The sequence below is a fragment of the Henckelia pumila genome, chromosome 2 (genome assembly GCF_033568475.1).
Source record: "Henckelia pumila isolate YLH828 chromosome 2, ASM3356847v2, whole genome shotgun sequence".
Taxonomy (NCBI): domain Eukaryota; kingdom Viridiplantae; phylum Streptophyta; class Magnoliopsida; order Lamiales; family Gesneriaceae; genus Henckelia; species Henckelia pumila.
This window is the reverse complement of record NC_133121.1, coordinates 72,286,632-72,358,720: the sequence shown is the minus strand read 5'-3', so window position 1 is coordinate 72,358,720 and position 72,089 is coordinate 72,286,632.

The window sequence follows — 72,089 nt, the reverse complement described above, 5'->3', positions numbered from 1 at the left end:
TACTAGTATATTGCATTGTTTGTTATGTTTGTGTTGCATCTGTCATGTATAGTATTTGTTTGCATACAGTTTGTGTTTTTTGTTGTTTGCATTGTAATGAGTAGGATGAGTCATAATAGCCAATGATGATGAAGTTTATTTGAAAAAAAATGGTTTTTTGAAAAATTTTGCTCTTGACTGGACATGAGAAACTGTAGGTTGAACCGTGAATATTTTTAAGCACTAATGTTAGACCAGTGAATTGTAGCGAAAGATTTGATGAAGTTTCTGTCTCTTTGACCATTGCACGGAAATAGGTGTTTTGTGGATCTTGATTGTTTTCTATGAATTTTGATGAGGCTCTACTTTACACTTATGATCTTGGGCGCACCTAGAAAAAAAAATTTATTCAATTCCATCCGGGCCTTGAAAGGATTAAAATCCTATAAAAAATATTAAATTTAAGGCTAAGTATGCGGATTAAATGAGATTGATGCTCCATCCGGGCTATAGACTAGGGGATTAGAAAGAAAAAATAGAATGAATTTTTGTATCCTAGCCAGTTATAGCTAATTCAGCGGGTAATTATTGGGGCTAAAGCAATACCGGGTGCAAAATCCGGAGGTGTGTAATTCATTATCTCAAGGGAGGTGGGTATGTCTAGGGGTCATTGGAATGAATGAACACTTGAAAAGTGAAACTTGCACTGATTTGTCATAGGTTGCTAAGCAGTTTTGAGATGAATTCTGTCTAAGTTGCATGAAACTGGAATGACATTTCACACACACACGTTCACGTTAAATCGAAGGTGTATTATGAAAAGTTGAGAGCATGTTTGTGATTTTTTTCGTTGGTGATTGAACTTCTCAGAGGCTGTGCACATTCATGACTTGTCCTTACTTATGTTTTTGTTCGCATTTTGTTTTTGCATATCTTGCTCGAGGACGAGCAAGGTTTAAGTATGGGGGTGTTGATAAGCACATTTTATGTGCATTAGTTTGAGATATTTTTATGTTAATCTTGTGTGCATTCATATTGTTTTTATGTGTTTTTATGTGTTTTAGTTCATGTGTGTATATTTCACTCTCTCGGTTAATTTTGTAGGAAAATGGATTTTTGAAAAGTTAATTACGGAGCAGCTTTGGTCGAAAAATCATATTTAATTTTAGAGAGATCCAAATCCGATCTCCAATGTTCAGAATAAAGTTCAAGATGCTTTGAAGCTGCTGTCCAAATTTCAAGTCAATCCGACTGCTAGATCTCGAGATATGAATTTTTCAAATTTGTCGCTCGAAGCAGGTTGAATGTTGCGCTGATGGTGAGTGTTGTAGCGCGATTGCACTTGAGTTTGGCGCTAGGAAGAGTGCTAACCTTAGAAGAAGGATTTTGGCGCTAGAAAGAGTGCTAACGCGCTAAGGAAGGGCGCAAGGAAGTCTGTGCGTGAGTTTTTTGGGCAGAAACATGCTCGCTCGAGCGAGAGCTTGTGCTCGCTCGAGCGAGCGAGACGGGAGCAGAAATCCTCGGAACAGAGAGTCTCTCGCTTGAGCGAGAGGTTGTGCTCGCTCGAGCGAGATATCGGGAATCAGAAAAAATCAGATGTTCGGAAATTAAAAAGTATTATTTTACGGGATATTTTTCATGGGCTTTTTAAACTCATATTTAAGGGACTTATTCAGACGTGAGAAAGGGGGTTCCAACATGCAGAGAACACATACAAGAGGTGAGAGGCAGCTACGGGCGTGGAGATTGAAGACGCTCCATCAGAATTTTTCTTCTTTTCTTCTTTTCTTTCTTAATTTTTGTTTGACTATTGTTTTCAATTATTGAGTAGTTTATTTTCAACCAAGACGGCGTGATTGGGCCGAACAAATTCATGTAGAAAACTTGGATGTTTGTTTGGGATTTTTCAGAGTTGATTTTGTTTTATTGATTGTCTGATTTATATTTGTCTTGTGAATAGTCTGATCAACTGTTTGCTTGCATGTTAATCGATTCTAAGTCGACAGAGGAGGTTTCAATTTTGATCACTTTGATAATCAACATATTGTAAAACCGACTAGAAAAAGAATTCAGTTTCAGTGTGCGGTTTGGGTGCAAACTGAATTTTCATAAATATTTAATGCATTCAAATTTGATTAGAATTACGAAAGATTAGTTCATCAATATTTGAATAGGTTTGATTGTTCTAGAAATAGTCCTTTGAACAAATTAGGAGAATTCCCGTGAATTAAGATTAAATATGAGTCCTGAATCGAATACATGTTACATGGTTTGTTCGGTACCTACGTGTGTCTTGGTTGTCTTTATTTTAATTATTTTTATCTTCAGTTATTTTTATTTTTATTTCTTAAGCAGTTTTTATTTTATTTTCTTATTTTATTTAAATCAAATAGCTTTTTATTATTTTTTCTAGATTAAGTAAAATAATTAATTCTTGAGAATTGACAACAGTCCCTGTGGGATCGATACTTGGACTCTCAGTCCACTTTACTATTACTTGACCTGGTACGCTTGCCAGTAGATTTATATCACACCGATTTAGCCGGTCAAAATGTATGAACTGAAATGACTCGAAAAGATAGTGAATGAAATGGGAGAATGAATCTGATACGTTTCTCCTCTACTTCTCAAGAAGAAGAAAATAAATTTTGATGTCCCTTGCGTAAGTAGTGACGATTTATATGAAGAGCAAGGCTGAATTCAGTTACAGATGAGCCTTCCTTTAATTATTAACGGTATTTGATGCATGCACTTCTTGATTCGCATGCTATTGGTCATTGATGAATTGCATGATCTTAATTGTGAAGCTTCTTGCCATTTAGTATCGATTAATAAATCCTAATTACGGACATTGAAATGAAATAAGGTGAACTTTGAATATTGAATCCTTCAATTTGAATTCTTTCTAGTGATCTGAAATTACTGTTGTACTATTTGAATATGCCTTAGGACGGTGTCCTAATTGATTAGTGTGTGTAGATATCTCATCGTAAAGCCACGCTGTAAACCTTAATTTGAGGTATATGAGGAATAGTACTGTTATGGACTTAGATCACCGATGTGATTATGTTTCCTTGGCTCGTATTCTTTGATTTATCGAGTCTTGATTTAATTTTTCACCCCGAGTTTTGACATGCAAGTGAGTTGTTTTCACTTAGCAAGATTGTCGTCCAGAATTTATTTGATATGACGATTCTACTTTGATCAATGTCCTTTGATGCTATCTGATTCTTGATTTCGAATCGATTTTCATTGGCCATTGTTATGCTATTGTTCATCTAATTGGATATACCGATTCCATATATTCTGATATTTTTTTGGCTCGTAATTGATAGAGACGGATAGAATTACTCGATTTGAGTGTTTGATGAATATCAACTTTAAGTTTAAAGCAACATTGATATGAAATCAAACAATTAGAATTTGATTGAGAATGCTAAATTATGATGTGAGATAAGACAATGAATCATAATGAATGGAATTGAAGTATATACTCTGTTGATTTTGCGCGATATTCTTGATATTGAATGTCAGATGTTGAAAAAGCACATTACTACAAAATTCATATCCATTCAAGTGTTTCCAATATGTATTAATGACTGGGAAATCAGTACTGATGAAAGAAAATGAAAACAGATATGACAAAATTGATTTTGCACTACTTAAATTTCCAATACATGAAGTAGGAAAGAAGAGATGGGATGATCTTAGAAATAGATTAGCAACTATCGAGTTAAAATATGAGAAATTATTCAAAAAAAAATTCGTTTCTCAGTACTCGAATCGTCATGATTTTGAGATTTGAAGTAGAGTATATGTTGACAAATTCAAGAATGTGCTGTATTGGAAATGATACAGATATGAGTAGCTAGCTGTGATGAAGATAGTGATGTTATGATATTTCAGGAATTGATTGCAATCTATGGTCAAGATCAAGACTATAGGTTTATTTGATAGATGGCACTGATTTTTTTGAATTCTGAGTATTTGGTTGAATGTGATTGCATTGTACCATCCTTGATCGATGGATTGTCTGAGATGACTATCTAGAGTTTTGAGGAAATGTTTAGAACTATAGTATCTGATTCAATACTATTTGATTGATTTTGCCACTTGATGATGATAATTCCTATGACAGCTATTTGAGATGAGAAGAAAATCAGAAATTCTTTGTGTTGAGATAGAATTTTTGAAGTATCAACTATCAGACCTGATATGGTTTGAGAAAAATATAGGATGTGAAAAGAATGTTCAGCGAGAAATGTTTATTCTAAAGCATCGTTTTCTTTTGAAAGAGATTCCAGAAATGATCTGATAATGGATTCTCCTGAGAATGAAGAGATAAACTGGAAATAGATTATGAAGTGATAGAAGATGTCCGAGATGGATGATTGAAGTGATAATTACTTCGGATAATTATTCAGTTTATCAGATTTGATAGACCGATTGAATGTGATTTCGAGGACGAAATCATTCCTTAGAGGGGAGGAAATGTAAAGACCTGAAAGATTAAGTTCTTAATTATGTCATTGATATTTTAATTCCGAATTGGGAAAATATAAATTGGATATTTAATGAAAATTAGAGATTTAATTTCCGAGCTGAAAATATTTAATTTGAGAATTTTTGGATTTTGAGATTTAAATTTCGGGATTCTTAAATTAAAATATGGAAATATTTGAATTGGATATTTATGGAATTTAAGAATTAAATTTGGAGTTCTGAGAATGAAAGAAGATTTAATTCGACGGTGAAATCCGAGCAGGGATCAATTTGCAAATATTGAGAAGTTCAAGGACTAAATTGCGATAAGTTTGAAATTATTTAATTTTGATCCGAGAATATTTAATTTTAGAATATGTAGAGTTTTGAATTAATTTTTTTTATTATTAAATTATTTAGAATTAAAATTGAATTAATTTGCTTGTCCGGGGACTAGTTTGCAAATAGGCCAAAGTTCAGGGACCAAAGTGCAATTTCCTTGCAAGTGGCTTTTATACGTGTAAAAGGTTTAGAATTGCTCAGAATGATTCATCCAAACTGAGAAGAAAGTCGAGAGAAGCAAGAAAAGAAGAAGAAAAGCCATGACCGTCCGTTCAAACTTCGATAACTTTTGATCCGATTACCCGATTTCAATTCCGTGAGTTGCGTTGCGATCCTTGCAAAGAGAGCTTCAATTTGTTGTAATTTTTCTTCTGTTCCAGCATAATTTTGAAACGTTAATGTTGGCAGAAATCATAAGCAAGCATGAATATGTATTTGGAGTTTCTATGCGTTACCGTATCGAACTCAGAATGAAGAACGGTTCTCGGTTTGATTGTTGTTCATTGTCCAACCTATGTTTGAACCTAGCCATGATTTATTTCGCTTGATTAAGATGATATCTTGATGGTCTAAGCTGGTTTACAGTATAGTAGATTGATAGTTTGAATTCGATATTGTTTTGGTTACCGATTTTATACCGTTATGTCGTCGGTTCAAAACTTTGATCATGTTTGAGTTTATAGTGCTTGAGCTGAGTTAGATATGAGTTGTTTGCTGATATATGCAGCATGTTTATACTTCATATCAGATTTCATTTGAATATTTTGAGTTCGATAAGCTATATTTCGAATCGGCTAAGAATTGAGCAAAGTTGCAACTAGTTTTGCCTTGAAGTTTGAGATGTGATTGAGCATATTTTTATGTGAGTTCTTAGCTAATATAAATAGCTTGATATGCTATATTTCAGATTTATAAAGAAGCGATTCGGACTCGAGACTTTAGCATTTGGGAAACGAGATCGAATAGATCAAGGTTGAAGTTATGCTACCTTGAAGATTAGATGATGAACTTGAGCAGATGTGATTGATATTCTTTGAATTAGGTTGGTCAGATTTGAAGCAACTATGACTCAACAAAACGAAAGGTATAAGACTACATCGAGAGTCAGGGATTTGATACTCGAGAATGATGATTCTTGAGTTATCCCGAACAAATCACATACTTGTTTATTTACTTTTTCTTGAGTTAGAACTTATGTTATTGTTGATCCATCACAGGTAGTGGATCTTTGATTTTGATTTTGATATGATATGAGATATGAATTGATTCTAATGCCAAGGTTTGATGAACCTTATTTTCGAGTCAAATATGACGATGATATATGGATATTCATGTCAAGATCGGATACGAATCTTGATGGCAATGATTTGAGTTGAATCAATTCTTGATAGCGCGCTATATAAATCACTTGAGTTGAAGTATTGATTTGAAGACTTGATTGAGATGTTTCGATTGAATATATGCATTATATTATTCTATCCTTGAAATGAAATAGTTAGAGTTGACATGTTTATATTTTAACGCATGTATATGTCTTTTATACTGGGAAATATATTTTCACCGGAGTTTATCTAGCTGTTGTCTTGTTTTGTATGTGTGCATGACAACAGGTGGGGGCAAGAGCTAGTCAGAGATGACATTGGTAGCTCGGGAGAGAGTTTTAGTACATGGTGTCTCGGGTTTGTAGCTGAAAGAATGTACTTAGTTCTGTCAAGCATGTTAGAATACACTTAAGCTTTGATAGTTGGAAAACATGTTGGATAGCTTGTAATAGTTCATTGTTTTATTGGATTTAAAGCTTCTAGTTGATGTAATGCATGCTTGTAAACTTTATTAGAACTTGGTATAAATGATAATGCATGTTGTGGACTTACTTTAGATTTGATAAATCATGAGTTGAAAAGAATGAAAGGATCAAAGTTTTGCTACAAAAGAACAGGGTGTGATTCTGCCCAGACAGCGACCGATCTGCTGTTTTATGCAAACCGTGCGCAGCCCCGACTTTAGCCTACTGTTTTAAGACAAAAACAGGGGCGCTCGGTCGGTGGTTTTTGACCAACCGGGCGCACCCCTTGTTGGAAAAAAAATTGTTGTTTTAATTATCTTTGATCCTTTGTTAATTAATCATGTTTAGTGATTAATTGCCCCTTGATTTTGATTAGCAACCCAAGGCCTCACAACCTCGGTTCTAATCATCTAATAAAAAATAAATCAATCGAACAATCACAAATGTCGAGGCAGAAATAAGCAAAGAATTTTTTTTTAAAACATGCCTGGACCCCGTGCACACATCCGTGCTCGGGTCCGTGGATTAATCTGTAACCGATACTCAAAAGCTGCGGGTACACGGACCCCGTGCCACCTTTGTGTCCGGGTCCGTGCACAAAAGTTCAAAATAAGGGGTTCTCTGCCTCAACAGTGATCTCACACGGACCCATGCACGGAAGTGGCACGGGGTCCGTGCATGTCAAATACAAATGATATCCAAAAAAACAGAGGGCACATGCACCCACACACGGATGTGGCACGGGGTCCGTGCTCTGTCAAAAATAAGAAAATAACTAAGGCAGCAGATCTGAAATTTCCCAAAAATTCCTCGAATACAATCCATAACATGTAATAATACATCCATGTAACATATTACAATACAAGAAAGGTCTAAAGTAGTTCAAATCCTCAAAATTAGAACATGCATCAGTTCATAGTTGCTATATTTCAAAATACAATCAAGTTCAAATACAAAGTCGACTTCTAAAACCAAGTCCCCACTTTTATCAATCACAACCCGATCTAGCCATGCTGCCTCTGACTCGATCCTGCCCCACCTATTGCCAAGTGCACATACAAAAACAAGACAACAGCCAGATAACTCCGGTGAGAGTAATATTCCCAATAAAAGCAACATAACATGCAATATCAAATAGTATATCAACATCATGATATAACAAGAATATTCTTTCGACAATAAATAAATATGAAATGCATGTCTTTAAAACAAGATTATCGAATCGGATAATTAAATAATCTGGTTTCTTCTTTTGGGATCCCGAGAACAAGATATCGTGACAACTTACCTACCCTCCCAATCGGGGTGGTGTCACGTACCTCAATTATCTAGACGTTTATGCAACTATAATGAGTATTCAGACAATATGTGTGACTCGACATATAGGCCACTCAAATACAGTTTTCAAACGTCTAATTCAAGAGTGGGCGACTCAGCCGTTTTAAATCAATCATTCAGGAACATTATGGATGAAAATTTGAATCGTAATGCATTGAACTAATTAAGACAATAAAAATCATGTAAGAGAACATATTCAATCAATATCAAATAATCATGCAAGTATGTGATTTAGGAAACTCGAGAATCAATTTGGATTCGAGTGTTCATCCCTTTCTACTTCGATATCAGCTTATACCTTTTCTCGATTCAACGGCTCCAACAAGGAAAAGCAAAAATAAATATAGATATAATCAAAATCCATCCTAACTCAATTCAAATCAATAAGGGAGACTTGTTACCAATTCACGATCAATTTGTTGACGATTCGAATTCTACCAACTCCGATCTCAACAGCCTTCAAGCAAATCTGTACGAAGATGCATAAGAATTAAATATCATTCAAACAAACTCAATCGAAACACGACTCAATCAATTCAATCTAATAGGTATCAAAACTTGAACCGACGACATAACGACTAACAAATGGCTAACCGAAAAATCAACCATAACCTCACAATCTTTCAATACAACTCATATCATCAACAATTCATCAAAATCAATTCAATATCAACAAAATCTCAAACCCTAATTTTTGAATTTCACTATAAAAATAATAACAAATCCAAGCGTCGCTCTTTTTTTGATCCGACATAGAATAAACCATCTATGCTAGATCAACAACAACATATCCAATCGAAATCAAATTTTTACAACGTCTCAAAATCAAAACATGTTGGATTGATATAATACTTACAATAGAACGAATCACACGCCGCTGTGATCGCAAATATATCTTCAGATCGAAATTCTATCGGATGGATCGAGCGAATCAGAAAAACTAAACGCTTGGAGGAAGCTTCAATGGTGGAATCGGCCAAGGGAGAAGAATAAATGAAGAAGAGAACGCCACCTACACGCCTACTCAACCATACAAATAATAAGACTAAATCAAAATAGGGAATTGCACTTTAGCCCTTGAATTCTTCAAAAATAGCAAATCAGTCCTTGATCAAATATCAATTCAACCCTCAAATTTCATAATCTCAGAATATCAATAATAATATCAATTATGATAATTTTGGGGCGTTACAATTCTTCCCCTCCAAGAACTGATTTCGTCCTCAAAATCGCATATGAATCGATCATATAAGATAAAAGATATAATCAAAGACAGAAATAAGAACTCACATCAAAGGAATAAATCTGGAAATCTCTGTCTCATATCATGCTCTATCTCCCAAGTCACTTCTTCGACTCCATGTCGGCTCCTGTAGTAACCCAGATTCCATTTTAAGATAATAATATGATAAACATGATTAAGGGTTGGTAATTAATCAATTTCGGAGTGTTATTGGACTTCGGAAGAGAATATGGGTTTTTGACTTTGGGCCAGATCGGAATCTCCGATCCTAGCCACTTCGGAACCTCATCGGAAGCACAGAGATCGGAAGCTCCGATCTTGGAACGGACGTTCCGATCTCCAGCTGCCAGTAATGCTCGATGACTCAGCCGCAAGTTTTGACAAGTGTTGAACGTAGAGCAGATTGGAAGTTCCGATCCCGACGTGTCACACATGCATGCAATGAGCTGGATCGGAAGCTTCGATCCTGAAATCGAAAGTTCCGATCCTGGTCGAGAATTTTGCCTATAAATAGGGCTTCTCAGATTCATTTCTAAATACGAATTCCCGAGTTTCTTTCTTCAGTTATATAGTGTGAGATATACACTTGAGGGCCCTATCGGTTATAATAGAGGTTCTGGAATAACCAAGGTGTGGTTATAGTCATCCGGGACTAGCGACTCCAAAGGGCTAACTACGGACGAAGGTATGGTCTGGGAATCTATTTAAGTTTTGGGAGTACTTATTAGCTTAGTTAAGACTTATAGAATTTATGTAGTGATACGGTGAACTTTTGAATATAGGCTTGGAACCTAGGATCTTACTATACTTGAACTAGCCTAGAGGTACGTACACATTGACTGAGATTGCCAGCGAGTATACATGTTTATATGTTGCATTTATTTGGCATTATTATATGACATGATGTATGATTTACCATTTTCTATACTCATATGTCATGTGCATATACACGTTGAGCCTATACCTTGTTATACCTGACTATAGAGCCGCTCAGCTCTATACTTGATAGTCTGTCACTGAGAGTACCGCGACGGCGGGGGCATTTATGTCTGTCTACTCTAGTGTACTTGACGAGTTTGGTTGCACCCAGAGGTTGATCCGTGCGGTGGCAGCACTCATGTGGCGCCGATTCTGAGCATGATTTTTCAGATGACCCTGTACCAGTCATCATGTTGCATGCATTATATACATATGTTTACTCATGTCTATGTACTGGGCGTTAGTGCTCACGTCCTAGTTGTTATCGAGCTGGTAGTTCAAGGCAGGACTAGGGAGCAGGAGCCTTGAGGATTTTATTATACAGCAGGATTCAATATAGTTGTATAATGTTTACTGTTTAAGGTTTCGATTTGGTTGTATCACTACAGATTTAAGCATGGATTATGTTACTAAGCTGATATGTAAATTAGGGTTTTGTTTCCGCATGTTTTACTCTGTTAAGTTATTATGCTGTATTAAGTTTAATGCATGCTATTAGTTGCCAGTTAGTAGGTGATACCATGCAGGGTCACTACATTTTTGGTTTCAGAGCATGCTTAGATTTTGGGGATTAGTACTTGGGATTTAGTCTAGTAATTCTTGCGCATTTGGGATTTTAATGTGCAATTATTTTCAGGATATGGCTGACGAGAGTCACGGTAGTGTTGGCCAGGGAGGTGGTCAACATCATCGTCATCATCGCCATAATGATGATCAACATCGTCATCATGAGGGTAGACGTTGCTACTCTATCAATAAATTCATGCAAGTAGGACCGAAACCCTTGGTGGGAGGCGAGAATCCTGAACAAGCTAGAAGCTGGATGTCTAAACTCGATAGTACTTTTCGTGCTTTTAATTGTACTGAGGATCAAAAACTGGAAGTTCTAGAATTTGTTCTAGAGGATTGAGCACGTTTTTGGTGGGATGCCAAAGCTGCTCAAGCACGTACTGAGAGAGGACAAGTGACTTGGGGGGATTTCTATCGGGAGTTCCATAAATTGTATTTTCATCTGGCTGTTCGCCAAGCACGATCTATGGAGTTACTTACTCTGAGACAAGGATCAATGACTATTGATCAATATCAGCAACGATTTCTTGATCTGCTACCTTTCAGTCCTCATATTAAAGAGAGTGATGCATAGAAGTATGATATCTTTCTACAAGGTTTGAACCAAGATATCTACTCTCAGGTTGTCGTCTGTGATGACCCGGTATCTTTTGAGAATTTGGTGAACCGTTGCCGTCTTGTGGAGACTAGCAACAGGCGGGCATAGTTGATGATGCCAGGACAGCCTAGTTAATCTTTTGAGCCTCGAGCTCAATATATTGTGCAATCTGTACCTACGTCTTCTTCTACTCCTACTACTTCATCTGGATCTCGTGGTTCACGAGGTATGTTACGTTTTGGGAAGAAGAAGAAGAAGGAGGAGTTTTGTAGTCACTGTGGAGGGAAGCATCCTGCAGCTTCATGTCAGAGAGCTACTGGTGCTTGTTATATTTGCGGTCAGCAAGGACATCTGCAGAGAGATTGTCCTCAGCGCATGGGTTCTGCTAGTGGATTGGGATCCCAGGTTGGATCTCAGGCTTCTACTTTTCCACGTCAGCAGCCAGCACCACAAAGTTCTTCTGGTTGTCGTCCACAGACTCAAGGGCAGATATTTGCTCTGTCTCAAGAACAGGCTACTGAGGGAAGCGATCGCATGTTGGCAGGTACCTTTTTGTTATGTGGTATTCCTGTTAAATTTAAAAAAAAAATTCAACCAATAATTTTTTTGTGATTTACATTTATTTTATATGTAAATATTTGAATTCTATTGTAAATTTACTTGAATGCCCTTATTAATTGTTTTTCTTAATTTTTACATTTGTTCATTAATTGTTTTGCGTATTTTTTGTTTTTTATTCATCACACTTTGTCTTTAAGTATGCCGATTATTTTAAAAATAAGGTTAGAACTTATGTGCTTAAATTAAAAATAAATTTAACCAATATTTTTTTTTTTGGTTTACATTTATAAACTATTTGAATAAAACATGATAAAATATCAGTGTTATATGTCTTTTTTTAGAGTTTTATATTTATCTTTTATTGGTAGTGTTGACTAAAACTTATATGTTTTAAAAAAAGTTTAATGAAACCAAAAATTTTTTGGTTACATTTATAAATTACTTAAATAAAATGTGATAAAAGATTATTGCGATACACTTTTTGTAGTGACCCGTGCCGTGATCACCTACTAATCAGAAGCTTAAGCATGCATTTAACTTAATCAAATAAAACAGAGAAATAATAGCGGAAATCTTAAACAACAATTAAATTATTATTATACAACCATATCGAATAATCCAGTGTATTAACCCAAATACAACAGAAACAAAAGCCTAGACAAAACCTTGCTGGTAATCCATCGCCTAAGCTCTCCTGGAACCACCCACCTCATCCAGCCGCAGACCTGCCTCATGGAATAAGGTGTCCAGATACAAAAAAATATGGGACGTGAGGATAACAAGCTCAGTACGAGAGGATGAGTATACGTTATTATATGTGCATGTATGCAAATGAAGTGGGTACCAAGACACTCAGGTCAAGAAACAAGCTCATAGACCGGGCCCAGGATATATAGCACGCTGCGCCGTCGCCTTTGGAGGTGGCTCATATATCCAGTGGATAATGGTGACCTGGTACTAGTACATGTGTCCAACCATCAAGGTGACCTGACACAAGACTTACGTATCCAACCATCCACAAACTCGTAGAGTGAGCACACTACTATAGGATACCTCTAAGGTAAAGGCTCAATATGCTCATGTATGAAACATACAGTCGTGAGATGCTGTATATAAAAGGATATAAAACATGCAATCTCATAATCCATGCAAACACATAATACATGCATACTCAATCTGGATATCTCGAATAATACTTCTGTACCTCATAAACTAGGCAAGCTAGACCAGCACTATGTCCAAGACTATTGTTCGTACTACAATGCAAAGTACTCATCAATTATAACCTTATTCCAAAACCCTTTAATAATCTATATCATACTCCCTATTTACTATAAGGAGCCAAAGCTATACCTGTGTCCATCGTCAGCCCACTGATGACAACTGCCCCAGAACTTGGGCAACTCTCCGCAGCATCCCGGAGTGCCTTGCCAACCTACGGACCAAGTCTAGGAAGGTTGAAAACACCCCAAACCCCTAGAATACACTAAAGACCGAGAGAGAAGTTGGAAATTGGTGTTCCAAAAATGAAACTCGGAGGGCTTATTTATAGGCGGAGAACGTTGCGTTCATTCTGAGAAAGTTGTGTTCGTTCTCCACTTGTCCTGCTACGTGTAGATCCAATTATATGCAAACCGCACATTTGTACCTGACCTGGAACGTTGCGTCTGTTGGTAGTTTGTTGCGTCCGTTCTCACTGCTAACATCATCTTCCTGACCTCATCAAGGACACTTGTACAGCTCCTAGAATGTTGCGTCCGTTCTTGGATCATTGCATCCGTTCTGGATCGGACACAATGTTTTGGTTCGGATGCAACGTTCTCGTTTGGCTGTTTCTGGACTGTATGAGACCCCCGGAACCTTTCCTACCCGAATCATAATTTCCAATTACTTTTACCAAATAATGACTCCTTAATCATGCTTTGACACTTTTAAAATTATATGTCATTTTCTAACATGTTTAAATCACTTAATCTTGTAAAATTGTAACCGGGCTACTACATTCTCCCCTACTTAAGATATTTCGTCCTCGAAACAAATCTTAAGTACTGAATGTAGAAAAATACTGAACAAACATCTTTTTTTTCAAACTTAAACAATTTACGAGATATGAATGAAAATACAACATTTTCAAAACAACTCTGGATAATATGTACGCATACGACTGTCAAAATCCCAAGTGGCTTCTTCAGTGCCTCGGTGCTGCCACTGAACTAGAACAAGAGGAATGATCTTGTTGTGTAACACCTTATCCTTGTGACCTATGATATGCAAAGGTCTTTTACGTATGTCAAATCTGTTTCCAACTGTACCTCAGATGGCTGTAAGATATGAGGCTCATCTGCCACATACCGTCGCAACAGTGAAACATGGAACACATCGTGGATACTTGACAAATATGGTGGTAACGCCAACCTGTAAGCCAGATCTCCAACACTCTCCAAAATCTCAAATGGACCAATGAACCTGGGAGATAGCTTACCCTTGAGACCGAATCTCAAAATCCTGCGAAATGGTGAGACTTTCAAGAACACTTTCTCACCCACTTCGAACTTCAAAGGTCTGAGCTTAAAATTTGCATAACTAGTCTGTCGATCCCGCGCAGTCTTAATTCTCTTCTTGATCTATCCAACAATATCAACAGCCTGTTGGACTAACTCTGGTCCCTCTACCTGTCGCTCCCCCACTTCTTCCCAGAACAGCAGAGTACGACATCGTCGCCCGTACAACGTCTCAAACGGAGCCATCCCAATACTGTGATGATAAATGTTGTTGTACGCGAACTCAATCAACGGCAACTGATCTTGCCAAGCTGGACCAAAATCCATATAACATGCTCGCAACATGTCTTCAAGTGTACATATCGTTGACTGCCCGTCAGTCTCTGGGTGATAAGCTGTACTAAAACTGAGAGTAGTACCCATAGAACATTGAAGAATCCCCCAGAACCTGGAAGTAAACCTGGGATCTCGGTCGCTGACTATGCTCACAGGCACTCAGTGCAATCAAAAAATATCCTAGATGTACAAATGTGCCATCCTGTCAAAATTGTAGTCCCAGTTATAAGGAATGAAATATGCAGACTTGGTGAATCGGTTCAACACAACCCAGTTAGCATCACAATTACTCGAGCTCACCGGTAAAAATTGTTAGAGTAGGTGCCCGTCGAGCCAATGTGTTGGCCGATGGTCCTTGAGAGAACTCTTGTATGACAATCTTTATTTTAATAATATTTGACATTATTTAATTTGGCACATCTTTATCTTTATACCCATGCAAGCTGCATAGATAAAGCCCTTTAATATACAAATAGTAGAAAGAATATGAGATGGTCATGTGATGACTATCATGAAACTCATATTTGGAATACTGTATATTCTAAACTGTTCCTAGTCGATTCAGCCGCCATAAATAAGGATAAAGGCCGCTCGAGCTTGAGACTAGTATTTGCGATGTGAGTACCATGTTTCATTGGTAGGGGACATGGAGATGTCCAAGCATGCAAATAGGTGCTTCTTGTAGAGTGCATTAAACAACCCTCCCTAAAGGATTTTCCAAGTGGTTCTCACTTATCGAGTGGAGAAGTCCTAGTTTATGGTTGTACACCATTAGTCCTTATAACCCGGGACAACATGGAGACTCTATATGCTAGTGCTTCACTTTGACTTGTTTACCGACTCATCTGGGGTCATCAGGTGGCAATGTTGGATGTTGTGACGAAACATATAGGAGTCAATGCATTGTATTCGGGGATTCACAGCTTACCTACGGGTATGGATATCCTATGTTATATCATGCATACGTAGCTTGAAATCTCTGATCAAAGTAAGTGTAATTAAGAAAGGAGTTTCTTGAATTACATTTTCGATGCAACTACGGCATGACACATAGTTGTCGATTCAATGACAACTCTCGATAAACCAATGGTTGTCGAATCGGTCGTGATATATGAGTTGAAGGGACCGTACTGTAAGCTAACCATAATTGATTGGTTCTTGCAGGCACTATCATTTGATACCTAGGGAGTCATGTAAGCAATGCTGCTAGATGTTTACATGACTAGTTGGGTACTATCAGACTTGAGTTTTCTGACGTTCTTATTATCAATGTGTTGATTAATAAGAATGGAGCTATCTAGGGTATGCTCATATAAGGGACTTGTTGATCCTGAATCACATGGAGATGTGAACCCACTGCTAGTTGTATCAGTGAACCATTGAGGGTCACACAAGTACTAGCTTTCTAGATCCCGTTGAGATTAAAATTAGTTCATTGTGTTGAACAACTTATAAAGGAGTTTATAAGTAAAATAAATTAGAAGTTTGACTTCTAAATTGGAGAATGAATGGAATAAGTAACTTTTAATTTGTGAATGTGTTCCAAAATTAAAAGTTGACTTAAAATAATTAGTTTATGAAAATCGTGATTTTCTAAACTATTATTTTGAACTTAGTTAATTAATTCAAGTGTTGAATTAATTTAACACTAGTAGACATTTTAATGTACAAATAATTAGATTAATTCAAGTGTTGAATTAATTAAACACTATTGAGTCTAGTAGAGCTCAAATTAATATAGTGTTGTATAATTATTGATACTGGTGGACTTGAATGAGTTCAAGTTAAATTTAATTAATTGATTAAACTTAAATGGGTTTAGGTTTAATAATTAATTAAAAATAAGTTCAAATGACATTTGAATATATATATATTTTTATATATGTATATATATATATAGGCGTGTATATATATATATATATATGATATATATGTGTGTGTGTATGGAATTTGAAGGGTTGAAAGATGGTTTGCAATTTTTCATGCATGTCTTGCAATTTTCCATGCATGGCTTAATTGTACTCATTAATCCCTCTTTTTTAATATATTATTTGGAATAATATATACACACACACAATCCACTCCTTTAAGAACTTGAAGTGGCCGAACACTCCATACACAATTTATCCAAAATTTTTATTTCATTTTTTAGGGATAATAAAAATGATATCTCAATGCTAAATTCTCTAAATATTCTAGTGCATATTTAGAGCGGATTTAGATCGTCTAGTCGTGGACCTAATTCGGAGGCTCGAAGTGTTGAATCCATTTTGAGCAAGGAGTGCTCTTGGAAGCTTGTAGATTGAGTCTACCATTTTTCAAGAGCCTAGTTGTTTATCAACTTGGTTGGAGCCATAAATCAATCTTTAAGATTGATAGGTAAAATTCTAAACACCCTATGGTTGTTTTAGTTTTTGAATACTACACAAGTGCTCGGATTTCTTTTATTAAAAATTTTTATATTTCCGCTGCGTTTCCGGGCACGAGTTAACCTATCCCCTTCAGTGGTATCAGAGCCTAGGTTACTCTTTTGTGTAGTATTTGTTGGATATTATGTTGAGGTCAATTTCTAACCGCATGAGAAAATCAAGATTTATCAATTTTGGGCTGTTTTTATAAATTTTTTTTTTATGGTTTTGGGCAGCCCATAGGCTGCCCGAAGGTGTCCTAGGGCAGCCGTGGGCTGCCCCATATTTTTAATAAAAAAAAATAAAAAAAAAATTTTGGCCGGAATCCGGCGACGGAGTTTCGGTGACGACTATGACGACTTGAGTTTTTCAAAAGGTGTTTTGGAATATCATGTGTCATAAGCCCTAAATTGTTAAATATATTATAGTTGATTTTTATGAAAAATTAAACTTTATAATATGTGATTTTTCTCATAAAATAAATAGTTAAAGTGTGACTTTGATTATTTATAGTAAATTGTGATTTACAAGAAATTCAATTATAAATAAATTAATTTGAAAGTAAACAAAGTGTTTGTTTATTTTGTTAATTTATTTTATAATTGTGGTGGTTAGTGATTGGACCAAGATATATAATATTTGATCAATTGATTATTGAGATAATTAATTGATGGTGTATGATATGTGATATTGTGCATGAAGGATGATTAAAAGCCCAAGACCAATTTGCTAGGTGTATGCTAGGATATTTTGTGTTGAATGGTTGTAATAATTATCAAATTACAAAGTGGGCTTGGTTTATGGCCCGTTCCCACCCCATGAGATGTATCCCTATTTGCCATGGATATTTTCATATAAAATATTTGATAGTGGAAGTTCAAGATTGGAAGATGGTGGGCCATAATGAATTATGAAGATCCAAGACATGTAAATATTGAAAGCTTATGTAATTGTTGCATTTGCATCCCATGCATTCCCTAAGAATTAGACCTAGACCCGTGTTTGGCTCACACGGGCCAAATAGTTTTTGGGGCGATTGATCATCCTTATTAATTAGTATGTGCGTTATTATTTTATAATAACAAAGTTGCATGAATCCGGCAAACATACGATCAAACATGGCGATCTTTAAAATTAATGATGAGACCTTTTTCAAAATTAAAAAAAACCTCATTTTGAATTAGATTCAAAATTTATATCAAGCCCAAAAAGGGGAATTATAAATGTGTTTATAGTTTCCATGTCTTCCATCGACAATGGATGCATGACGAACGCTACCCGTATTCAATACTCGGCTCATATTATTGGGGGGGTTTTGGATGCCGGAAAGCTGTGACATCCATTGACATGGTGATGTGAACTACGTGGAACTCCCATGACTTCGGCTCATATTATTGGGGGAACTCATGGCGACCGTCCATTAAGGTTCGAAATCGATGGGTATGGCTTGACACGTAAAGATGAACGAAGTCATATTATTGGGTCCTAATCAAGCGTGAGACAAAAGTTTACGTAAGGGTTGCATGGAGATGCAATTGGAAACTACCTTTTAGAAATTATGATTGGCTGATATTATTCGGGATCGTAATTGGCTAATTGGACCTTATGTACCTACTGAGGAAAGGAGTTTCCCGTTTTTACTAGAGGTTAGTAAAAATGTCAAAACAGTGGGAGTAAATATTTATAAAGTTAAAGTACATACTTTATATCTTATTAAATATTTTAAAATAGTCATTGACATTTATCTATTATTATTTTTCAGTACAAGTTTTTGAAAATGTCATCAATTCGCAATCCGTTGTCTGCAATACTCGACAAACATTTACTGACCGGTCCAAATTACCTCGATTGACTAAGAAATTTGAAAATCGTCTTGAACTCGGAGAGGATTGCATACATACTTGATGAGTCGCCCCCTGATACGGCTCCGACTGATTGTAGCCCTGAGGAGCTACAGACTTACAAGGATTGGTGTGACCATGACTTGAAAGCCAAGTGTTATATGCAGGCTTCTATGAATGATGAGCTTCAGCGACGTTTTGAGAGTGCAAAGCATGCTGCTGACATTCATTTGCATCTCAAAGAACTCTTTGGTGAACAAACACGCCCACTTCGACATGCGATTGTGAAGGAGCTAATCACTTTGCGCAAGCGAGATGGGGCTTCGGTCCATGAGCATGGCCTGAAGTTGATTGGGCTCGTGGAGAAACTCGTTAGCATGGATCTTGTGCTACCAACTGAGTTGACCATAGACGTGTTGCTCTTGTCACTGCCTAGCTCATTTGATCCTTTTGTGGTGAATTTCAACATGAACAGGTTAGATCCAACCCTTGAGGAGTTGGTTAACATGCTTGTTACGTTTGAATCCACAATCAAGAAAGAGAAGCCGGTTCTTTATGTGGGATCTTCATCTGGTTCAAAGAATAGACCACATGGGAAGGGAAAGAAGCGTTCCTTCCATGCTCCCAAAAGGAACGTGCCCTTGAAGAGGCAAGCTCCGATTCCCGTTGTGGTAGCCACACCAGTTAAGGCTAACAAGACTAATGACGTCTGTCATCACTGTAAGAAACCTGGACATTGGAAACGTAATTGCAAGGAATATCTTGACCAGAATGGTTCTGGAAAAGGTATGTTCTACATTGAAGTAAACATTTCACTTAACTCTTCTTTTTGGGTATTGGATACCGGCTGTGGCTCACATCTCTGTAATGATTTGCAGGTGATGACAAGAAGTAGGAGACTCAGAGATGGTGAGACCTTCTTGAGGATGGGCAATGGGGCAAGAGTTGCAGCCAAAGCTATTGGAGATGTTTACTTATTGTTGGACAATGATTTTAAATTATGTTTGAGAGATGTTTTGTTTGTACCAGATTTGGTGAAAAACATTGTTTCCATTTCTATGCTTGATAAATATGGATATTCTTGATTATTTGGCAAAGGTGTTTGCAATATTTACAAGAATGAATGTTTAATTGGTACAGGACAATTGGAAAATGATCTCTATAATTTAAAATTAAAAGATATTCCTATGTATAATGTCCAAGAGATATCAACAACATCCAAAAGAAAATAAGATACTCTAAATCCAGCACACTTATGGCATGCTCGATTAGGTCATATATCTTTTAAAAGGATGAACAAGCTAGTGGGAGAACGCATGTTTGATATGTCTGATATTAATTCTCTTACTACTTGTGAACCCTGTCTAAAAGGAAAGATGACCAAAATTCCCTTTAAGGGCCATGTGGAGCGAGCCAAGGGACTGTTGGATTTGATCCATATAGATGTGTGTGGTCCACTTAGCATCACCACTAAGCACGGACATTCTTACTTCATTACCTTTACCGATGACTTCTCTAGGTATGGGTATGTGTATTTGATGAAATACAAATCTGAAGCTTTTGAAAAGTTCAAAGAATTCAGAAATGAAGTAGAAAAATAATTGGGACGAAGCATCAAGGCACTTCGATCGGATCGAGGTGGTGAGTACTTGAGTACTGAATTCCAAGAGTATCTTAGGGAGAATGGGATTCTCTCACAGTGGACTCCTCTTGGTACACCTCAGTTGAATGGTGTTTCAGAACGTCGTAATCGAACTTTGATGGACATGGTTCGGTCTATGATAGGGTTCACGGAGTTGCCACCATCTTTTTGGGGATATGCACTTGAGACAGCGGCACTATTGTTGAACAATGTCCATTCAAAGGCAGTTGATAAGACACCATATGAGATATGGATGGGAAAATCTCCAAAGTATTCTTATCTAAGAATATGGGGATGCCCTGCTTATGTGAAGCAGATAGTGGGAGATAAATTGGATGCTCGATCCATTTTATGCTACTTTGTGGGATATCCAAGGAATTCGGTTGGATATTATTTCTATCATCCCAAAGAAACAAAGGTGTTTGTTTCTAGGAATGCAACCTTCTTGGAGAAGGAATTTCTATTGGATAGAAAATGGGAGATGATAGAACTCGAAGAAGTTCGAGAAACACCCACGATTGTGGAACCCACACCCGAACAACCAAGAGAGGAGATACAAGCTCCTAGAAGATCCGAGAGGATCTCAAGACCACCTATGAGGTATGGCCTGCTTCTTGAAGAGGGCCAAGATGAGCCTAACCATGGATGTGATCCAAGGACCTTCAAGGAAGCATTGTCTGATGCTGATTCATCCAAGTGGCTTGAAGCTATGGAATCTGAGATGAATTCCATGTATTCAAACCAAGTGTGGAATCTTGTGGATCCACCTGAAGGAATTGTTCCTATAGGGTGTAAATGGATTTACAAGAGGAAGCTTGGGACGGATAGGAAGGTTCTGACCTTCAAGGCTCGATTGGTGGCAAAAGGTTATACTCGAAGGCAAGGAGTTGACTTTGAAGAAACTTTTTCTCCAGTCGCAATGTTCAAGTCCATAAGGATATTGCTTGCCATTGCCGCATGGTATGACTATGAAATATGACAGATGGATGTGAAGACAGCTTTTCTTAATGGGGATATTAAGGAAGAAATTTACATGTCTCAACCTGAAGGGTTCACATCTATCGGAAGTGAGCATAAAGTATGCAAACTTCAGAGATCTATCTATGGTCTCAAACAGGCATCTAGGAGCTGGAACCTCAGATTTGATGGTACAATTAAAGAGTTTGGGTTTACTAAGAATCCTGAGGAACCATGTGTGTATAAGAAGGTCAGTGGGAGTGCTGTGACATTCCTGGTACTTTATGTTGATGACATTCTACTCATTGGGAATGATGTAGGAATGTTGCAATCAACTAAAGTATGGTTATCGAGTAAGTTCTCGATGAAGGACTTGGGTGAAGCATCTTTTGTATTGGGAATACAAATCTATCGGGATAGATCGAAAAGATTGCTTGGTCTCACCCAGTCCACATACATTGATACCATCGTGAAGAGGTTCTCGATGGATGATTCTAAGAGAGGACATCTACCAATGTGTCATGGCGTGTCTCTATCCAAGTCCATGTCTCCCAAAAATGATGCAGGGATAGAGACGATGACACGCATTCCATATGCATCTGCAATTGGTAGTATCATGTATGCGATGATATCTACACGTCCTGACGTGGCCTTTGCACTTAGTGTTACAAGTAGATATCAATCGAACCCTGGTCTTCCACACTGGAAAGGTGTGAAAGACATTCTCAAGTATTTGAGAAAGACTAAGAATATGTTCTTGGTTTATGGGGGTGGAGAACTAAAATTGGAAGGCTATACCGACTCTAGCTTCCAAAGCGATGTTGATGATTCGAAGTCAACTTCCGATTTTATATTCATGCTCAATGGTGCTGCTGTTTGTTGGAAGAGTTCCAAGCAAAATAGCACTGCGGATTCAACCACTGAGTCAGAATATATTGCTGCATCCGATGCTGCAAAGGAAGCTGTTTGGATTAGGAATTTCGTCCAAGAGTTGGGCGTTATTCCTAATGGAGTTGATCCAGTTCCGGTGTACTGCGACAACACTGGTTCCGTTGCTCAGGCAAAAGAACCAAGGTCTCATCAGAAATCCAGACATGTACTGAGAAAATACCACATCATCCGGGAAATTGTGGAACGAGGAGATATCTTGTTAGACAGAGTCGCCTCCGTAGATAATGTTGCTAATCCATTAACTAAGCCTTTACCAGGACCATTGTTCGAAAAGCATCGCGAATCAATGGGTTTGAAGAATATGGGTAGTTGGCTCTAGTGCAAGTGAGAGATTGTTAGAGTAGGTGCCTGTCGAGCCAATGTGTTGGCCGATGGTCCTTGAGAGAACTCTTGTATGACAATCTTTATTTTAATAATATTTGACATTATTTAATTTGGCACATCTTTATCTTTATACCCATGCAAGCTGCATAGATAAAGCCCTTTAATATACAAATAGTAGAAAGAATATGAGATGGTCATGTGATGACTATCATGAAACTCATATTTGGAATACTGTATATTCTAAACTGTTCCTAGTCGATTCAGCCGCCATAAAGAAGGATAAAGGCCGCTCGAGCTTGAGACTAGTATTTGCGATGTGAGTACCATGTTTCATTGGTAGGGGACATGGAGATGTCCAAGCATGCAAATAGGTGCTCCTTGTAGAGTGCATTGAACAACCCTCCCTAAAGGATTTTCCAAGTGGTTCTCACTTATCGAGTGGAGAAGTCCTAGTTTATGGTTGTACACCATTAGTCCTTATAACCCGGGACAACATGGAGACTCTATATGCTAGTGCTTCACTTTGACTTGTTTACCGACTCATCTGGGGTCATCAGGTGGCAATGTTAAGTGTTGTGACGAAACATATAGGAGTTAATGCATTGTAGTCGGGGATTCACCGCTTACCTACGGGTATGGATATCCTATGTTATATCATGCATACGTAGCTTAAAATCTCTGATCAGAGTAAGTGTAATTAAGAAAGGAGTTTCTTGAATTACATTTTCGATGCAACTACGACATGACACATAGTTGTCGATTCAATGACAACTCTCGATAAACCAATGGTTGTCGAATCGGTCGGGATATATGAGTTGAAGGGACCGTACTGTACGCTAACCATAATTGATTGGTTCTTGCAGGCACTATCATTTGATACCTAGGGAGTCATGTAAGCAATGCTGCTAGACGTTTACATGACTGGTTGGGTACTATCAGACTTGAGTTTTCTGACGTTCTTATTATCAATGTGTTGATTAATAAGAATGGAGCTATATAGGGTATGCTCATATAAGGGAGTTGTTGATCCTGAATCACATGGAAATGTGAACCCACTGCTAGTTGTATCATTGAACCATTGAGGGTCACACAAGTACTAGCTTTCTAGATCCCGTTGAGATTATAATTAGTTCATTGTGTTGAACAACTTATAAAGGAGTTTATAAGTAAAATAAATTAGAAGTTTGACTTCTAAATTGGAGAATGAATGGAATAAGTAACTTTTAATTTGTGAATGTGTTCCAAAATTAAAAGTTGACTTAAAATAATTAGTTTATGAAAATGGTGATTTTCTAAACTATTATTTTGAACTTAGTTAATTAATTCAAGTGTTGAATTAATTTAACACTAGTAGACATTTTAATGTACAAATAATTAGATTAATTCAAGTGTTGAATTAATTAAACACTATTGAGTCTAGTAGAGCTCAAATTAATATAGTGTTGTATAATTATTGATACTGGTGGACTTGAATGGATTCAAGTTAAATTTAATTAATTGATTAAACTTAAATGGGTTTAGGTTTAATAATTAATTAAAAATAAGTTCAAATGACATTTGAATATATATATATTTTTATATATGTATATATATATAGGCGTGTATATATATATATATATATATATATATGATATATATATGTGTGTGTATGGAATTTGAAGGGTTGAAAGATGGTTTGCAATTTTCCATGCATGTCTTGCAATTTTCCATGCATGGCTTAATTGTACTCATTAATCCCTCTTCTTTAATATATTATTTGGAATAATATACACACACACACAATCCACTCCTTTAAGAACTTGAAGTGGCTGAACACTCCATACACAATTTCTCCAAAATTTTTCTTTCATTTTTGTGGGAGAATAAAAATGATATCTCAATGCTAAATTCTCTAAATATTCTAGTGCATATTTAGAGCGGATTTAGATCGTCTAGTCGTGGACCTAATTCGGATGCTCGAAGTGTTGAATCCATTTTGAGCAAGGAGTGATCTTGGAAGCTTGTAGATTGAGTCTACCATTTTTCAAGAGCCTAGTTGTTTATCAACTTGGTTGGAGCCGTAAATCAATCTTTGAGATTGATAGGTAAAATTCTAAACACCCTATGGTTGTTTGAGTTTTTGAATACTACACAAGTGCTCGGATTTCTTTTATTAAAAATTTTTATATTTCCGCTGCGTTTCCGGGCACGAGTTAATCGATCCCCTTCAGTGGGTCACGAAGTCTATCGTGATCAACTTTAATTTCCACTCAGGAATAGGTAAACTGGGAAGCAATCCTCCAGGTTTTCGGTGCTCTGCCTTGACATGGTGACACACCAAACATCTAGAAACATGCTGATACACACTCCTCTTCATTCCTGTCCACTAGAACCTTGTACGTAAATCCTTGTACATCTTGTTGCTTCTTGGATGAATACTCAACTTAGAACGATGAGCCTGGGATAAAATCTCCTCCCTCAGAGTATCATCCTCCGGAACAACAATACGACCAGATAAACAGATAAAACCATCTGACTGATAATGGAATCCAGACGTACTATCATCCCTAGATAAACGAGCCAAACGTTGGGTCTTAGGATCAGACATCTGAGCATCTCTAATCGGAGAATAAAAAAAAGGCTCAGATAAGATCGCAGACATCTGGAAACTCTGCATACCTTTCTTTTGCTTGAAGGTATACCCTGAAGAACAACAATCTTCAATCGCACTTGCCACAGAAAAAGTCTGAAGTGCAGACACTCGCACCTTGTGACTCATGGCATCAATAGTGAGATTAGCAGCTCCCGGATGGGACTTGATTTCTCAGTCATGTAAGAGTGGGTGCCCAGTGAGCCAACTGTGTGGCTATGGGCTTTGTTGACTCTTTGTATAAACAATCTTTTGTTTAATATTATTTACACTTTTATGGCAATGACTTTATATTACTTCATATTGTTATATTGTGATATACTATTGTTGTTTTGATAAAGACCTTGAATATACTATAGTGTATGTAAGATGTGGTAGAACATGGAGATGTCTATCATGAAATACATCTTATAGTCACTGTATATTCTAAAACCGTTCCTAGTCGATTGAGCCGTCCGATAATAAGGATAAGGATCGCTCGAGTTTGAGACTAGCATTTGCGATGCGGAGTACCACGTTTCATTGGTAGGGAACATGGAGATGTTCGAAGCATGCAAATGGATATTCATAGGATGAATAGTCGAACTACCCTATCCGGACTTTCCAAGTGGTTATCACTTATCGAGTGGATAAAGTCCGCGGTTTTGGTTGTACACCATTAGTCCTTACGACTTGAAACATCATGGAGACTCTATATGCTAGTACTGTGCTTTGACTCGTTTACCGACTCTGAGGGGGTCATCAGGTGTCGAGATTGGGTACAGTTACGACACATATAGGAGTCAATGCATTGTTGTCAAGGATTCACCACATACTTGCGAGTGTGGATATCCTATGCGATCTGAGGAGATATTAGTGTGACAAATCTCTGGCCAGAGTACTTGATGTGATTTAAGAAATGGTTTCTTAGTAGCACATGCGATGTCACTAATTTGATCTTCAAGATGCATTGCATAGTTATCGAATCTTGAGCGACTCTCGATATACCAATGGTTGTTGATTCGATCGGGATATATGGATGAAGGGACCGTACTGTACGTTAACCAAAATCTACTGGTTCTTGTAGGCACTATCAGTGATACCTAGGGAATCATGGGGCGATGTTGCTAGGCGCTTTACCATGATTCGTTGGGCAAGTCGGAAAGTGTTGTTCCGAGTCACAAGGAGTTGTGAGCCCACGGCTAGCTGTATCCCTGAACCATTGAGGGTCACACAGTGTAATGGAGTTTTAATCCCCGTTGAGATAGTTAAATTTAAAGAGTTAAATTTAATGAACTAAGGAGTTGGACTTCTTAAATAAGAGTAAGGGAGTAGGATTTCCTAAAATGACATAGGGATGGACATTTTTGGAAACCACTGAATTCGGATTCAGGAAAATTTATTTTGACTTTAAAACATGCAGAAATAGTTTCTGTGCACATTGGTGAAATCGTTTCATCAATCGGAGTCACGATGAATTTTATATTAATTTCTGAACGAGCGGGCTTTGCTTGTCGGGCCCCAGCTTATGACTAATGGGCCCTAAGGTGTTAGTGGCCTGCATTATAAATAAGTTATTTCAGTACAGAAATTACAGACAACAGGTCATTATTTTGAGAGCAATTTTCGAAAACCCTACCCTCTCAAAACCGATCGGCCGTCCCCTCCCTTTGCTCTGCCCGAGAAAATTCCGGTCTGTGATTTTGAATCGCAGTAAGGAATAACGAATCAGATTCGTGTAATCTCTTCGCAGAAAACTTCTGATAGATTTTCTAGTGCAATCTATCAGAGGGATTAAACCTCTGTTCGTGGACCTGATTGAAGGCGTTCATCGGTTCCAGGGAGAGACAACAAGAGCAGAATTGTTCTGTTGGTGTCCATTAATCTCGTTGCGAGATTTGAGGTAAAATTTATTTAATTGTTATTTAAATTTTACACATACAGTAATTCAATCGATGAACGGTTGATACCCACACCATGGAATCGTTCCATGAGAAAATTTTAAACTTCCGCTGCACCGGGTATCAATCGTAATTGGTCTGGGAACTCGCCAGTTTTCCAACAGTGGTATCAGAGCCAGGTTGCTCAGATCAATCGATTGAATTAATCAATTGTACAAAAATTTTTGAGTCTCGGTTTTTGAAACAAAATAAATATTTTTAATAAAAAAAAAAATTTTTTTTCCGGGGGGCGAAACCCGGGCAGCGATTGGATCGCTGCCCGGAGGGGGCAGCGATGGTCGCTGCCCCCAGGGGCGGCGCACGGCGCCGCCCAAAGGGGGCGCACGGCGCCGCCCAGGGCGGCGACCGTCGCCGCCCAGGGCGGCGCACGGCGCTGCCCAGCGCAGCGCTGGGCGCTGCGCAGGGCAGCGCTCGGCGCTGCCCAGGGCGGCGCACAGCGCCGCCCAGGGGCGGCGCTCGGCGCCGCCCAGGGCGACGCACGGCGCCGCCCAGCGGCGGCGCCAGGCGCCGCCAGGGCAGCAAACGTTGCTGCCCTAAGGGGGCAGCCGGGCTGCCCCGGCCCGCGCCCCGGGTGCGGGCCGGCCCGGGAGTGTCCCGGGCGGCCGCGGGAAAAATTATATTTTTATTAATTTTAATATTTAAAATTTTATTTTTGGTCCGGTCAAAAATTGTTTTTGATTGGTTCACGAGATTTCGGATCGAATTGTTCGAGTCCGTAAATTTTAAAATTGATTTTGGATAAATTTGAATTTTTGGAAAATTTTAATATTTTATCCGTAAATTGAATTTTGAAATCAATTATTTTGTTACAATTGATGATAAGATATGATCTTATGATATATTAGATAAAATATGATTTTATTTGTAAAATTGGATTTTATAGATAAAATATGATTTTATTTGATATGGAGATAAAATATGATTTTATATGTGAAATATGATTTTATATATAAAATATGATTTTATCTTGTTTAAATTTGAATTGCCACAGCATGTTATCCAATAAATTAATTTTGAATTAAATGTTATTGGATAAGGATGATCGATTGCCATGACCAATTTTGTAGGTGTATGTTAGGAATTTACATTTTGTCTTTATTGTTGTTGGTTTTATTAATGGGCCTGGTTTATGGCCCGATATGAATGTCATATGTAATAAAAGTGGGCTTGGTTTATAGCCCGTTCCCTCCCCCTAAAATGTATCCCCTACTTGTCATTGTTATTTAATTGTAAATACATTAGATTTAGTGGGAGATCAAGATTTGAAGATGGTGGGCCCAGCAGACAATGAAGACTGAAGAAATGTAAATTGGAAGCATATGTAATAGGATTGCATTTGCATACTGCATATTACCTAGGATTGGACTAAGACCCGTGATTGGCAACCACGGGTCAATTAGAAATGGAATCGATCATCCTATATAATATGTGATATTATGATTGTATGCATGTTTAGACATAAATTGCGTGAATCCGGCAATGCATGCAATAAATTAAATATGATGAGACAAATATTTTTATAAATAAAATCCCTCATTTTAAATATGATTTAAAATTTATATCAAGATAAATAAAGGAAATTTAAATATTGTTTAAATGTTCCTACCTTCCATCAACGGTCAATGTATGTGATGCTACCCGCGGATACGGTCCGGCTCATATTATTGGGGGGGCCCGTCCGTCGGAAAGCTGTACATTGGATCGACAAATGTTGTAAGTTGGGTGGAACTCCCATGGGATCGGCTCATATTATTGGGGGATCCACATGGCGACCGTCCATCACAACTTAATATTGATGGGTCATCTTGACATGTCACTTTAAACGGCGTCATATTATTGGGCCCTTATTGGACATGAGGTAAATACATGGGGGTTGCTTTGGAAGCAATTGGGCTCTACCTTTTGAGAATTATGGTTGGCTGATATTATTCGGGACCATAAGTTTGTCAATTGGACTCCATGTTCTCACTAAGGAAAAAGTTTCCCGTTTTCACTAGAGGGTGGTGAAATCGTTAAAATAGTGGGAGTGAGATTCATAAAATTAAATTCGCCTATTTTATGTCTTAGTAAATTGTTAAACAATCATTGATATATGTCTGTTTTTCCTTTTCAGTATTTCATACAATGAATTCGCGAAATCCTTTATTCTCGATCCTCGAACAAAACAAGCTGACTGGCGCCAACTATACGGAATGGTTCCGGAAGTTGAAGATTGTCTTAACTTCGGAGAAAATGCTCTACGTGTTAGAGAAAGCACCTCCGAAGGAAGCACCAGCTGACATAAGTCCGGAGGAATTGGCCAAACTTGATGCATGGTGTGACCATGACATCAAGACCAAATGCTATATGCAAGCCTCGATGTCTGATGAACTCCAGAGGCGATTTGAGGACACGGTGAATGCTGCTGACATTCACACGCAACTCAAGGAACTTTTTGGGGCTCAGTCGAGGGCTGAAAGGTTCTCTACTGTTAAGGAGTTGATGACGTGCCGCATGCGTGAAGGGACTTCGGTCCGTGATCATGGGGTACGAGTGATTTGGCTCATACAGAAGTTAGCGACCCTTGATTTGGTGTTGGAGCATGAACTAAATGTGGACTTGCTGCTTCTATCTCTTCCTTCTTCATTTGATGGATTCGTGATAAATTTTAATATGAACAAGATAGAGGCCACCCTTGAAGAGATGGTCAATATGCTCGTTACATATGAATCCACACTTAAGAAGGATAAGCCAGCTTTCTTGGTGGGCTCCTCATCTTCTGCAAAGAAGGGGCCAAGTATGAAGGGCAAGAAACGTTCTGCCCCACCCAAGAAAGTGGAACCCGAGAAGAAGCAAAAGACAAAGGCTTCAAACGATGGAAAATCCAAGGATGTTTGCCATTACTGCAAGAAGCCGGGTCATTGGAAGCGCAACTGCAAGGAGTATCTTGAGCAGTTGGGAACTGCAAAGGGTATGTTCTATATCGAAATAAACATGTCACTTAATACAACTTCTTGGGTATTGGATACCGGATGTGGTTCTCACATTTGCAATGATTTGCAGGTGATGACAAGAAGTCGCAGGCTTAGAATGGGTGAGACCCAGCTGAGGCTCGGGAATGGTTCCAGAGTTGAAGCTACGGCCATTGGAGATGTTTGTTTGATTTTGCAGAATGGTTTTAAATTATTGTTGAGAGATGTTTTATTTGTGCCAGATTTAATTAAAAACATTATTTCTATTTCTATGCTTGATAGAGATGGTTATTCTTGTAATTTTGTGAATGGGATTTGCAGTATTTACAAGAATGAATGTTTAATTGGAAATGGACAACTTGAAAACGATCTATATAATTTAAAACTAAAAGACGTTCCAGTGAATTGTATTGACAAACCGGCAACAACAACAAACAAAAGGAAAATCGATAGTCAAAACCCGGCAAACCTTTGGCACGCTAGACTAGGTCATATTTCCTCAAGGAGGATGAACAAGCTAGTGGGAGAGGGCATGTTTGATATGTCTGATATTAACTCTCTACCTACTTGTGAATCCTGCCTAAAAGGGAAAATGACTAAATCTCCTTTTAAGGGGAAGCCTGAACGTAGTCAAAATCTGTTGGATTTGATCCATACAGATGTTTGTGGTCCATTTAGAGTAGGGACTCAACATGGCCACACCTACTTCATTACCTTTACTGATGATTATTCTAGGTATGGGTATTTATATTTAATGAAATATAAGTCTGAAGCATTTGAAAAGTTCAAAGAATTCAAGGCTGAAGTAGAAAACAAGCTAGGTAAAAGTATTAAAGCACTTCGATCGGATCGAGGTGGAGAATACTTGAGTACCGAGTTTTTGGACTATCTAAAAGAGAATGGGATTCTCTCTCAGTGGACTCCTCCTATGACACCACAGCTTAATGGTGTATCGGAGCGTCGTAATCGAACTTTGTTGGACATGGTTCGATCTATGATGAGCTTCACTGAGCTTCCACCTTCGTTTTGGGGCTATGCGCTTGAAACGGCGGTATTATTGTTGAATAACGTCCACACTAAAGCAGTGGACAAAACACCATACGAGTTATGGAATGGCAAAGCTCCTAAGTATTCATACTTGAGGATTTGGGGATGTCCTGCTTACGTGAAGCGGACAGTGGGAGATAAGTTGGATAGTCGATCCAGCTTGTGTTATTTTGTGGGGTATCCGAAGAATTCAATCGGATATTATTTCTATTATCCTGCTGAAACAAAGGTGTTTGTTTCACGGAATGCCACCTTCTTGGAGAAGGAGTTCTTATTGGATAAGAAAGGCGAGATGATGGAACTCGAAGAAGTTCGAGAAGAACCCGAAATACAAAATAACGATCCCACACCTCAGGAACCATTGCTGGACACGCCTGCACCTAGAAGATCCGAGAGGACTTCTAGACCTCCAGTTCGATATGGTCTTCTTCTTGAAGAGGGTCAAGATGAACCCGACATTGGATGTGATCCAAGAAGCTTCAAGGAAGCAATTTCTGATGCGGATTCGAATTTATGGCTTGAAGCTATGCAATCAGAATTGGATTCGATGCATACTAACCAAGTCTGGACTTTAGTGGATCCTCCCGATGGAATTGTTCCAATAGGGTGTAAATGGATCTACAAAGAAAAGCTTGGGCCTGATGGTAAGGTATTGACCTACAAGGCGCGATTGGTGGCTAAAGGTTATACTCAAAGGCAAGGAGTTGACTATGACGAAACCTTTTCACCAGTTGCAATGTTCAAGTCCATAAGAATCCTTATTGCCATAGCTGCATGGTATGACTATGAGATATGGCAAATGGATGTGAAGACTGCTTTTCTTAATGGAGACATTAAGGAAGAAATCTATATGAAGCAGCCTGAGGGGTACACATCCATGGGAAGCGAGCATAAGGTATGCAAGCTTCAGAGATCAATTTATGGTCTAAAACAAGCATCAAGAAGTTGGAACCAGAAATTTGATGAAACAATTAAAGACTTTGGTTTCATCAAGAACCCGGAGGAACCTTGCGTGTACAAGAAAGTAGTTAAGGATGCGGTGACATTCTTAGTACTTTATGTTGATGACATCCTACTCATTGGGAATGATGTAGGGATGTTGCAGTCAACAAAGATATGGTTATCAGGTAGATTTTCGATGAAGGATTTGGGTGAGGCATCCTACATTCTTGGGATACAGATCTATAGGGATAGATCTAAGAGAATGATAGGACTCACTCAATCAACCTACATCGATACCATATTGAAACGGTTTTCAATGGATGGGTCCAAGAGAGGACATCTACCCATGTGTCATGGAGTTTCTCTATCCAAGTCTATGTGTCCCAAGACTGATGCAGAGATAGAGAATATGACACATGTACCATATGCGTCAGCTATAGGTAGTATCATGTATGGGATGATATCTACCAGACCGGATGTAGCATTTGCTCTGAGTGTCACGAGCAGATATCAGTCTAATCCTGGTCAGATGCATTGGAAAGCCGTGAAGGACATTCTTAAGTACTTGCGAAGGACTAAGAATATGTTCATGGTTTATGGAGGACGAGAACTCAAACTGGAAGGCTATACCGACTCTAGCTTCCAAAGTGATGTGGATGACTCGAAGTCAACCTCTGGATTTGTGTTCATGCTCAATGGCGGTGCTGTCTCTTGGAAGAGTTCCAAGCAGGACACCACAGCGGATTCCACCACTGAGGCTGAATACATTGCAGCATCAGCTGCTGCTAAAGAGGCCGTTTGGATGAGGAATTTCGTCCAAGAGTTGGGCGTCATTCCTGAATTTGTTGGTCCAGTCCCGGTGTACTGCGACAACACGGGTGCCGTTGCTCAAGCAAAGGAACCAAGGTCTCATCAAAGATCCAAACACGTACTGAGGAAATACCACATAATCCGGGAGATTGTGGAAAGAGGAGACATCAGTGTCGAACGAGTGGCCTCTGCAGACAATATCGCTGATCCACTTACTAAGCCTTTGCCAGGACCATTGTTTGACAAACATCGCGAAGCAATGGGTCTACGTAGTATGACTAGTTGGCTATAGGGCAAGTGGGAGATTGTAAGAGTGGGTGCCCAGTGAGCCAACTGTGTGGCTATGGGCTTTGTTGACTCTTTGTATAAACAATCTTTTGTTTAATATTATTTACACTTTTATGGCAATGACTTTATATTACTTCATATTGTTATATTGTGATATACTATTGTTGTTTTGATAAAGACCTTGAATATACTATAGTGTATGTAAGATGTGGTAGAACATGGAGATGTCTATCATGAAATACATCTTATAGTCACTGTATATTCTAAAACCGTTCCTAGTCGATTGAGCCGTCCGATAATAAGGATAAGGATCGCTCGAGTTTGAGACTAGCATTTGCGATGCGGAGTACCACGTTTCATTGGTAGGGAACATGGAGATGTTCGAAGCATGCAAATGGATATTCATAGGATGAATAGTCGAACTACCCTATCCGGACTTTCCAAGTGGTTATCACTTATCGAGTGGATAAAGTCCGCGGTTTTGGTTGTACACCATTAGTCCTTACGACTTGAAACATCATGGAGACTCTATATGCTAGTACTGTGCTTTGACTCGTTTACCGACTCTGAGGGGGTCATCAGGTGTCGAGATTGGGTACAGTTACGACACATATAGGAGTCAATGCATTGTTGTCAAGGATTCACCACATACTTGCGAGTGTGGATATCCTATGCGATCTGAGGAGATATTAGTGTGACAAATCTCTGGCCAGAGTACTTGATGTGATTTAAGAAATGGTTTCTTAGTAGCACATGCGATGTCACTAATTTGATCTTCAAGATGCATTGCATAGTTATCGAATCTTGAGCGACTCTCGATATACCAATGGTTGTTGATTCGATCGGGATATATGGATGAAGGGACCGTACTGTACGTTAACCAAAATCTACTGGTTCTTGTAGGCACTATCAGTGATACCTAGGGAATCATGGGGCGATGTTGCTAGGCGCTTTACCATGATTCGTTGGGCAAGTCGGAAAGTGTTGTTCCGAGTCACAAGGAGTTGTGAGCCCACGGCTAGCTGTATCCCTGAACCATTGAGGGTCACACAGTGTAATGGAGTTTTAATCCCCGTTGAGATAGTTAAATTTAAAGAGTTAAATTTAATGAACTAAGGAGTTGGACTTCTTAAATAAGAGTAAGGGAGTAGGATTTCCTAAAATGACATAGGGATGGACATTTTTGGAAACCACTGAATTCGGATTCAGGAAAATTTATTTTGACTTTAAAACATGCAGAAATAGTTTCTGTGCACATTGGTGAAATCGTTTCATCAATCGGAGTCACGATGAATTTTATATTAATTTCTGAACGAGCGGGCTTTGCTTGTCGGGCCCCAGCTTATGACTAATGGGCCCTAAGGTGTTAGTGGCCTGCATTATAAATAAGTTATTTCAGTACAGAAATTACAGACAACAGGTCATTATTTTGAGAGCAATTTTCGAAAACCCTACCCTCTCAAAACCGATCGGCCGTCCCTCCCTTTGCTCTGCCCGAGAAAATTCCGGTCTGTGATTTTGAATCGCAGTAAGGAATAACGAATCAGATTCGTGTAATCTCTTCGCAGAAAACTTCTGATAGATTTTCTAGTGCAATCTATCAGAGGGATTAAACCTCTGTTCGTGGACCTGATTGAAGGCGTTCATCGGTTCCAGGGAGAGACAACAAGAGCAGAATTGTTCTGTTGGTGTCCATTAATCTCGTTGCGAGATTTGAGGTAAAATTTATTTAATTGTTATTTAAATTTTACACATACAGTAATTCAATCGATGAACGGTTGATACCCACACCATGGAATCGTTCCATGAGAAAATTTTAAACTTCCGCTGCAGCGGGTATCAATCGTAATTGGTCTGGGAACTCGCCAGTTTTCCAACAAGTCATAATCCTTAAGCAAATCCATCCAACGTCTATGTCTCACGTTCAACTCTGCCTGAGTAAACAAATACTTGAGACTCTTATGGTCTGTGAAGATCTCAAATCTCTCGCCATAGAGATAATGACGCCAAATCTTCAACGCAAAAACAATAGTTGCTAACTCAAGATCATTCACTGGGTAGTTATTCTCATGAAATTTCAACTGTCAAGAGGCTTATGCAATCACATTCCCATTCTGAGTCAGGACACATCCCAGTCCCTAAAAAGAAGCATCTGTGTACACCACATACCCTCCACATCCAGATGGTAAAGCCAACACAGGAGCAGAATTTAACCGTCTACGAAGCTCACAAAAATTCTCTTCACATTTTGAGAACCACGCGAAATTCATGCCCTTCCGAGTAAGTAGTGTCAAGGGTCGAGCCAGCTGCGAGAAATTCGCACTAAAGCGACGATAATATTCTTCTAGACCCAGAAAACAACGGATCTCAGCTACCATCGTCGGACGCGACCAGTAAATTATAGCCTCAATCTTGCTCGGATCTACAGACACTCTATCCCTGGATATAATGTGGCCAAGAAACACCACCCGATCTAGCCAGAATTCACACTTACTCAACTTGGCGTACAACTGTCTATCCCTTAGAGTCTGCAACACAAGCCTCAAATGATATGCGTGCTCATTCACATCATGTGAATACACCAAGATATCGTCTATGAACCCGACGACAAACTTGTACAAAAATTCTCGGAATACTCGATTCATCAAATCCAAAAATACAGCCGGTGCATTAGTCAATCCAAATGGCATCACTCAAACTCATAATGCCCATATCAGGTCCTGAATGCTGTCTTCGCTATATCCTGATCTCGAACTCTCATCTGATGATATCCCGATCTCAAATCAATCTTCGAGTAGACCGAAGTACCCTTCAACTGATCAAATAGATCATCTATACAAGGCAAAGGATACTTATTCTTGATTGTTACCTTGTTCAACTGGTGATAGTCAATGCACAGACGGATAGACCCATTCTTCTTTTTCATGAACAGAACATGTGCTCCCCAAGGAGAAAAACTAGGACGAATATAACCCTTGTCCAATAGATCCTAAAGCTACTGCTTCAACTCACGCAACTCTGATGGAGCCAGACGATATGGTGCTCAAGAAATAGGCGAAGTCCCTGGCATCAATTCTATACTAAACACAACTTCGCACACTGGAGGAAATCCTGGAATCTCATCTGGAAATACAACTGGGAATTCATTCACAATCGGAATAGCTTCTATACCAACACTTCCAGTGGATGTATCAATTGCATAGATGAGGTATCCTTTCGCGCCAGATTCCAAAGCTCAACTAGCTTTCAAAACTGATACCAAAGGCATCTGAGGTCGCGCTCTCTCACCATAGAAGAACCAACTATCGTCATCAACCGGATGAAATCTTACAAATCTCTGGTAACAATCCACTGAAGCTTTGTATGTAGTTAACACGTCAATTCCCAGAATGCAATCGAAATCCTCTATTGCTAATATCATGAGATTTACTAACAAAACATTCCCTTCAAACTCTAAAGAGCAACCCAACACTAGACGATTAGCCGACGCAGACTGAACCATCGGAGTAGAAACAATAACCACTATGAAAAAATGAAAAAATGGGATGCACTAGTGTCAATGAGTGCAAAATAAGGTATAACAAATAACAGGAATGTACCCGATATAACCTTCTCATTCTCTTCTGAAAGAGTAGGTGCCCGGTGAGCCAACTTGTGGCTAAGGGCTTTGATGACTCTTTGTATAAACAATATTTTGTTTAATATAATTTACATTTTTATAATGGCGTTTACTTTATCTTTTATCATATTATTATGTTGTGACATACTATAAGATGTTTAGATGAAGACCTTGAATATACTATAGTGTATGTAAGATGTGGTAGCACATGGGGATGGCTATCATGAAACACATCTTATAGTCACTGTATATTCTAAACAGTTCCTAGTCGATTGAGCCGTCCGTTAATAAGGATAAGGATCGCTCGAGATTGAGACTAGCATTTGCGATGCCGAGTACCACGTTTCATTGGTATGGAACATAGAGATGTTCAAAGCATGCAAATGGATATTCATACGATGAATGATAGAACTACCCTATCCGGACTTTCCAAGTGGTTATCACTTATCGAGTGAATAAAGTCCGAGGTTTTGGTTGTACACCATTAGTCCTTACTACTTGAAACATCATTGAGACTCTATATGTTAGTACTGTGCTTTGACTCATTTACCGACTCTATTGGGGTCATCAGGTGTCGGGATTGGGTACAGTTACGACACATATAGGAGTCGATGCTTTGTTGTCAAGGATTCACCACATACTTGCTAGTGTGGATATCCTATGCAATCTGAGGAGATATTAGTGTGACGAATCTCTGGCCAGAGTACATGATGTGTTTTAAGAAATGGTTTCTTAGTAGCACATGCGATGTCACTATTTGATCTTCAAGATGTATTGCATAGCTATCGAATCTCGAACGACTCTCGATTTACCAATGGTTGTTGATTCGATCGGGATATATGGATGAAGGGACCGCACTGTATGCTAACCAAAATCTATTGATTCTTGCAGGAACTATCAGTGATACCTAGGGAATCATGGGGCGATGTTGCTAGGCGCTCTTACCATGATTCGATGGGAAAGTCGGAAATTGTTGTTCCGAGTCACAAGGAGTTGTGAGCCCACGGCTAGCTGTATCCCTGAACCATTGAGGGTCACACAAGTAATGGATTTTTAATCCCCGTTGAGATAGTTAAATTTAAAGAGTTAAATTTAATGAACAAAGAAGTGGGACTTCTTATTTAAGAGTAGAGGAGTAAGATTTTCTAAAATGACATAGGAATGGACATTTTTGAAAATCACTGAATTCGGATTCAGAAAATTTATCTTGACTTTAAAAGATGCAGAAATGGTTTCTGTGCACATTGGTGAAATTGGTTTATCAATCAGAGTCACGATGAATTTTATATTAATTTTTGAACATGCGGGCTTTGCTTGTCAAACTTGAACTTATGACTAATGGGCCCTAAGCTGTTAGCAGCCCACATTATAAATAAGTTATTGCAGTACAGAAAGTAGACAACAGAGGTCATAATTTTCGAAAACCCTAGCTGTTTTTCTCTCTAAGTGGCCGCCCCCTCTCCCTCTCTGCTCGAAAATTCCAGCCTGTGAATTTTGAATTTGCAGTCTGGTTTAACGGATCAAATTCGTTAATTCTCTTCGTAGAAACTTCTGATAGATTTTCTAGTGCAATCTATCAGAGGGATTAAACTTCTGTTCATGGACCTGATTGAAGAATTGTTCGTCCATCAGTTCCTGGGATATACAACAAGAGCAGAGTAATATGTTGGTGTCCATAATCTCGTTTCGAGATTCAAGGTAAAAATTTAATTGTTATTTAATTTTTACACGCACAATTTAATCGTAAAGTTTTGATGCCCATGATATGGAATTGTTCCATATAAAATTTTTAAACTTCCGCTGCACCGGGTATCAATTCTGATTGATCTGATCACCGTTCTCCAACAGTGGTATCAGAGACAGGTTGCTCAGATCAAGCGATTAAATTAATCGATTGTACAAAAAAATTTTCTTAAGCCTCGGTTTTTGAAACAAAATAAAATTAAAATTTTTGACGGGCAAAAACACGAGCAGCGATTGGATCGCTTCCCAGGGCAGCGCACGGCGCTGCCCAAGGGGCAGCGACGGGCTGCCCGGGATTGTCCCGGGCGGCCTGGGAAAATTTAATTTTAATTTTTTAATTAAAATTTTAATATGTCAAAATTCTATTTTTGGTCCAATCAAAAATTGTTTTTGATTGGTCCACGAGGCGTCGGATCGAATTGTTCGAGTCCAAAAATTTTAAAATTGATTTTTGGATAAATTTGAATTTTTGGAAAATTTATAGATTTTATCCGTTAAATCAGATTTTATGAAATTAATTATTTTTGGTACAATTGATGATAAGATATGATCTTATGAAAATATTGAGTAAAATATGATTTTATGTATAAAATTGGATTTTATATGTAAAATATGATTTTATTTGATAAAAAGATAAAATATGATTTTGTATGTAAAATAAAATTTTATATATGGAATATGATTTTATCCTTTTAAATTTAATTGCCATTGCATGTTATCCAATAAATTAATTTTGAATTAAATATTATTGGATAAGGATGATCGATTGCCATGACCAATTTTGTAGGTGTATGTTAGGAATTTACATTTGTTTTTATTGTTGTTGGATTTATTAATGGGCCTGGTTTATGGCCCAATATGAATTGTCATATGTAATAAAAGTGGGCCTGATTTATGGCCCGTTCCCACCCCTTAAAATGTATCCCCTACTTGTCATAGTTATTTATTGTAAATACATTAGACTTAGTGGGAGATGAAGATTTGAAGACGGAGGTGGGCCCAGCAGACAATAAAGACTGAAGAAATGTAAATTGGAAGCTCAATGTAATAGGATTGCATTGCATACCTGCATATTAACTAGGATTGGACTTAGACTCGTGATTGGCAACCACGGGTCGATTAGAAATGGAATCGATCATCCTATATAATATATGATATTATCGTTGTATGCATGTTTTAGACTAAATTGTATGAATCCCGCAAGCATACAAATTTTAAATGATGAGACAAATTTTCAAAATTAAAATCCCTTATTTTAAATATGATTTAAAATTGATATCAAGATAAATAAAGGAAATTTAAATATTGTTTAAATGTTCCTACCTTCCATCAACGATCAATGTATGAGATGCTACCCGCGGATACGGTTCGGCTCATATTATTGGGGGGGCCCGTTCGTCAGAAAGCTGTACATTGGATCGACACATGTTGTAAGTTGGGTGGAACTCCCATGGGATCGGCTCATATTATTGGGGGATCCACATGGCGACCGTCCATCACAACTTAATATTGATGGGTCATCTTGACATGTCACAATAAATGGCGTCATATTATTGGGCCCTTATTGGACATGAGGTAAAAACGTGGAGGTTGCTTTGGAAGCAATTGGGCTCTACCTTTTCAAAATTATGGTTGGCTGATATTATTCGGGACCATAGTTTGTCAATTGGACTCCATGTTCCCACTAAGGAAAATAGTTTCCCGTTTTCACTAGAGGGTAGTGAAATCGTTAAAATAGTAGGAGTGAGATTCATAAAATAAATTTCGCCTATTTTATGTCTTAGTAAATTAATTAAACAATCACTGATTATTGTCTGTTTCTTTTCAGTATTTCATTAAGATGAATTCGCGCAATCCACTATTCTCTATTCTCGAACAAAATAAACTGACTGGCGCAAACTATACGGAATGGTTCCGTAAGTTGAAGATTGTCTTGACCTCGGAGAAGATGCTCTACGTGTTAGAAAAATCTCCTCCAAAGGAAGCACCAGCTGATATAAGTCCAGAAGAGTTGGCCAAACTTGTCACATGGTGAGACCATGATATCAAGGCCAAATGCTATATGCAAGCCTCGATGTCTGATGAACTCCAGAGGCGATTTGAGGATATCGTGAATGCTGCTGACATTCATGTACAACTCAAGGAACTTTTTGGGGCTCAATCGAGAGCTGAAAGGTTCGCTACTGTAAAAGAGCTAATGACGTGTCGCATGCGTGAAGGGACTTCGGTCCGTGATCATGGGGTACGAGTGATTTGGCTCATTCAGAAGTTGGTAACGCTTGATTTGGTATTGGAGCATGAACTCAACGTGGACTTATTACTTCTCTCTCTTCCTTCTTCATTTCACGGTTTTGTGGTGAATTTCAATATGAACAAGATAGAGGCCTCCCTTGAAGAGATGGTCAATATGCTTGTAACTTATGAAGCCACTTTAAAGAAGGATAAACCGGCTCTCTTGGTGGGCTCCTCTTCTTCTGCTAAGAAGGGGCTAAGTACAAAGGGTAAGAAACGTTCTGCCCTACCCAAGAAAACTGGACCCGAGAAAAAGAACAAGACAAAGGCTTCAAACATGGAAAAGTCCAAGGATGTTTGCCATCACTGCAAGAAACCCGGTCATTGGAAACGTAACTACAAGGAATATCTAGAGCAGTTGCAAACTGCGAAGGGTATGTTCTATATTGAAATAAATGTTTCACTTAATACTACTTCTTGGGTATTGGATACCGGATGTGGATCTCACATTTGCAATGATTTGTAGGTGATGACAATAAGTCGCAAGCTTAGAATGGGTGAGACCCAGCTGAGGCTCGGAAATGGTTCCAGAGTTGAAGCCAAAGCTGTGGGAGACTTTTATTTAATTTTGCAGAACGATTTTAAGTTACTTTTGAGAGATGTTTTATTTGTTCCAGATTTGATTAAAAACATTATTTCTGTTTCTATGCTTGATAGAGATGATTTTTCTTGCAATTTTGTGAATGGGATTTGCAATATTTACAAGAATGAATGTTTGATTGGAAATGGACAACTTGAAAACGATCTATATAACTTAAGATTAAAAGACGTTCCAATAAATTATGTTGATAAACCGGTAACAACGAACAAAAGGAAAATCGATAGTCAAAACCCGGCAAACCTTTGGCATGCTAGGCTAGGTCATATTTCCTCAAGGAGTATGAACAAGCTAGTGGGAGAGGGCATGTTTGATATGTCTGATATTAACTCTCTATCTACTTGTGAATCCTGCCTAAAAGGAAAAATGACTAAATCTCCATTCAAGGGGAAACCCGAGCGTAGTCAAAATCTGTTGGATTTGATCCATACAGATGTTTGTGGTCCATTTAGAATTGGTACTCAATTTGGCCACACCTACTTCATTACCTTTACTGATGATTATTCAAGGTATGGGTATTTATATTTAATGAAATATAAGTCTGAAGCATTTGAAAAGTTCAAAGAATTCAAGGCTGAAGTAGAAAACAATCTAGGTAAAAGTATTAAAGCACTTTGATCGGATCGAGGTGGAGAATACTTAAGTACCGAGTTTTTGGACTATCTGAAAGAGAATGGGATTCTCTCTCAGTGGACTCCTCCTATGACACCTCAGCTGAATGGTGTATCGGAGCGTCGTAATCGAACTTTGTTGGACATGGTTCGATCCATGATGAGCTTCACTGAGCTTCCACCTTCGTTTTGGGGCTATGCGCTTGAAACGGCGGTATTGTTGTTGAACAACATCCACACCAAAGCAGTGGATAAAACACCATACGAGTTATGGAATGGCAAAGCTCCTAAGTATTCGTACTTGAGGATTTGGGGATGTCCTGCTTACGTGAAGCAGACAGTGGGAGATAAGTTGGATAGTCGATCCACCTTATGTTATTTTGTAGGGTATCCGAAGAATTCAATCAGATATTATTTCTATCATCCTACTGAAACAAAAGTGTTTGTTTCAAGGAATGCCACCTTCTTGGAGAAGGAGTTCTTCTTGGATAAGAAAGGCGAGATGATGGAACTCGAAGAAATTCGAGAAAAACCCGAAATACAAAATAATGATCCTACACCTCAGGAACCAATTATGGACACGCCTATACCTAGAAGATCCGAGAGGACTTCTAGACCTCCTATTCGATATGGTCTTCTTCTTGAAGGGGATCAAGATGAACCCGACGTTGGATAGGATCCAAGAAACTTCAAGGAAGAAATTTCTGATGCAGATTCAAATTTATGGCTTGAAGCTATGCAGTCGGAAATAGATTCGATGCATACAAATCAAGTTTGCTCTTTAGTAGATCCTCGCGATGGAATTGTTCCAATAGGATGTAAATGGATCTACAAGAGAAAGCTTGGGCCTGATGGTAAGGTATTGACCTACAAGGCACGATTGGTGGCGAAAGGTTATACTCAAGGACAAGGAGTTGACTATGATGAAACCTTTTCACCAGTTGCAATGTTCAAGTCCATAAGAATCCTTATTGCCATAGCTCCTTGGTATGACTATGAGATATGGCAAATGGATGTTGAAGACTGCATTTCTTAATGGAAACATTAAGGAAGAGATCTATATGACGCAGCCTGAGGGATACACATCCATGGGAAGCGAGCATAAGGTATGCAAGCTTCAGAGATCGATCTATGGTCTCAAACAAGCATCAAAAAGTTGGAACCAGAAATTTGATGAAACAATAAAGGATTTTGGTTTCATCAAGAACCCGGAGGAACCATGCGTGTACAAGAAAGTAGTTAAGGATGCTGTGACATTCTTAGTACTTTATGTTGATGACATCCTACTCATTGGAAATGATGTAGGGATGTTGCAGTCAACAAAGATATGGTTATCAGGTAGATTCTCGATGAAGGATTTGGGTGAGGCATCCTATATTCTAGGGATACAGATCTATAGAGATAGATCTAAAAGAATGATAGGACTCACTCAAGCAACCTACATCGACACCATATTGAAAAGGTTTTCAATGGATGGGTCCAAAAGAGGACATCTACCTATGTGTCATGGAGTTTCTCTATCCAAGTCTATGTGTCCCAAGAATGATGAAAAGATAGAGAAAATGACACATGTACCATATGCGTCAGCCATAGGTAGTATCATGTATGGGATGATATCTACCAGACCGGATGTAGCATTTGCTCTGAGTGTCACGAGCAGATATCAAGCCAATCCCGGTCAAATGCATTGGAAAGCCGTGAAGGACATTCTTAAGTATTTACGAAGGACTAAGAATATGTTCATGGTATATGGAGGAAGAGAACTGAAATTGGAAGGCTATACCGACTCTAGCTTCCAAAGTGACATGGATGACTCGAAGTCAACCTCTGGATTTGTGTTCATGATCAATGGCGGTGCTGTCTCTTGGAAGAGTTCCAAGCAGGACACCACAGCGGATTCCACCACTGAGGAAGAATACATTGCGGCATCAGCTGCTGCTAAAGAGGCCGTTTGGATGAGGAATTTTGTCTAAGAGTTGGGCGTTATTCCTGAAGTTGTTGGTCCAGTCCCGGTGTACTGTGACAACACGGGTGCCGTTGCTCAGGCAAAGGAACCAAGGTCTCATCAAAGATCCAAACACGTACTGAGAAAATACCACATCATCCGGGAGATCGTGGAAAGAGGAGACATCACTGTCGAGAGAGTGGCCTCTACAGACAATATCGCTGATCCACTTACTAAGCCCTTGCCAGGACCATTATTTGACAAACATCGCGAAGCAATGGGACTGCGTAGTATGACTAGTTGGCTTTAGGGCAAGTGGGAGATTGAAAGAGTAGGTGCCCGGTGAGCCAACTTGTGGCTAAGGGCTTTGATGACTTTTTGTATAAAAAATCTTTTGTTTAATATAATTTACATTTTTATAATGGTGTTTACTTTATCTTTTATCATATTATTATGTTGTGACATACTATAAGATGTTTAGATGAAGACCTTGAATATACTATAGTGTATGTAAGATGTGGTAGCACATGGGGATGGCTATCATGAAACACATATTATAGTCACTGTATATTCTAAACAGTTCCTAGTCGATTGAGCCGTCCGTTAATAAGGATAAGGATCGCTCGAGATTGAGACTAGAATTTGCGATGCCGAGTACCATGTTTCATTGGTATGGAACATAGAGATGTTCAAAGCATGCAAATGGATATTCATACGATAAATGATCGAACTACCCTATCCGGACTTTCCAAGTGGTTATCACTTATCGAGTGGATAAAGTCCTAGGTTTTGGTTGTACACCATTAGTCCTTACTACTTGAAACATCATTGAGACTCTATATGCTAGTACTGTGCTTTGACTCGTTTATCGAATCTATTGGGGTCATCAGGTGTCGGGATTGGGTACAGTTACGACACATACAGGAGTCGATGCTTTGTTGTCAAGGATTCACCACATACTTGCTAGTGTGGATATCCTATGCAATCTGAGGAGATATTAGTGTGACGAATCTCTGGCCAGAGTACATGATGTGTTTTAAGAAATGGTTTCTTAGTAGCACATTGGATGTCACTATTTGATCTTCAAGATGTATTGCATAGTTATCGAATCTCGAACGACTCTCGATTTACCAATGGTTGTTGATTCGATCGGGATATATGGATGAAGGGACCGTACTGTACGCTAACCAAAATCTATTGGTTCTTGTAGGCACTATAAGTGATACCTAGGGAATCATGGGGCGATGTTTCTAGGCGCTCTTACCATGATTCGATGGGAAAGTCGGAAATTGTTGTTCTGAGTCACAAGGAGTTGTGAGCCCACGGCTAGCTGTATCCCTGAACCATTGAGGGTCACACAAGTAATGAATTTTTAATCCCCGTTGAGATAGTTAAATTTAATGAACAAAGAAGTGGGACTTCTTATTTAAGAGTAGAGGAGTAAGATTTCCTAAAATGACATAGGGATGGGCATTTTTGGAAATCACTGAATTCGGATTCAGAAAATTTATCTTGACTTTAAAAGATGCAGAAATGGTTTCTGTGCACATTGGTGAAATTGGTTTATCAATCAGAGTCACGATGAATTTTATATTAATTTCTGAACATGCGGGCTTTGCTTGTCAGGCTTGAACTTATGACTAATGGGCCCTAAGCTGTTAACAGCCCACATTAAAAATAAGTTATTGCAGTACAGAAATTAGACAACAGAGGTCACAATTTTCGAAAACCCTAGCTGTTTTTCTCTCTAAGTGGCCGCCCCCTCTCCCTCTCTGCTCGAAAATTCCAGCCTGTGAATTTTGAATTTGCAGTCTGGTTTAACGGATCAAATTCGTTAATTCTCTTCGTAGAAACTTATGATAGATTTTCTAGTGCAATCTATCAGAGGGATTAAACTTCTGTTCATGGACCTGATTGAAGAATTGTTCGTCCATCAGTTCCTGGGATATACAACAAGAGCAGAGTAATCTGTTGGTGTCCATAATCTCGTTTCGAGATTCAAGGTAAAAATTTAATTGTTATTTAATTTTTACACGCACAATTTAATCGTAAAGTTTTGATGCCCATGATATGGAATTGTTCCATATAAAATTTTTAAACTTCCGCTGCACCGGGTATCAATTCTGATTGATCTGATCACCGTTCTCCAACATCTTCCACTACCTGATCATTCCTCAGGGCAAACACTTGGCTGGAAGCACGAGGTTTCAGATTAGAACCCCCTGTCAACTATCCCTGTGGTCTCTGCTACACTAAAGCCTGAGAACCAGAACCTGAGCCAGAAACAGTTCCCCCGGCCTATAGACAATCCTTCTTCTGGTGGCCAATCTCTCCGCATCGGAAACATGCCCCTGAAACCTTCCGGCACCTGTTGGCAGGATTATTCCCACCACAATGTCTGCATGGACCCTGATTCTTCTTGCCAAAGTGCATAACATTTCCAGATCCTGAGGAAGAAGAAGCAGAACCAGACTTATTGAAAGACTAAGCACGGGGAACCAAAGAACTCGCGGGTCTAGAGGAAAGGAAGGATCTTTTACGGTGGATGCTGTCCTCTTCCTGGTGACATCGACTCACTAGTCCCTCGTAAGTCATGTCATCTCCCACAACAAATCGGTCATGAATCTTAGGATTAAGGCACTGAAGGAACATATTATACTTCGCCTCCGTGTTATCATAAATTTGGGGGCAATAAGGCAACAACTCAAAGAAATTAAATTGGTACTCATCGATTGACATCGATCCCTGCCGCAAACCTAGCAACTCGCTTGGCTTCGCCTATCGGAGAGCAGAAGGAAAATACAGCTTATGGAAAGCTGTGCGAAACGCATCCAAGTTAGCAACTCATCGGGTTGCAATAAAAGGTGCAGATTCAGAATCCCACCACTTCCGAGCGCGTCCTTGCACTAGGAAATCAAGAGTCTCCATCCGCTGCTCCTAGGTGCATCGGAACTCCCAGAAACAAACTTCCATACGTCGTAGCCAGTTCCCAGCATGCTCCAGTGGCTCTCCTCCGACTAAGGGTTTCAGACCCATCTGCATAAACCTATGCATGCTGAAACATCTATGATAATCATGGCGATGGTGATGAAGGCCTTGATGATTCTTGATAAGTGTATTTTATACACATAATTTATATATGCTTTTAATTGTTAATTGCTTATTTCGAGCAGATTTATGCTGTGTTGTGTTGTTTTTGTGCTTCCAGAGACTTATTGATTTCAATTGAAAAAGTGAAGAAAAATGAGAATTTAGAAGAATAAAATAAAGGAAAAATAAAAGAAGAGAAAATAGAAGAAAAGAAGAAAAGATGGTACAGAGAAAGAGAAGGAAGATTGTTAGTGGGCTTCTCTATTGGGCCTAAGTATAACGCTTGATTTAGCGCTAAAGAATGGAAGAGAAAGAGCTAACGCGCAAGACACATGAAGGCGAGAAGATTGAGAACAGTGGTCTATGAGCGCCCGCGTGGTTTTCTGGAGCGGGCGTTAGTCGCCAATTCTGCACTTGGAATTATTTGTCCGGAAGGAAATTCTTAATATTTGTTGGGCTTGATTTTGTGGGCTTTTGTGCACGTTATAAAAGGATTTTTATCAGATTGAGAAAGGGAGAGCCGCCGTAACACACACTACAGAATATCAGAGAGTTGATCGTGGGATTTCTGGAGGAATATCTAGAGCTTCATCGTGAAGAACAAAGACGGAGTTCGATAGACCGGACACGGCGTCGACAACGGATTTGTTTTCTATCTTTTTATTTTATTCTGAATTTATGTTGAATTTTCTGAACATGATTTATTGTTTTATTCAGAATTTGATTATAAACTAAATTTTTATAGTCTAGAGGTCGGATGGAACTTGGTGTAGACACTTTCATGAATTCTTGATTTTATTAAATTGAGTTTCTTCTAGATTAATTGTTTTTTCTAGAATTGATTGTCTTTTCAATTATCTGATCAATAATTGATTTGTTATATTTATTTGAAATCTGGCACTCGGGAGAGGAGATTTTGAATAGGACCAATAGAAAATACACTGTTAATTATTTATATCGCTCGGGAGAGTGTATAGTTTTAACAGAGCTTTTAAAGAGAACATTGTTTTGAATTGATCAGTGCAAGTAGATTCTTAATAGGGATATTGGAATTGAATTGTAGTTGATATATTTTATTCGGCACTCGGGAGAGGGAATAATACACTTAAGTGTTCTTGGCTATTAATTCTTTGAAATTCATGAAGATTAATTAATTAGGATTGACTGTTGTTGAAACCAGGTGAAATCTATACCTCTAGACCACTTTTCTCTGATTGATTATTTTCTAAAAGCTGTGTGCGTGCTTTTCAAAATCATTGCTATTTTATTTTTATTTCAAAATTCTCAAAGTATGATTTTCTAGATAAAGTTTAGACTATTTTAATTACAAGCACTAGTATTTTCATTTTACTCAGTGTGGGATCGATATCTGATTTAATCACTATATTAAAACTTGACACTCGTATGCTTGCGAGGAATTTTCACAGACAAGTTTTTGGCGCCGTTGCCGGGGAGTAATTTTGATTATTATTTAGTCTTGTTGCCAATTAGTCTAGATTTTAATTTAGAGTTTTTATTTTATTTTATTTTAAGTTACTAATTGATTTCTTTTTATTTTTAATTGCAGTCTATGCGACGATCTCAAAGTGAGAATTCTCTACTTTTTGATCCGAAGATTGAACGAACTGCACGTGCTTTGAGAAGAGCGAGAAGAGAAGAATTAAGGAACATGGCTGAAGAAGAAGCAAATCAAGCTCCCCTAGTGCCAATTAGAGATCACTTCAGGCCGACGATCCAGGCTCACTACTTTGGAATCGCTCGAGGAACTATCAATGCCAATAATTTTGAACTGAAGCCGACCTTGATCAACATGGTTCAATCGAACCAATTTAATGGGAGTGCCACAGCTGATCCTCACCTGCATCTCAGGACCTTCTTAGAAATTACTGATACGGTAAAATTTAACGGTGTTCCTGAAGATATTATTCGCTTACGCTTGTTTCCATTTTCTCTCAGTGATCAAGCCAGAAGTTGGTTGCAATCACTGCCGCTTGGAAGCATCACTACTTGGGAGGGGATGGCAGAAAAATTTCTTGCTAAATATTTTCCACCTGCCAAGTCCACCCAGTTGAAGATAGAGATCAGCACGTTCCGGCAGCTAGACACTGAATAGCTCTACGAGGCGTGGGAAAGGTACAAAGAATTACTTAGACGTTGTCCTAACCACAATTTTGCAGATTGGGAACAGATCGAGTGGTTTTACAACGAACTAAATGCGCCTACAAGGATGAATGTCGATTCTGCTTCTGGATGAACTATTTTTGCAAAGGACCCCGCTCAAGCCTATGATATGCTGGAACAGATGACGATAAACAGTTTTCAATGGCCATCTGAGCATGTGGGAGTCAAGAAGCCAGCTGGAGTATATGCAGTGGATCCTCTCACTGTTGGAAAATGTGTTCAGATCAATTAAGAATTGATACCCGTTGCAGCGGAAGTTAAAAATTTTTTATTTTTCAATATGGAACAATTCCATATCCTGGGTATCAAAATTTTACGATTAAATTTATGCAAGTAAAAATAAAATCACAATTAAATTTTTACCTATTCAAGCAACGGCTTGATTATGGACACCAACAAAATGTAATATTCTCTTCTTGTATATCCCGGGAACCGATGGCTTCACGATCAATCACCGGAATAAGGTCCACGAACAGAAAACAGAAACCCTCTGATTGATTGCACTAGAAATCAATCAGATGTTTATCGAAGAGAATAAACAGATTTGATCTGTTAATTTGGAATGTAATTTTTCACAAAAATCACACACCGAATTTTCTCAAAAAGGGACAGAGGATTTTCGAAAATCCCCTTGAATTATTTTATGTGAATTTCGAAAATTGCTAGAATTAATTGTGTCAATTTTTTAACACTGCACATGTATTTATAGATAATTTCTAGACTATATTAAGTTATAATTGTATTAGGACTCTAACTCCTTAGGGCCCACAATCCATAACTTAAGCCCAACAAGCCAAGCCCGTTGTTATATAAATTAATATAAAATTCATCATGACTCCGATTGATAAACCGATTTCACCAATATGTACAGAAACCATTTCTGCACCTTTTAAAGTCAAGATAATTTTTCTGAATCCGAATTCAGTGATTTCCAAAAATGCCCATCCCTATGTCATTTTAGGAAATTCCACTCCCTTTTAGTTAAGAAGTCCAACTTCTCTTTCATTAAATTTAACTCTTTAAATTTAACTATATCAATGGGGTTTAGTAATCCATTACTTGTGTGACCCTCAATGGTTCAGGGATACAGCTAGCCGTGGGCTCACAACTCCTTGTGACTCGGAACAACAATTTCCGACTTGCCCAACGAATCATGATAAGAGCGTCTAGCAACATCGCCCCATGATTCCCTAGGTATCACTGATAGTGCCTGCAAGAACCAGTAGATTTTGGTTAGCGTATAGTACGGTCCCTTCATCCATATATCCCGATCGAATCAACAACCATTGGTGCATCGAGAGTTGTTCGAGATTCGATAACTATGCATTACATCTTGGAGATCAAATAGTGACATCGCATGTGTTACTAGGAAAACCGAGTAACCTAAAACACATCATGTACTCTGGCCAGAGATTCGTCACACTAATATCTCCTCAGATCGCATAGGATATCCACACTCGCAAGTATGTGGTGAATCCTTGACAACAAAGCATCGACTCCTATATGTGTCGTAACTGTACCCAATCCCGATAAGTGATAACCACTTGAAAAGTCCGAATAGGGTAGTTCTATCATTCATCATATGAATATCCATTTGCATTATTTGAACATATCCATGTCCATTACCAATGAAACATGGTACTTGGCATCACAAATGCAAGTCTCAATCTCGAGCGATCCTTATCCTTATTAGCGGACGACTCAATTGACTAGGAACTGTTTAGAATATACAGTGACTATAAGATGTGTTTCATAATAGTGATCTCTCTTTATTCACTATCTCATCTTACTTACACTATAGTTTATTCAAGGTCTTTATCAAAATATCAATAGTATATCACAATATAACAATATGAAGAAAGACAAAGAAAATGCCCTTAATGAATGTAAATTATATTAAACAAATATTGTTTATACATAGAGTCATAAAAGCCCTTAGCCACAAGTTGGCTAACCGGGCACCCACTCTTTCAATCTCCCACTTGCCCTAAAGCCAACTAGTCATACTACATAATCCCATTGATTCGCGATGTTTCTCAAACAATGATCCTGGAAAGTGCTTAGTAAGTGGATCAGCGATATTGTCTATAGAGGCCACTTTCTCGACAGTGATGTCTCCTTTTTCCACAATCTCCCGGATGATGTGGTATTTCCTCAGTACGTGTTTGGATCTTTGATGAGACCTTGGTTTCTTTGCCTGAGCAACGGCACCAGTGTTGTCGCAGTACACCGGAACTGGACCAACAGCTTCAGGAATTACGCCCAACTCTTGGACGAAATTCCTCATCCAAACGGCCTCTTTAGCAGCAGCTGATGATGCAATGTATTCTGCCTCAGTGGTGGAATCTGCTGTGGTGTCCTGCTTGGAACTCTTCCAAGAGAAAGCACCGCAATTAAGCATGAATACATATCCAGAGGTTGACTTCGAGTCATCCACGTCACTTTGGAAGCTAGAGTCGGTATAGCCTTCCAATTTCAATTCTCTTCCTCCATAAACCATTAATATATTTTTAGTCCTTCTTAGTTACTTAAGAATATCCTTCACGGCTTTCCAATGAATTTGACCCGGGTTGGCCTGATATCTGCTCGTGACACTCAGAGCAAAGGCTACATCCGGTCTGGTAGATATCATCCCATACATAATACTACCTATGGCTGACGCATATGGTATGTGTGTCATTTTCTCTATCTCTTCGTCAGTCTTGGGACACATAGACTTGGATAGAAATACTCCATGACACATAGTTAGATGTCCTCTCTTGGACTCATCCATATAAACCCTTTTCAATATGGTGTCGATGTAGGTTGCTTGAGTGAGTCCTATCATTCTTTTAGATCTATCTCTATAGATCTGTATCCCTAGAATATAGGATGCCTCACCCAAATCCTTCATCGAGAATCTACCTAATAACCATATCTTTGTTGACTGCAACATCCCTACGTCATTCCCAATGAGTAGGATGTCATCAAAATAAAGCACTAAGAACGTCACCGCTTCCTTAACTAATTTCTTGTACATGCACGGTTCCTTCAGGTTTTTGATGAAACCAAAGTTCTTTATTGTTTCATCAAATTTCTGTTTCCAACTTCTTGATGCTTGTTTGAGACCATAAATTGATCTCTGAAGCTTGCATACCTTATGCTCGCTTCTCATGGATGTGAATCCCTCGGGCTGCATCATATAGATTTTTTCCTTAATGTTTTCATTAAGAAATGCAGTCTTCACATCCATTTGCCATATCTCATAGTCATACCATGATGCTATGGCAATAAGGATTCTTATGGACTTGAACATTGCGACTGGTGAAAAAGTTTCATCATAGTCAACTCCTTGTCTTTGAGTATAACCTTTTGCTACCAATCGTGCCTTGTAGGTAAGTACCTTACCATCAGGCCCAAGTTTTCTCTTGTAGATCCATTTACATCCTATTGGAACAATTCCATCGGGAGGATCTACTAAAGACCAAACTTGGTTTGTATGCATCGAGTCTATTTACGACTGCATATCATCAAGCCATAAATTCGAATCCGCATCAAAAATTTCTTCCTTGAAGTTTCTTGGATCACATCCAATGTCGGGTTCACTTTGATCCCCTTCAAGAAGAAGACCATATCGAATAGGAGGTCTAGATGTCCTCTCGGATCTCCTAGATGTAGGTGTGTACGTTGAAGGTTCTTGAGGTGTGTGATCGTTATTTTGTATCTCAGGTTCTTCTCGAATTTTTTCGAGTTCCATCATCTTGCCTTTCTTATCTAATAAGAACTCCTTCTCCATGAAGGTGGCATTCCTCGAAACAAAAAATTTTGTTTCATTAAGATGATAGAAATAATATCCGATTGAATTCTTTGGATATCCTACAAAATAACATAAGGTGGATCGACTATCCAACTTATCTCCCACTGTCTGCTTTACGTAAGAAGGACATCCCCAAATCCTTAAGTACGAATACTTAGGAGCTTTGCTATTCCATAACTTGTATGGAGTTTTATCTACTGCTTTGGTGTGAACATTGTTCAATAACAACACCGCCGTTTCAAGTGCATAACCCCAAAACGAAGGAGGGAGCTGAGTGAAGCTCATCATAGATCGAACCATGTCCAAAAAAGTTCGATTGCAACGCTCCGAGACACCATTCAGCTGAGGTGTCATAGGAGGAGTCCACTGAGAGAAAATCTCATTCTTTTTTAGATAGCTCAAAAACTAGGTACTCAAGTATTCTCCACCTCGATCCGATCGAAGTGCTTTAATACTTTTACCTTGTTTGTTTTCTACTTCAACCTTGAATTCTTTGAACTTTTCAAATGATTCAGACTTATATTTCATTAAATATAAATACCATACCTAGAATAATCATCAGTAAAGGTAATGAAGTAGGTGTGACCAAATTTAGTACCGATACTAAATGGTCCACAAACATCTGTATGGATCAAATCCAACAGATTTTGACTACGCTCAGGCTTCCCTTTGAAAGGAGATTTAGTTATTTTTCCTTTTAGGCCGGACTCACAAGTAGGTAGAGAGTTAATATCAGACATATCAAACATGCCCTCTCCCACTAACTTGTTCATTCTCCTTGAGAAAATATGACCTAGCCTAGCATGCCAAAGGTTTGTCGGGTTTTGACTATCGTTTTTCTTTTATTTGTTGTTACCGGCTTATCAACATAATTAAATGGAACATCTTTTAATTTTAAGTTATATAGATCATTTTCAAGTTGTCCATTTCCAATCAAACATTCATTCTTGTAAATATTGCAAATCCCATTCACAAAATTACAAAAAAAACCATTTCTATCAAGCATAGAAATAGAAATAATGTTTTTAATCGAATCTGGCACAAATAAAACGTCTCTCAAAAATAACTTAAAATCGTTCTGCAAAACTAAATAAATGTCTCCTATAGCTTGGGCTTCAACTCTAGAACCATTTCCGAGTCTTAGCTGGGTCCCACCCTTCCTAAGCTTATTACTTCTTGTCATCATTTGCAACTCATTGCAAATGTGAGATCTACATCTGGTATCCAATACCCAAGAAGTAGTATTAAGTAAAACATTTATTTCAATGTAAAACATACCCTTTGCAGTTACGTTTCCAATGACAGGGTTTCTTGCAGTGATGACAAACTTGTTTAGACTTGTCCAATTTTGCATGTAACATTTTTCCTTGAGATCATGGTCCAACCATTTATCTAGTTCGGCCAACCTTTCGGCAGTTACATCAGCCGGAGCTGTTTTCGGAGATGCCTTTTCTAACACTTAGAAAATCTTTTCCAAACTCTAGACAATCTTAACTTATTGAACCATTCCGTATAGTTGCGCCAGAAAGTTTATTTTGTTCGAGAATTGAAACATGTGGATTACAAAGATTCATCATAATGATATACTGAGATGAAACAGATAATAATCGATGATTGTTTAATTAATTTACTAAGACATAAAATATGGCAAATTTTAATTTTATGAATTACACTCCCACTATTTTAACGATTTCACTACCCTCTAGTGAAAACGAAAAACTCCTTTTCTTAGTGGGAACATGGAGTCCAATTGACAAATCATAGTCCCGAATAATATCAGTCAACCATAATTTTTAAAAGGTAGAGCCCAATTACTTCCAAAGTAACCCCCATGTTTTTACCTCATGTCCAATAAGGGCCCAATAATATGACGTCGTTTATTGTGACATGTCAAGATAACCCATCAATATTAAGTTGTGATGGACGGTCGCCATGTGGATCCCCCAATAATATAAGTCAATCCCATGGGAGTTCCACCCAACTTACAACATGTGTCGATCCAATGTACAACTTTTCGACAAACGGGCCCCCCCAATAATATGAGCCTGACCGTATCCGCGGGTAGCATCTCATACATTGATCGTTGATGGAAGGTAGGAACATTTAAACAATATTTAAATTTCCTTTTATAAATCTTGATATCAATTTTAAATCATATTTAAAATGAGGGATTTTAAGTTTTGAAAATTTTTCTCATCATGCAATTTATGTATGCTTGCGGGATTCATACAATTTAGTCTAAACATGCATACATCAATAATATCATATATTATTTAAGGATGATCGATCCCATTATCTATTCGACCCGTGGTTGCCAATCACGAGTCTAAGTCCAATCCTAGGTGATATGCAAGTATGCAATGCAATCCTATTACATTGAGCTTCCATTTACATTTCTTCGGTCTTTATCGTCTGCTGGGCCCACCATTGTCTTCAAATCTTTTGAAGGGGATCGGTTAACTTGTAGTAGCTCGTGCCCTAATTGAGTAATTAAAGGATTAATGCTAATTAATTGAATTAGGCATCGGACGGATCGGAAGCTCCGAATGGACGATCGGAAGCTCCGATCGGGATCGGAAGCTCCGATGAGGATTGGAGGCACCGATGATATTACGTCATCCATGACGTGTGGCTGGATCGGAAGCTCCGATCAGGATCGGACGTTCCGATCACCCCTATCCGGAGTCAACAAGTGATATTTTGACACGTGGCAGATCAGGATCTTCGGAAGCTCCGATGGCAGGATCGGACGTTCCGATCGAGGTTCGGACGTTCCGATCAAGGATCGGAAGTTCCGATCGTTGTCTATAAATAGAAGGCCGAGACTTCATTTCTCTTTGCCAATTCCGAGTTCTCCTTTCCTTTATAGTCCTTTTGGAGCTGTTCTAGTCTTCTTAGGCTTGGTCCGGAGGTCGGAGAGGCGTTCGGTAGTCGTAGCGGAGTTGTGCCCAAGTTCTGGAGGCATCGACATCAAAGGGCTAACGACGGACGAAGGTATAGCTTTTGCTTCCTATAAATATTTAGGAGTATGCAATAGCTTAGTTAAGGCTTTTAGAGCACTATAATGATAGTAGTATCATTTCGCTGTGTAGGCGGACTTTAGGCTTGGACTTAGAGCTGGTAGTGCCTACCTGGTATTTGAGGTACGAAAGTACTGTTCGAGATATCCTGACTGAGTATGCATGTATTATGTGACTGCATGATTTATATGCCATGATATTATGCTGCATTCATTTGCATCTTGCTGTATCTCCTTCGAGATGTCTGTAGTAGGGTTGTACCCTATCCTGTTAGTGGATGGACTTCCATCGATTTGGGTCCGGCGTATCCACAGTTATCTCGGTATGGGAGCCACCTCCTGAAGCGACGGCACAGCGTGCTACATACCAGGGCCCGGTCTGTCTCTGTTATCTGATCCTTGACCTCGAGTCTATAGGGAGTTCACTTTGCATGCATGTATACTCATACTCTCGCACTGAGCGTTTTATGCTCACGTCTCGTACTCTGTATTTTCTGGACACCCTATTCCATGGGGCAGGTTTGCGATTGGACGAGGAGGGTGGATCCAGGAGGGGCTAGTCAGTGGTTGGCCAGCTGGAGCTTCGTCTAGGTTTTATTACTGTTGTTTTGGGTTTATACAGCTATTCGATTTGGTTGTATATTATTGGATAATTACAGATTCCTTTTCTTGGGATTGTATAATGTTATTGGTTTCCGCAGTTTCATTCTGATATCTGTTTAATTAAGTTAATTGCATGCATAAGTTCTGTTTAGTAGGTGATCCGGGTAAGGGTCACTACATTTATGGTATCAGAGCATGCAAAAGATTTCTTGGGATTTAGTCTCATCTTGAGGTATTTTTGTAGATGTCAAATCGTGACGACCAGAGTTCTCATGGCAGTGTTGGTGGGCGTTGGGGTGATGCCGACCGGGAGCCTCGTCGAGAACGGCATCATCGTCACCATGACGACGAGCGTTTCACTGTGCGTCGATTCTTAGCTATGGGTCCTCAGCCCTTAGTTGGAGGTGAGTCTCCGGAGGATGCGGAGAACTGGTTAGACCGCATGGAAACGACTTTTCAGACTTTCCAATGCACCGATGAGCAGAAGGTGGAGACCCTTGGCTATCTTCTGGATGGGCGTGCGCGCAGGTGGTGGAGGTTTACTTCTGCACCTTTTGTTGCGGCGAGAGGAGTGGCCACCTGGGCCGAGTTCCGCACAGCTTTCCAAAAGCGGTATTTTCCTCCTGCACTCCGACAGTCGAAGGCAGGCGAGCTACTGAGTCTGCGACAGGGAGCCATGTCTATTGATAAGTATCAGCAGAGGTTCTTTGATCTGTTATCCTATTGCCCCGAGATTGCTAATAGCTCAGAGATGAAGTATAATCTGTTTCTTCAGGGCCTTAACCCTGAGATCCATGATCGTGTGGCGGTTGGCGACGACATGTCCTACGAGGGTTTGGTGAGCCGTTGTCACCAGGCGGAGGATAGCATTCGGCGGAACAGGTCTTTCTCTCAGTCGTGACCTGCTAGTTATTTGGGTCCCCGTGCCCAAACTTTCAAAAAGTCTGGATCTTCTTCTTCCTCTGGTTCTGGAGGTATTGTCCGTTATGGTAAGAAGGACAAGTGTGATCACTGTGGGAAGAACCATCCATCCGACAAGTGCCGTAGAGATTCTGGAGCTTGTTTCCGTTGTGGAGAGACTGGTCATATCCGGAGAGATTGTCCAATGTCTGGGGGAGGCGGTTCTGGTTCTGGTTCAGGATCGGGTTCTCAGGCTACCGTACAGCAGAGGTCGCAGGGACAGTCTGCTGGGAGTTCTCATTTGAGGCCACGAGCTTCTGGCCAGGTGTTTGCCCTGAGACATGATCAGGCTGTGGAGGAGAATGAGAAAGTCATCGCAGGTACATTTATGCTTTATGGTATACCTGCTCTTGTACTTATTGACACTGGTGCATCTCATTCCTTCATTTCTGCACGTTTTGTTAAGAGGCATAAGTTACCATGCATTGCACTAGACGTAGTGATGTCTGTTTCTACTCCGACGGGCCAATCTGCTTTGGCTAAGCGTCTAGTGATGGGTTGCCCTTTAGAGTTCGAAGGGAACGTTCTGTTGGCGAATCTCATGGTCCTGGCGATGGACGACTTTGATTGCATTCTGGGAATAGATGTGCTGACTACCTATCGAGCTTCAGTGGACTGCAATCAGAGATTAGTACGCTTTCATCCAGAAGGGAGTGAGAGTTGGTTTTTATATGGTGAGGGAGCGCGACCCCCGATGCCTTTGGTATCAGCTTTGAGAGCCTGTCGAGCTCTAGAGACTGGCGGGGAAGGCTACCTTATCTATGCAGTTGATTTGTCCGCTGAGAGTATTGGGATAGAGAGCATTCCTGTTGTGGATGAATTTCCAGATGTGTTTCCTGATGAGATTCCGGGTTTTCCTCCTGCTAGGGAAGTCGAGTTTGGCATAGAGTTGATGCCGGGTACTTCGCCTATTTCTAGAGCACCGTATCGTCTGGCACCGTCAGAGATGCGTGAGTTGAAGAATCAGCTACAGGATCTTTTGGACAAGGGGTACATTCGTCCTAGTGTATCTCCTTGGGGAGCTCCTGTTCTCTTCGTGAAGAAGAAGGATGGGTCGATGCGACTGTGCATTGACTATCGGCAGCTGAATCGAGTGACTGTGAAGAACAAGTATCCGTTGCCTCATGTTGATGACTTGTTTGACCAGCTGCAGGGCACATCAATTTACTCCAAAATTGACTTGAGATCTGGGTATCATCAGTTGAGAGTCCGTAATCAGGACGTAGCCAAGACTGCATTCCGTACTCGCTATGGGCATTACGAGTTCCTAGTGATGCCATTTGGTTTGACCAATGCGCCGGCTATATTCATGGATCTGATGAACCGTGTCTTCAGGGAGTATTTGGACAAGTTTGTCGTGGTCTTCATTGACGACATCCTGGTTTATTCGCGTAATACGGAAGAGCATGTTTCTCACTTGCGGTTGGTACTGCAGACTCTTCGAGATGAGCAGTTGTACGCCAAGCTGAGCAAGTGTGAGTTCTGGATGGATAGAGTGGTCTTCCTTGGCCATATCATATCCAGGGAAGGGATTTCTGTTGATCCAAGCAAGATTGAAGCGGTACTTAATTGGTCGCGTCCGACGACAGTTGCTGAGATCCGTAGTTTTCTGGGTCTAGCAGGGTATTATCTTCGCTTCATTCTGAACTTCTCTCAGTTAGCTCAACCGTTGACGCAGCTTACCCGCAAGGGTGTGGATTTTGAGTGGTCCTCCGAGTGTGAGGAGAATTTCCGTGAGCTTCGACGGGGTTGACTTCTGCGCCGGTGTTAGCATTACCGTCAGGATCTGGAGGGTATGTAGTTTACACGGATGCTTCTCTTCAGGGGTTAGGTTGTGTCCTGACTCAGAATGGGCATGTGATCGCATACGCTTCTAGACAGCTAAAGCTTCACGAGGACAACTACCCAGTTCATGATTTGGAATTGGCAGCCATTGTGTTCGCTTTGAAGATCTGGCGTCATTATCTGTATGGCGAGAAATTTGAGATCTTCACCGACCATAAGAGTCTCAAGTATTTGTTCACTCAGGCGGAGTTGAACATGAGGCAAAGACGTTGGATGGACTTGCTTAAGGACTATGATTGCGAGATTAAGTACCATCCGGGAGCTGCTAATCTCACCGCTGATGCTTTGAGTCGCAAGGTGCCACTATCCGCACTTCAGACTTGTTCGATGTCTAGTGAGATCAGTGACTGTTGTACTTCAGGTTTTACCTTCAAGCATAAGAAAGGTATGCAGAGTATCCAGATGTTTGCGATATTATCTGAGCCAGCCTTGTACTCGCGGATCCGAGATGCTCAGATGTCTGATTCAAAGACCCAGCGTTTAGCTCGTCTAGCTAACGAGGGTAGCTCGTCTGGATTTCATTATCAGTCAGATGGCTTTCTGTGTTTGTCTGGTAGGCTTGTGATTCCACAGGATGAAGAGTTGCGAGAGGAGATTTTATCTCAGGCACATCGCACTAAGTTGAGTATTCATCCTGGGAGCAACAAGATGTACAAGGATCTACGTACTCGTTTCTGGTGGAAGGGAATGAAACGCAGTGTTTATCAGTTTGTTTCGAGATGTTTGGTGTGTCAACAGGTCAAGGCAGAGCACCGACGACCTGGAGGATTGCTTCACAGTCTGCCTATTCGTGAATGGAAATGGGAATTTATCACTATGGACTTTGTGACCCATTTGCCGGTATCCCCGAGGAACTGTGATGCTATCTGGGTTGTGGTGGACCGACTCACCAATTCAGCGCATTTCATTGCCTATAGCCGAGAGTACTCTGTGGATCGCATGGCTCGGTTGTACATTCAGGAGATCGTTCGACTTCATGGAGTGCCTGTGAGCATTGTCAGCGATCGGGACCCCAGGTTTACTTCTAGGTTCTGGGGGAGTGTTCAGCGTGCGATGGGTACTACTCTCAGTTTGAGTACAGCCTATCATCCGGAGACTGATGGTCAGTCAGAGCGCACTATCCGTACGTTAGAGGATATGCTTAGAGCATGCGTCATGGATTTTGGTTCAGCCTGGCAGGATCATTTGCCGTTGATCGAGTTCGCTTACAACAACATCTATCACACTAGTATTGAGATGGCACCTTTTGAAGCGTTGTATGGGCGATGTTGTCGTACTCCACTCTTCTGGGAAGAAGTGGGGGAGAGACATGCTGAAGGACCGGAGTTTATCCAGACATTGTTGATCAGATCAAGAAACGGATTAAGACTGCACAGGATCGTCAGGCCAGTTATGCTAATATCAAGCGTAGGACTTTGCAGTTCGAGGTCGGGGAGAAAGTGTTTCTGAGAGTGTCACCTTTCCGCAAGATTCTCAGATTTGGCCTTAAGGGCAAGTTGTCTCCCAGATTTATCGGTCCGTTTGAGATCTTGGAGAGTATTGGCGATTTGGCTTATCGACTAGCATTGCCACCGCATCTATCTAGTATTCACGACGTGTTCCACGTATCTCTGTTGCGACGATATGTGGCGGATGAATCTCATATTCTGCAGCGATCTGAGGTTCAGGTAGACAAGGATTTGACTTATGTTGAGAAACCTCTTCGCATCCTTGATTATAAGGATAAGGTTTTACGGAACAAAGTCATTCCTTTGGTTTTAGTTCAGTGGCAGCGCCGAGGCACTGAGGAAGCTACTTGGGAGCTTGAGGACAGGATGCGTAAAGACCATCCTGAGTTGTTTTGATTTCATTCTTTAAGATGTATTCAGTTGCAAACTCTGTAAACGTTTGATTTGAATAAAGAATGTTTCTGACTTCTGTATTTGCATTCGGTACTTAAGATCTGATTTCGAGGACGAAATATCTTAAGTGGGGGAGAATGTAGTAGCCCGTGCCCTAATTAAGTAATTAAAGGATTAATGCTAATTAATTGAATTAGGCATCGAACGGATCGGAAGCTCCGAAGGAACGATCGGAAGCTCCGATCGGGATCGGAAGCTCCGATTAGGATCGGAGGCACCGATGATATTACGTCATCCATGACGTGTGGCTGGATCGGAAGCTCCGATCAGGATCGGACGTTCTGATCACCCCTATCCGGAGTCAACAAGTGATATTTTGACACGTGGCAGATCAGGATCTTCGGAAGCTCCGATGGCAGGATCGGACATTCCGATCGAGGTTCGGACGTTCCGATCAAGGATCGGAAGTTCCGATCGTTGTCTATAAATAGAAGGCCGAGACTTCATTTCTCTTTGCCAATTCCGAGTTCTCCTTTCCTTTCTAGTCCTTTTGGAGCTGTTCTAGTCTTCTTAGGCTTGGTCCGGAGGTCGGAGAGGCGTTCGGTAGTCGTAGCGGAGTTGTGTCCAAGTTCTGGAGGCATCGACATCAAAGGGCTAACGACGGACGAAGGTATAGCTTTTGCTTCCTATAAATATTTAGGAGTATGCAATAGCTTAGTTAAGGCTTTTAGAGCACTATAATGATAGTAGTATCATTTCGCTGTGTAGGCGGACTTTAGGCTTGGACTTAGAGCTGGTAGTGCCTACCTGGTATTTGAGGTACGAAAGTACTGTTCGAGATATCCTGACTGAGTATGCATGTATTATGTGACTGCATGATTTATATGTCATGATATTATGCTGCATTCATTTGCATCTTGCTGTATCTCCTTCGAGATGTCTGTAGTAGGGTTGTACCCTATCCTGTTAGTGGATGGACTTCCATCGATTTGGGTCCGGCGTATCCACAGTTATCTCGGTATGGGAGCCACCTCCTGAAGCGACGGCACAGCGTGCTACATACTAGGGCCCGGTCTGTCTCTGTTATCTGATCCTTGACCTTGAGTCTATAGGGAGTTCACTTTGCATGCATGTATACTCATACTCTCGCACTGAGCGTTTTATGCTCACGTCTCGTACTCTGTATTTTCTGGACACCCTATTCCATGGGGCAGGTTTGCGATTGGACGAGGAGGGTGGATCCAGGAGGGGCTAGTCAGTGGTTGGCCAGCTGGAGCTTCGTCTAGGTTTTATTACTGTTGTTTTGGGTTTATACAGCTATTCGATTTGGTTGTATATTATTTGATAATTACAGATTCCTTTTCTTGGGATTGTATAATGTTATTGGTTTCCGCAGTTTCATTCTGATATCTGTTTAATTAAGTTAATTGCATGCATAAGTTTTGTTTAGTAGGTGATCCGGGTAAGGGTCATTACATAACTCGTGCCCAGAAATGCAGCGGAAATATAAAATTTTTAATAAAAGAAATCCGAGCACTTGTGTAGTATTCAAAAACTCAAACAACCATAGGGTGTTTAGAATTTTACCTATCAATCTCAAAGATTGATTTATGGCTCCAACCAAGTTGATAAACAACTAGGCTCTTGAAAAATGGTAGACTCAATCTACAAGCTTCCAAAAGCACTCCTTGCTCAAAATGGATTCAACTCTTCGAGCCTCCGAATTAGGTCCACGACTAGACGATCTAAATCCACTCTAAATATGCACTAGAATATTTAGAGGATTTTTCATTGAGATTTTTCTTTTCTTCTTCCACAAAAATTGAAAGAAAAACTTGGAGAAAAATATATAGAGTGTTCGGCCACTTCACAAAATTGGAATGGAATGGATTGTGTGTGTGTATATATTATTCCAAATAATATATTAAAGGAGAGGGATTAATGAGTACAATTAAGCCATGCATGGAAAATTGCAAGACATGCATGGAAAATTGCAAACCATCTTACAACCCTTCAAATTCCATACACACACATATATATATCATATATATATATATATATATACACGCCTATATATATATACATATATAAATATATATATTCAAATGTCATTTGAACTTATTTTTAATTAATTTTTAAACCTAAACCCATTTAAGTTTAATCAATTAATTAAATTTAACTTGAACCCATTCAAGTCCACTAGTATCAATAATTATACAACACTATATTAATTTGAGCTCTACTAGACTCAATAGTGTTTAATTAATTCAACACTTGAATTAATTTAATTATTTTTACATTAAAATGTCTACTAGTGTTAAATTAATTCAACACTTGAATTAATTAACTAAGTTCAAAATAATAGTTTAGAAAATCACCATTTTCATAAACTAATTATTTTAAGTCAACTTTTAATCTTGGAACATATTCACAAATTAAAAGTTACTTATTCCATTCATTCTCCAATTTAGAAGTCAAACTTCTAATTTATTTTACTTATAAACTCCTTTATAAGTTGTTCAACACAATGAACTAATTTTAATCTCAACGGGATCTAGAAAGCTAGTACTTGTGTGACCCTCAATGGTTCACTGATACAACTAGCAGTGGGTTCACATCTCCATGTGATTCAGGATCAACAAGTCCCTTATATGAGCATACCCTAGATAGCTCCATTCTTATTAATCAACACATTGATAATAAGAACGTCAGAAAACTCAAGTCTGATAGTACCCAACTAGTCATGTAAACATCTAGCAGCATTGCTTACATGACTCCCTAGGTATCAAATGATAGTGCCTGCAAGAACCAATCAATTATGGTTAGCTTACAGTATGGTCCCTTCAACTCATATATCCCGACCGATTCGACAACCATTGGTTTATCGAGAGTTGTCATTGAATCGATAACTATGTGTCATGCCGTAGTTGCATCGAAAGTGTAATTCAAGAAACTCCTTTCTTAATTACCACTTACTCTGATCAGAGATTTCAAGCTACGTATGCATGATATAACATAGGATATCCATACCCGTAGGTAAGCGGTGAATCCCCGACTACAATGCATTGACTCCTATATGTTTCGTCACAACACCCAACATTGCCACCTGATGACCCCAGATGAGTCGGTAAACAAGTCAAAGTGAAGCACTAGCATATAGAGTCTCCATGTTGTCCCGGGTTATAGGACTTGGTGTACAACCATAAACTAGGACTTCTCCACTCGATAAGTGAGAACCACTTGGAATATCCTTTAGGGAGGGTTGTTCAGTGCACTCTACAAGGAGCACCTATTTGCATGCTTGGACATCTCCATGTCCCCTACCAATGAAACATGGTACTCACATCGCAAATACTAGTCTCAAGCTCGAGCGGCCTTTATCCTTCTTTATGGCGGCTGAATCGACTAGGAACAGTTTAGAATATACAGTATTCCAAATATGAGTTTCATGATAGTCATCACATGACCATCTCATATCCTTTCTACTATTTGTATATTCAAGGGCTTTATCTATGCAGCTTGCATGGGTATAAAGATAAAGATGTGCCAAATTAAATAATGTCAAATATTATTAAAATAAAGATTGACATACAAGAGTTCTCTTAAGGACTATCGGCCAACACATTTGGCTCGACGGGCACCTACTCTAACAATCTCCCACTTGCACTAGAGCCAACTACCCATATTCTTCAAACCCATTGATTCGCGATGCTTTTCGAACAATGGTCCTGGTAAAGGCTTAGTTAGTGGATCAGCAACATTATCTGCGGAGGCGACTCTGTCTAACAAGACATCTCCTCGTTCCACAATTTCCCGGATGATGTGATATTTTCTCAGTACATGTTTGGATTTCTGATGAGACCTTGTTTCTTTTGCCTGAGCAACTGCACCAGTGTTGTCGCAGTACACCGGGACTGGATCAACTTCATTAGGAATAACGCCCAACTCTTGGACGAAATTCCTAATCCAAACATCTTCCTTTGCAGCATCGGATGCAGCAATATATTCTGCCTCAGTAGTTGAATCCGCAGTGCTATTTTGCTTGGAACTCTTCCAACAACCAGCAGCACCATTGAGCATGAATATAAAACCGGAAGTTGACTTCGAATCATCAACATCGCTTTGGAAGCTAGAGTCGGTATAGTCTTCCAATTTTAGTTCTCCACCCCCATAAACCAAGAACATATTCTTAGTCTTTCTCAAATACTTGAGAATGTCTTTCACAGCTTTCCAGTGTGGAAGACCAGAGTTCGATTGATATCTACTTGTAACACTAAGTTCAAAGGCCACGTCAGGACGTGTAGATATCATCGCATACATGATACTACCAATTGCAGATGCATATGGAATGCGTGTCATTGTCTCTATCTCTGCATCATTTTTGGAAGACATGGACTTGGATAGAGACACGCCATGACACATTGGTAGATGTCCTCTCTTAGACTCATCCATCGAGAACCTCTTCACGATGGTATCAATGTATGTGGACTGGGTGAGACCAAGCAATATTTTCGATCTATCCCGATAGATTTGTATTCCCAATACAAAAGATGCTTCACCCAAGTCCTTCATCGAGAAATTACTCGATAACCATACTTTAGTTGATTGCAACATTCCTACATCATTCCCAATGAGTAGAATGTCATCAACATAAAGTACCAGGAATGTCACAGCACTCCCACTGACCTTCTTATACACACATGGTTCCTCAGGATTCTTAGTAAACCCAAACTCTTTGATTGTACCATCAAATCTGATGTTCCAGCTCCTAGATGCCTGTTTGAGACCATAGATAGATCTCTGAAGTTTGCATACTTTATGCTCACTTCCGATAGATGTGAACCCTTCAGGTTGAGACATGTAAATTTCTTCCTTAATATCCCCATTAAGAAAAGCTGTCTTCACATCCATCTGTCATATTTCATAGTCATACCATGCGGCAATGGCAAGCAATATCCTTATGGACATGAACATTGCGACTGGAGAAAAGGTTTCTTCAAAGTCAACTCCTTGCCTTTGAGTATAACCTTTTGCCACCAATCGAGCCTTGAAGGTCAGAACCTTCCCATCCGTCCCAAGCTTCCTCTTGTAAATCCATTTACACCCTATAGGAACAATTTCTTCAGGTGGATCCACAAGATTCCACACTTGGTTCGAATACATGGAATTCATCTCAAATTCCATAGCTTCAAGCCACTTGGATGAATCGGCATCAGACAATGCTTCCTTGAAGGTCCTTGGATCACATCCATGGTCAGGCTCATCTTGGCCCTCTTCAAGAAGCAGACCATACCTCATAGGTGGTCTTGAAATCCTCTCGGATCTTCTAGGAGCTTGTATCTCCTCTCTTGGCTGTTCGGGTGTGGGTTCCACAATTGTGGGTGTTTCTCGAACTTCTTCGAGTTCTATCATCTCCCATTTTCTATCCAATAGAAATTCCTTCTCCAAGAAGGTTGCATTCCTAGAAACAAACACCTTTGTTTCTTTGGGATGATAGAAATAATATCCAACTGAATTCCTTGGATATCCCACGAAGTAGCATAAAATGGATCGAGCATCCAATTTATCTCCCACTATCTTCTTCACATAAGCAGGGCATCCCCATATTCTTAGATAAGAATACTTTGGAGATTTTCCCATCCATATCTCATATGGTGTCTTATCAACTGCCTTTGAATGGACATTGTTCAACAATAGTGCCGCTGTCTCAAGAGCATATCCCCAAAAGGATGGCGGCAACTCCATGAACCCCATCATAGACCGAACCATGTCCATCAAAGTTCGATTACGACGTTCTGAAACACCATTCAACTGAGGTGTACCAGGAGGAGTCCACTGTGAGAGAATCCCATTCTCCCTAAGATACTCTTGGAATTCAGTACTCAAGTACTCACCACCTTGATCTGATCGAAGTGCCTTGATGCTTCGTCCCAATTGTTTTTCTACTTCATTTCTGAATTCTTTGAACTTTTCAAAATCTTCAGATTTGTATTTCATCAAATACACATACCCATACCTAGAGAAGTCATCGGTAAAGGTAATGAAGTAAGAATGTCCGTGCTTAGTGGTGATGCTAAGTGGACCACACACATCTGTATGGATAAAATCCAACAGTCCCTTGGCTCGCTCCACATGGCCCTTAAAGGGAATTTTGGTCATCTTTCCTTTTAGACAGGGTTCACAAGTAGTAAGAGAATTAATATCAGACATATCAAACATGCCTTCTCACACTAGCTTGTTCATCCTTTTAAAAGATATATGACCTAATCGAGCATGCCATAAGTGTGCTGGATTTAGAGTATCTTGTTTTCTTTTGGATGTTGTTGATATCTCTTGGACATCATACATAGGAATATCTTTTAATTTTAAATTATAGAGATCATTTTCCAATTGTCATGTACCAATTAAACATTCATTCTTGTAAATATTGCAAACACCTTTGCCAAATAAACAAGAATATCAATCTTTATCAAGCATAGAAATGAAAACAATGTTTTTCACCAAATCTGGTACAAACAAAACATCTCTCAAACATAATTTAAAATCATTGTCCAACAATAAGTAAACATCTCCAATAGCTTTGGCTGCAACTCTTGCCCCATTACCCATCCTCAAGAAGGTCTCACCATCTCTGAGTCTCCTACTTCTTGCCATCACCTGCAAATCATTACAGAGATGTGAGCCACAGCCGCTATCCAATACCCAAGAAGAAGAGTTAAGTGAAATGTTTACTTCAATGTAGAACATACCTTTTCCAGAACCATTCTGGTCAAGATATTCCTTGCAATTACGTTTCCAATGTCCAGGTTTCTTACAGTGATGACAGACGTCATTAGTCTTGTTAGCCTTAACTAGTTTGGCTACCACAACGGGACTCGGAGCTTGCCTCTTCAAGGGCACGTTCTTTTTGGGAGCATGGAAGGAACGCTTCTTTCCCTTCCCATGTGGTCTATTCTTTGAACCAGATGAAGATCCCACATAAAAAACCGGCTTCTCTTTCTTGATTGTGGATTCAAACGTAACAAGCATGTTAACCAACTCCTCAAGGGTTGGATCTAACTTGTTTATGTTGAAATTCACCACAAAAGGATAAAATGAGCTAGGCAGTGAAAAGAGCAACACGTCTGTGGTCAACTCAGTTGGTAGCACAAGATCCATGCTAACAAGTTTCTCCACGAGCCCAATCAACTTCAGGCCATGCTCATGGACCGAAGCCCCATCTCGCATGCGCAAAGTGATTAGCTCCTTGACAATCGCATGTCGAAGTGGGCGTGTTTGTTCACCAAAGAGTTCTTTGAGATGCAAATGAATGTCAGCAGCATGCTTTGCACTCTCAAAACGTCGCTGAAGCTCATCATTCATAGAAGCCTGCATATAACACTTGGCTTTCAAGTCATGGTCACACCAATCCTTGTAAGTCTGTAGCTCCTCAGGGCTACAATCAGTCGGAGCCATATCAGGGGGCGACTCATCAAGTGTGTATGAAATCTTTTCCGAGTTCAAGACGATTTTCAGATTTCTTAGCCAATCAAGGTAATTTGGACCGGTCAGTAAATGTTTGTCGAGTATAGTAGATAGCGGATTGCGAATTGATGACATTGTCAAAACTTGTACTGAAAAAATAACAGATAAATGTCAATGACTATTTTAAAATATTTAATAAGATATAAAGTATGGACTTTAACTTTATAAATATTTAATCCCACTGTTTTGACATTTTTACTACCCTTTAGTAAAAACGGGAAACTCCTTTCCTCAGTAGGTACATAAGGTCCAATTAGCCAATTACGATCCCGAATAATATCAGCCAATCATAATTTCTAAAAGGTAGTTTCCAATTGCATCTCCATGCAACCCTTACGTAAACTTTTGTCTCACGCTTGATTAGGACCCAATAATATGACGTCGTTCATCTTTACGTGTCAAGCCTTACCCATTGATATCAAACCTTAATGGATGGTCGCCATGAGTTCCCCCAATAATATGAGCCAAAGTCATGGGAGTTCCACGTAGTTCACATCACCATGTCAATGGATGTCACAGCTTTCCGGCATCCAAAACCCCCCCAATAATATGAGCCGAGTATTGAATACGGGTAGCGTTCGTCATGCATCCATTGTCGATGGAAGACATGGAAATTATAAACACATTTATAATTCTCCTTTTTGGGCTTGATATAAATTTTGAATCTAATTCAAAATGAGGGTTTTTTAATTTTGAAAAAGGTCTCATCATTAATTTTAAAGATCGCCATGTTTGATCGTATGTTTGCAGGATTCATGCAACTTTGTTATTATAAAATAATAACGCACATACTAATTAACAAGGATGATCAATCGCCCCAAAAACTATTTGGCCCGTGTGAGCCAAACACGGGCCTAGGTCCAATTCCTAGGGAATGCATGGGATGCAAATGCAACAATTACATAAGCTTCCAATATTTACATGTCTTGGATCTTCATAATTCATCATGGCCCACCATCTTCCAATCTTGAACTTCCGCTATCAAATATTTTACATGAAAATATCCATGGCAAATAGGGATACATCTCATGGGGTGAGAACGGGCCATAAACCAAGCCCACTTTGTAATTTGATAATTATTACAACCATTCAACACAAAATATCCTAGCATACACCTAGCAAATTGGTCTTGGGCTTTTAATCATCCTTCATGCACAATATCACATATCATACACCATCAATTAATTATCTCAATAATTAATTGATCAAATATTATATATCTTGGTCCAATCACTAACCACCACAATTATAAAATAAATTAACAAAATAAACAAACACCTTTGTTTACTTTCAAATTAATTTATTTATAATTGAATTTCTTGTAAATCACAATTTACTATAAATAATCAAAGTCACACTTTAACTATTTATTTTGTGAGAAAAATCACATATTATAAAGTTTAATTTTTCATAAAAATCAACTATAATATATTTAACAATTTAGGGCCTATGACACATGATATTCCAAAACACCTTTTGAAAAACTCAAGTTGTCATAGTCGTCACCGAAACTTCGTCGCCAGATTCCGGCCAATTTTTTATTTTTTTTTATTAAAAATATGGGGCAGCCCACAGCTGCCCCTAGGACACCTTCGGGCAGCCCAAGGGCTGCCCGAAAATAAAAAAATAATTTTTATAAAATTTGCCCTAAAAGTTAAAATATTGATTTTCTCATGCGGTTAGAAATTGACCTCAACATAATATCCAACAAATACTACACAAAAGAGTAACCTAGGATGTGATACCACTGAAGGGGATCGGTTAACACGTGCCAGAAACGCAGCGGAAATATAAAATTTTTAATAAAAGAAATCCGAGCACTTGTGTAGTATTCAAAAACTCAAACAACCATAGGGTGTTTAGAATTTTACCTATCAATCTCAAAGATTGATTTATGGCTCCAACCAAGTTGATAAACAACTAGACTCTTGAAAAATGGTAGACTCAATCTACAAGCTTCCAAAAGCACTCCTTGCTCAAAATGGATTCAACTCTTCGAGCCTCCGAATTAGGTCCACGACTAGACGATCTAAATCCACTCTAAATATACACTAGAATATTTAGAATATTTTTCATTGAGATTTTTCTTTTCTTCTTCCACAAAAATTGAAAGAAAAACATGGAGAAAAATATATAGAGTGTTCGGCCACATCACAAAATTGGAATGGAATGGATTGTGTGTGTGTATATATTATTCCAAATAATATATTAAAGGAGATGGATTAATGAGTACAATTAAGCCATGCATGGAAAATTGCAAGACATGCATGGAAAATTGCAAACCATCTTACAACCCTTCAAATTCCATACACACACATATATATATCATATATATATATATATACATGCCTATATATATATATATATACATATATAAATATATATATTCAAATGTCATTTGAACTTATTTTTAATTAATTATTAAACCTAAATCCATTTAAGTTTAATCAATTAATTAAATTTAACTTGAACCCATTCAAGTCCACTAGTATCAATAATTATACAACACTATATTAATTTGAGCTCTACTATACTCAATAGTGTTTAATTAATTCAACACTTGAATTAATTTAATTATTTGTACATTAAAATTTCTACTAGTGTTAAATTAATTCAACACTTGAATTAATTAACTAAGTTCAAAATAATAGTTTAGAAAATCACCATTTTCATAAAATAATTATTTTAAGTCAACTTTTAATCTTGGAACACATTCACAAATTAAAAGTTACTTATTCCATTCATTCTCCAATTTAGAAGTCAAACTTCTAATTTATTTTACTTATAAACTCCTTTATAAGTTGTTCAACACAATGAACTAATTTTAATCTCAACGGGATCTAGAAAGCTAGTACTTGTGTGACCCTCAATGGTTCACTGATACAACTAGCAGTGGATTCACATCTCCATGTGATTCAGGATCAACAAGTCCCTTATATGAGCATACCCTAGATAGCTCCATTCTTATTAATCAACAC